We start from the raw sequence: 72,089 nt of genomic DNA, 5'->3' as shown, positions 1-72,089 counted from the left end.
TTTTCAGAATCCGAATGAAATGAGCTAAATAATTTGCTGTAGTAATATGGGGTATTCAATGTCTGTAAAAAAATATTAAGCAATGAGTCGCAAATTGAGGTCAATTTTTAGATATTTTAGGCAAAAATTGGCAAAAAAAGAGCTTTTATCTCCCTTTAAACTACCTTTTCATAATATTGTTTGCAAGCTCGTATAATGAGCATTGTTTTGCGCTATTGAAAGTACGTTTTGATTCTTTAAATAAAAAGTTATAAGGTAAGGAGTTTCTCTTCATATCTAATTTTTTGCTCACAATTTTTAAATTCCGAACAATTTTCCTTCCTTTTTTAACGGTTTCCATAAAAATTGATCACAGTAGTAGCTTTTCGTGCTGAATTAGTGCTGAAGCAATATAACTTTAAACCATCAGTTGACTTATAATGCAGAACTAGATAAAAGAACAAAAAATGTAGGATAAAATTTTGTAAAAAGTTTCCAGGTTTCTTACAATAAATTAATTATGAGGCCTTTATATTGATGCCATTGATACAAAACTGCACTGCCGGTAGAAGATTTAAACGTTGGAAAATAAATTGGTGCATAATATTACTGTTATATCCTCAAAAACAGACAGTTTCTAAAGTTTTTCAGTGTTTCTATAAAACACTTTAAAAATTACCTGTAAAACCACATGTTCAACTGAACAAACACAACCGTAAGTTATCTTCTTGTGACACAGTAGACAATTTTAGGTACACCTTGATTGTATAAAAGGAATAAACACGCATCATGAGGGCAAGTACACGTCGAAGTTTAATAGAATTTAAGAAAACTATTGTACAAAATTAAAGATTGACAGCAAAAAACAAAATTCTTTTCTATTTGTACTAAAATGTAATACATATTTGTAACCCTTGTAATTATGAGATGAGTTGATTGAAGTAACTATGCCGAAATATTTGTTATCTTAAACAAACTAACACAAAAAAAACAACTTCAACGCTTCTACGCCCATCGGTCCAATAAGTGTTTTTTCTGATAACCTGCCTTCTTTGTTGTTTAGAGCAGTTTTTTTTCAAGCAAAGCCTTTTTTGGCTAAATCTTGCCCTCTATTGCACGTTCTGTTTGACTGCAACAACTGTGAAAAGAAAGCTGAGAAAAGACAAGGTTCGTTGTCATTTAAAAAAAAAACAAAAAATTTCACTCAAACTTTTCAAAAACTAATTTTTTCTGACAAATTGCGAGTTATCTCAAAAAATTATACACACTGACTTATAAAAACTATCAACGCCAGATTTTTTGAAGCATGGTCGGATGATATTTGTTATCTTAAACAAACTAACACAAAAAAATAACAACTTCTACGCCTCTACGCCCATCGGGCCAATAATAGTTTTTTTCTGATAATCTGCCTTCTTTGTTGTTTCGAACATTTTTATTTTCAAGTAAAGCTTTTTTGGCTACATCTTGCCCTCCATTGCACGTTGAGTTCTGTGAAAAGAAAGCTGAGAAAAGACAAGGTTCGTTGTCATTTAAAAAAACAAAAAATTTCACTCAAACTTTTCAAAAACTAATATTTGCTGACAAATTGCGAGTTATCTCGCAAAATTATACACACTTAATTATAAAATCTATCAACGCCAGATTTTTTGAAGCATGGTCGGATGATATTTGTTATCTTAAACAAACTAACACAAAAAAATAACAACTTCTACGCCTCTACGCCCATCGGGCCAATAATTGTTTTTTTCTGATAATCTGCCTTCTTTGTTGTTTCGAACATTTTTATTTTCAAGTAAAGCTTTTTTGGCTACATCTTGCCCTCCATTGCACGTTGAGTTCTGTGAAAAGAAAGCTGAGAAAAGACACGGTTCGTTGTCATTTAAAAAAACAAAAAATTTCACTCAAACTTTTCAAAAACTAATTTTTGCTGACAAATTGCGAGTTATCTCGCAAAATTATACACACTTAATTATAAAATCCATCAACGCCATATTTTTTGATGCATGGTCAGATGTTATTTGTTATCTTAAACAAACTAACACAAAAGAAATAACAATTTCTACGCTTCTACGCCCATCGGGCGAATTAGTGTTTTTTTTCTGATAATCTGCCTTCTTTGTTGTTTCGAACAGTTTTATTTTCAAGCAAAGCTTTTCTTTGGCTACATCTTGCCCTCTATTGCATGTTGTGTTCTGTAAAAAGAAAGCTGAGAAAAGACAAGGTTTGTTGTCATTTAAATAAAAACAAAAAATTTCACTCAAACTTTTCAAAAACTAATTTTTTTCTGACAAATTGCGAATTATCTCGCAAAATTATACACACCGACTTATAAAAACTATCAACGCCAGATTTTTTTAAGCATCGTCGGATAATATTTGTTATCTTAAACAAACTAACACAAGAGAAATAACAACTTCTACGCCTCTACGCCCATCGGGCCAATAATAGTTTTTTTCTGATAATCTGCCTTCTTTGTTGTTTCGAACAATTTTATTTTCAAGCAAAACCTTTCTTTGGCTACAGCTTGCCATCTATTGCATGTTGAGTTCTGTGATAAGAAAGCTGAGAAAAGACAAGGTTCGTTGTCATTTAAATAAAAACAAAAAAATTCACTCAAACTTTTCAAAAAATAATTTTTTCTGACAAATTGCGAGTTATCTCGCGAAATTATACACACTGAATTATAAAAACTATCAACGCCAGATTTTTTGAAGCATGGTTAGATGATATTTGTTATCTTAAACAAACTAACACAAGAGAAATAACAACTTCTACGCTTCTACGCCCATCGGGCCAATAAGTGTTTTTTTTCTGATAATCTGCTTTCTTTGTTGTTTCGAACAGTTCTATTTTCAAGCAAAGGTTTTCTTTGGCTACATCTGGCCCTCTATTGCATGTTCTGTTTGAATGCAACAACCTTGAAAAGAAAGCTGAGAAAAGACAAGGTTCGTTGTCATTTAAAGATAAAAGCAAAAAATTTCACTCAAACTTTTCAAAAACTAAATTTTTTCTGACAAATTGCGAGTTATCTCGCAAAATTATACACTGTGACTTAAAAAAACTATCAACGTCCGATTTTTTTAAGCATGGTCAGATGATACTTGTTATCTTAAGCAAATTAACACAAAAGAAATAACAACTTCTACGCTTCTACGCCCATCGGGCCAATAAGTGTTTTTTTTTTCTGATAATCTGCCTTCTTTGTTGTTTCGAACAGTTTTTATTTTCAAGCAGAACTTTCTTTCGGACACATCTTGCCCTCTATTGCTTGTTCTGTTTGAAAGCAACAACCTTGAAAAGAAAGCTGAGGAAAGACAGAATTCCTTGTCATTTTAAAAAAAAGACTGAAACTTTTACTGAAACTTTTCAAAAACTATTTTTTTCTGACAAATCTCGAGTTACCACGCTAAATTATACACATCAACTAAAAATTATCACCGCCGGATTTTTTGAAGCATGGTGGGATGATATACGCTATCAAAAAAATCTAACAGAAAAAAAAACAAAATTTTAACTTCTACGACTATAGTGGCCTCTAAGTATTTTTTTGACAACCTGCCTTCTTTGCTGTTTCGGACAATTTTGCTTCATGTAAAACCTTCTTTCGGTTATATCTAGCCCTCCATTATATCGCAAAAACGTTAAAAAGAACTAAGGAAGGCCATAATTTCCCGCAAAAAAGTCATAAGGAAAGCCATCGTGTTGTACCTTTAAAAAAGTCATACGTTACACTTGCTTTGCAAGTCTATTCACTCAGTTTATAGCAATTGTGCTTTTGGTTGGATAGTTGTTTCATATTCCAGCTTTTTTAAGCTGGTTTATGTATTTGCAAGAATCTTACAAGATAAACTTTTTCTTGCAAGAATTTTACAAGATAAACTTTTTCTTGCAAGATCTTGTAAGATAAACTTTTTTTTGCAAGAATCTTGTAAGATCTTACAAGATAAACTTTTGGCCTCGACTAGGGGGGTTTTGCTAAAAAAGTCATCGTTCTTTTTTGTTATATCCGATATTTGGATCAACTGCTTCAATATGCTTCCTGAAAACAATTTTCAGTCATTTCATTTTATATTTGCAAGAAAATTCTTGCTATATTTTACTCATTGTTTACTTAATGAAAAATAAGCTAAATTTTGAAACCAATTGATCAGAATAACAGACAAGATGACAGTAAAAAGAAAAAATCCAGGTTGAAGGAAAATAGCTTTGAAGAGGATCTTTGAAGCTTACAAACGGATTGCATACTAAATCGACACAACGAAAATCATTTGTCAGATTATTGTTTTGATAGATTGACTGGATGTCTTGTTAACCGAATTGACACTTAAGTATACATCCATTTTATGAAATCCTTCAAGACATTCATTTTTTTATAAATGAGTTTATGTTTGCACCTTGAAGAGACCAACTGTGGCCGACATAGAAACGTGTTCCTCGAAGAATCTGTTCAGGCGGAGACTTAATAGACTCTGTTCATATTTAAATACGTTCCTAGTTTGTTCTTAGGTACTCTCAAGATATATGCAATTTCAATTTTTTAAACAAAAGGGTGCTCATAAATTACTCCGGCCATCTATATTCACATTGCTGATATAACTGAGGTACCTCTTTACCCATGTTTCATATATAGTCTGTCCCATAAAGTTGAAATAAGCGAACATTCGAAAGGCCAAAAACGTGCAATTGAGCATCAATGTGCTCATTTGAATGTCAATGTTTTCTCCATTAAGTTTTCATTCATCAATTTTTTCCACAAGTTTTAAATTTGAACTTTGACCTTTGAACTCTAACCTGTGGCTTTTGAAACCGTCGCTTACTTCAACGTCGCTTAATAGTTTGGAATTAGGTAAGTCTACTTCACGTGCAGTAATAAGTATACATCTTTCTATACTCTCCTTAACGCTGCAAAAAGAGCGCATTTAAAGTCGACCTTTACCGAAACTGATGCGACGAGTAGTTTCACAATGACTAACCATAAAATAAACTCGACATTAATCATCAACAATGTCATGGACACTAATATCCACTAAAAATGTCATACAAAGAAGAAAAATATTACAAAAAGAAAGTTCTTTAAATAAAGATACGTTTCACATTAAAGAATTTACAAATCCAAAAAATGAACAACAAATCACAGACAACTTTTTAAACCCATTGATTTGCAAAATGGAGGTTTTCTCCAACTAATATTACTAATAAAACAACGTATGTTTATTTGTTTAAATAACCGATGAAGTCATCACCAAATCAGAATTACAACAGTTTGCAAAGGGACTCCCTAACTCACTCCATCAAACTGTTGATAGAGTAAAAGAAGAAACTTACTTTTTGTATAGGCAGTCTGGTTTTCACAAAAACGCACAAACCCTGCTAGTTTTTTCGACGCATCATTTAACTGTATTCGAGCCTTCTTGCCACAGGAAATTGAGTTTGTTAAAAAGAAACTAGTTTCCGTAAACTCCCGCCTAATTTCAACTGCATAATTACGTCTTTGAAACATACTCTTAGAAAACGCAGCAATCAAACATGCTGAATCTGAATCTGAAATACTATTACAGGGATCACATTCTCCACCCGTACCTAACTCTAAGTCGAATTTAGTACTGAGTCAGAGTCTATATTAGGTCACATTTTGCACTGAATTTGTCGGATTCAGAGCTTTTTCAGTGATTCAATCTGAATTATCTTCTGATTCAAAACAATACAGTATATTTTCTCTGAAATTTGCTCTGATTCAGAAATTCAGATGTCACTTCCCAGTTGGTTCTGAAATCCTTCTGAATCAGTACCAAATCATGCAATTTCTCTAAAACTGCTCTGAATCAGGACTGAATAACACTGAACCTTATGTACGGGCAATTAACTTCTAAATGTATTGCCAACCAAAATCGTTTGTTTTATACAATTTCAGAAGCCAAATCACAACCTAAATAAATTTCAACTCCTTTAAATATGAGTTCTGAACATATCCATGTTTAGAGAGAGAGATTGAAAAAAAACACTCTTTCTGATCTCCTTAATACTGTAGCAGTAGAAATACTGGATGTACACCTCCATCCAATCAGAGACTGAGAAGACACTATTTTCTTTTATATAGAGAGAACTCTACTAACTGTAGTCAGTCTATTAACTAGATACACCATGAAGGCAACACTTCTCTTTACCAGAAAAGGCAACACAAGTTTCACGAAATGCCTTTCTTTCATATTTGGTTGAAATTTATGAAGTTCAACTCACAAAGGGCTCAGTTTTATTCATTCATGGTCCTCTAACAAACACATATACCTCTTTAATATATGACACTTTATTTAATCCACTAACTGATACCCTTTTTGAAATCCTTAACGGAATATGGTCAGAAATATAAAACATTAGATAGAGAAGGTGTATTTGAAAAATCTTCTATTGATTTTCTTAAACGCCTTGCAACCACCCTTAATGCTAATTCATCACATTCACGAACAGAGAGCGCACACAAAATTGCTCGACAGGAAATAGAAGGCTTCGATCACCTTCTCAAAACATACATAAGGTCCGTAAAAGATGCAGATCTAGACGAAGAACAGATTTTTGATTCTCTAACACTTTTATCTTGGTATGTAGACAAATTTTGGAAAAGTTTGGTATGACACCTTTTTCCAGCCACAAAGCTAATAGCAAATAGAGTTCCACAAATATTACCTAAACTACCTGAGACGCTCCAACATATTTACGATCCACCCTGGTTTCCACAAAATTTCATAAACATTCCGGAAATACCATGAAAAACTATTCAAAAACTAACCATTAATCACCATAGTATAGGAATTAAAAATTATAATGCAGAAACCCAGCCATTTACTTGCACAAACATTTCAGAGAATACAAACACCTCTCTCGAAGCTTCACCAATAGAAAATATGGATACTATAATCCATTCTCAACCAGATATCCGTTTATATGAAACCAGAGAAACAGAATTTAAATCAACATTATTAGATGATGGAACACTTTTTTCATCACAAACGGTAAACACATTAATCGACCTTGAAAGTAATGATTAAAACAATAACCACACTAACAACAATAATATATGTTACTGACAATACCACTGATAACACACATGTTTATCAGAATCACCAACACAGGCGTTCTGTGAATTCGACTGAATTGACAAAAAATTCAGACCCAATAAATACAACCTTACCTACACTACCAAATGTGAATACACCTCGACCACGTTTACACAGACAAAATTCAGTACTTTTTAACACTGAACCAATTATTCTATGTCATTCAACACAACCTACACCAACTAACAACCAAAATGTTCAAATAACCCAACAACAATTAGGTAACATTGTTAGACAAATAAACTCACAAATTACACAACAAAATTCAAAAGCTCCAACCCCTTATTATTTAAAGGCAGCGTCAGCACAAATGCCATCACCTGTACTCCATAGAAATGCACACATGATATACCCTTATTTAGGTGGCTCGGTACCCATGCAATAGACCTTAAGACTGTTTGATAGTACTGACCCTACTAACACAACAGGGGATTTTCTGAAAGCTATCACAGCAAACATGGTATTGACAGCAAATCCAGAACAGACTGATTCACCGTATGCACAACAATGGTACTCACATCTACCACTCGACATAAAAAAGAATTGGCAAGCATTTTGCCTCGAGTTCCAAAAAACATTCGATAATCAACAATCGCAAACACAAGCGAAATTACTATTAGAGAGCATAACACGTGCCTCCGTTGAACAAATTAAAACTTTAGCATCTAGAATCGAGCAGATGACTTGAAAAGCATGTGTTAACAATGCTCCTAATATGCGTAATGCACAAATGAATGACGCATTTGTCAAATCACTTGATCCACAATTAGTCAGAATATCACAACAAAAATTTGCAGGTCACAAATCAATTGCACTGGAACCACAACTTCCATTCGCACAATTAGTAGAAAAAATAACCCAAGAAGATATCACAAGAACACACATAGATGGACATAACTTAAATACGAATTCAACTCTCTCCTCCTCGAATAATAATCTTTCTTATGATATTGATCATCTCACAGTCAATGATATCTATGCAATGGAACACGATATTGCAGATGGGATCAATGTAGTACCACACAAGTACTCAAATGATCCAAATTTTAAAGGAAAACCAATCTCCCTAACATTTATTAAAAAAAAAGTTTACGCTCAGGACATCGCATTTCTACATCTCCTAAAAAAAGATACACAAAACCATAAGACACAACGAATTTTCAAAGACCGAATTTTCAAAGACCGAACTTTCAAAAAATACACAAAACCATAAGACAAACCGAACTTTCAACCAAGCAATGAAAGCTAACCAAAACCTTCCAAACAAACAAGTAACATCAAACAAAATGACAAGTAAACCACTACCATTTTCACATCGATCTAGAAGTAAGAACACCGAAATAATTCAAAGCATAGAAGCCCAAATAAGTTCTCACAATCTTACTCAAAACCTTATTACGGTAATAGTAATTTTAAACCACCCAGTAGAAGTGGTTCACCAAACCCAAGACCACTAAATCACAAAATAATTCTAATTAGAGCTCTAGACCACAATCACCTCACTATAATAGGGAGGGAAATCGTTCAAGACAACCATTCTCGCATAATCGACTTCGTAACTTCAAAATTTATATTAACTCGCTTCTAGTTCAACAACAGACAGACAGCACAATGCCTTACACTGAAAAAACAGACAGACAAAATGTCTCCGAGGAAACACTCCTCGAGCAAGAGTTTAATGATTTACTTTTAGAATTAAATCAGGATACCCAGGACGAATATTTTTTAATTGCCAGGAGGATTGTAACACTCTCACAAAAAAATACATCCTTCTCACATCATGTAAAACTTATATCTGGGTATTAACACTAACAATATATATATATATATATATATATATATATATATATATAAAAACACAGATCACACAAAAACAATTTTCACACCACATCTTGATAGGTTTTCTATTAGAATCTGGCGTATCACCTAATGTGTTAAATAACGACAGTTGAAATGAAGTTAAAAAATATCACAAATTACAGTTAAAAACATCAACATTTGTTCTCTCAGCAGCAAATAGTTCTCGATTAAAATCGAACAGCACAATAAAACTTACTTTATATCCAGATGTATCAGAGAGTAGAATTCTCAAGAACACTTCCGTTACACTCATTTTCCATGTATTAAATACAAAATTCAAAATCTTAGTCAAACCTTTCCTAGAGAAATATGTCGACTCAATTGAATGTTCATCTCACACACTTGAAATTAAAGACAATAATGCTATAAAACCACTAATATTTTATGACTCTTCAATAAAACCACCCCCTTATTATTCACAATTATTTCCCGTCATTGGTGATCTTTCATTGTATTTCAAACCCGTTGAACACAGAATTCTAACTTATTCCCTAACTGCATACGATTGTAAAAATAAATGTGCAAACGGTACTATCCTGTAAGCGTCTGATTTTTCATTTATACCACTACGGAAAAATTTGTTCTTCTCCGTAATAAACATAAACAACCTTGTATATCCTTACCAATCATTTATGCAAATAATAATTCAATATCCCTTAAATCACGCTCTTACACTTGTAAAGGGAATAATTGGGTACGCACAACAATATAGTACACTAAATGATTTTCAAACAACAAAATCTCGCATTAATGAACTGACAGATCTCATGGATGCTTATACCTCAAATTACCTTACACAAGGTACATCTTAAAAAAACTTTATTGTTTAAAACTCACTAAACAACAAGAACGCGAACATAAATCACAACAAAAAAAGTTCCATATACCATTCGACGTCTCAAACACCACAAAAGCGGATCGAGAATTTCTCACAATGTTCAATTTTGAAAAAACGAAATTAAAACAAACCCAATTAGAAGAATTAGCAAAACTCCTCGCACGATTTAAACAAGTCTATGCAACATCTAAGAGCAACAGCGATATTTACAAAACTGAGAGCTACTCGTATTCCACACCAACTACAAAACAGAGTACAACACTTACTCGACATTATGACACACTTCGATTTCATAGCACCCGTGAATACAGGCACCCTCACCACGGGAAATACTTTCATCAACCCTGTAATTATCCTTAAAAAAGGAGAATCACTCAAAATCGTCTTAGATACTCGCCAGTTGAACACAATGATTGATGCAGCAAACTGCAGCTGGCCTATAGAGCCAATACAAATTATACTAACACGCATTAAAGGACCAAATTTATCTATAGCTGACATGAACAGCGCATACAACCAAATGCCACTCGATAATTCATCACACAGACTTACAAATTTGGTAATGGCTGGACAACAATACTGTTTTAAACAATTATTTTACAGTATTTCCATCGGCCCAGCAGACTTTCCGTCCTTTATGGGTAGCATTTTTAAACCACTCATTGGCAAAAATGAAATTATCACAAATCTTGATGATGTTTTCATTCAAGATACCACAACAGACACAATGTTACAAACACTTGATCAGTATCACAACATTCTCAAAAATGAAAAACCCACAGCCACTCCAGATAAATCCTTCTTTTTCTTGGACTCAGTTAAATTTTTTGGACATCAGATACAAAATAAACACATAAACCCACTCAAATCCATGATAGACAGATTTCTCAAATTACAACCACCAAAAAATAAAAAAGAAATCTAAAACTATGTAGGATTTCTTACGTTCATTTCAAAATATATTTATAATTTACAATTCATTCTCAGACCTTTCTATCTCCAACTCCTGGATACAACAGATTTCAAATGGACTCCTCAACTACAACAAACATTTGACAGAGTAAAAAATGAACTTACAGACGGAACACTCCGCCTCGAAATTCCTAACTCAGAAAAACCATTTTATATTCTCCGCGATGCCTCTAACTTTGGCATTGGAGCTGCACTTCTCCAAAAAAAACAATTTGGAAAAGTGGAAATAGTGTCAGCAAACTCTCGTCTACTTTCTACCACAGAACTTAGACTTTCAACCATTCCTCGCGAATGCTCAGCATTAATTTTTGAACTCTCAGAATATGAGTCCCTCAGAATATCTAACTACCCAATTGTATTATACACTGATGACAAACCAATTCTCTTCCTATTAACTTAAAAGAATAAAACAAACCACAGAGTTTATAAGTTTCAACTAACTCTAATGAAATTTCCAAACTTACACACAGTTTGGACAGAATGAAAACACTTTTCACTTCCGGATTTATTAAGTCGTTCACTAAGGACCACAACACGAGACGAACACCGTCTTAGAACAGTTGAGACTCTAGACTCTATTAAATTCTTTATGATACACAATCAAAACACACAACCTATACAGTGCCACTATAAAGATAACTATTTCACGACACATTTAGAAAATGATCTCTATCTTCCTGTTTTGTACCACGAATCTCAAACTTACTCCCAGACCCTTATCCTATTATACAACCGAACGGAAGTTACACTAAATACAAACAAAACAGAAACCTGCGCTCAGTCTGCTCAAACTGCAAACTACGCCGAATTAGTAAATGCCATAAAATTTTTACTCCCGGCCATGGACGATTTAATACCAAAATCTCCGATACTTTTTAATTATTTTTACAACGAACAAACAGAATTGAATGACACATTTCTGTATGTAGCGCAACAACAAGACCCAGTTATAAGAAAAATCCTACTTTGGAAACGCTACAAAAATACCTTTCCACCCCCTCATTAACTATTCGTGCAAACAAAGGATTACTACACTTTTACCGAAGCTTCCAAAACTCTTGTACTATATACCAGAAACAACATCACCAAAAATTTGTCTACCAATCTTTCTTTTGTTGGTAATATTTCATGTTGCACATTCTCACGAACTTTCAAGTCACCCTGGTCGTGAAAAAACGCACGCTACAATCACAGAAAATTACTGTTTTCCAAATATCCACACATGGATTGCAATACTTACGCAAGGTTGCTCAAATAGCCAGACGAACAAATCCAGGCCAAACCTCCTCACAGCTCCACAACAGCCATTCTTAGAACTTCACCACACTTCAATCACGTTCTTCAATGGACACAAAAGGCCCAATTTCACACATTACGTGGTACTTCACCCTTCTCCCAAAAATGATGCCCGAAAGCACTCACTGTGTTATTTGACCACTGGATTGTCAAATTTGGAATACCAGATTTTTTAATAACTGATAACGGAAATGATTATATTAACGGAGAAATTTCTCAATTTTGCCGCACTTGAAATGTACAATTTAAACCACGAACGCCATATTCACCATGGTCCAATGGACTTGTAGAAAAGAGTAATCGCCAATTAACACATTTCTTTGCACAGTTTTAAATACACAAAACGATACACGGCCACAAAAATTAAAAGTATTTCCTTTTGCATTCAATTCACAAGTCAGATTCAGTATGAATTTATCACCATACAAAATAGTATGTGGACAAAAACCCAAATGACCCATAATGTTTAATCTATCTTCCACTACAGATAACTTTCGAATTTGTAAACTTTCACTCAATTCACCTTGTATTTCCTTACCCAAACATATACATACTGATCATCTCGGTCATCACCCAAAAAAAACAAAAATTACGGAAAGGAATTTTTGCACATTGGTTTTCAACCGTGAAAAGATACACTTGGAAGTTTATAATGAAGTTCAAAACTATCTAAAACAAAATAAATATTTACGCACATTTATAAATCTTATAATACTTATGTTTTAGTTGTAAATAAAGCCACACAACTTGGAATATCGAAAAAGATCAAAACACAAGAAACTGGACCTTATAAAATAATTGACACCCCCACGTTGGTTACTTATCAACAAGAAGATTTTTCTGGTAAACAAATCACCGTCACAGAAGTAACATTGTACCAAATTAACCGAAAGAACTTTTCGTTCAAGAACAGTTGGAGAAAAAGTATCTCTGATAACTCATTATTAAGACTCCTAAAAAGCAACAATCACCAAGTCCAGGTCTGTTTTGTTTAGTCTAGCATCTCAGAGATACCATCAACAAATGATCCTTCCCCCCAACACCTTTTAGCCTGTCTGAATTACCCGAAAGCACTCCGGAAAACTACACTACAAGAGACACTCATCTTAGACGCCAAACGACGAAAGACTATAGAGTTTTTATACCGCAATAGAAAATTTCGGCTTCAAGCACGACGAACGTATAAGCACATTCAATCACGATACTTTTAATATACAAAATCATTCTTCTCACTTTAGTTAGCCGAACACAATTTAGCATAACACACTAAATACCTAGTAAATACAATTCCACTAAATATACACTCCCCACGTTCTCCTATACGAGAGGGATAATTCACATAGTTCTTTCACCCCTGTCTCCCGTAATACATTTACTTTCATTTTGAAAAGTAATCAAGCCCTTTAATATAGTAAACAAAGAACATGAACTATCTCTTCACCTGCTATCCTATCAGAACCACAAAAACCCCTCCATCAGGAAATGAAAGGAAGAGGATTACAGGCCTTTCCCCACAAAATTAATAAGAAGGAAATTACTAAGTTTGCAACCGACCCATGGTTCGGTCACGAAAAATCTCACTAATCTCATTTATTTGTTAAGATATGATTCGGTTCCTTTTTTTCCTCCAAACAAAAAGTCGTTATCAGGCTATATCATATTGTCTAAAATCACTTTTCAGTCTACCACTCTCTCAACCTAGATCCCTCTTTCTCTCTCCAAACTCCTCTCAATATCTTTTCGATAATTATTCTCTCTTCACTCTCTTCTACACTCTCTTTAAACTTAGAAAGTTTTCTAAAGCTTCTTTTCATCTATGCACTTAGAAAAATTTCTTTTCTAAGCCTTTCTAAAAATTTTTTCTTTTTAATTTTAAAAAGAACTGTCACACAGTACAGATCTTAGCCCATCAACGAGAACAGCCTTTGCAACACTTCAGCTGAAACAGAAACACCAACTCTGCTTCAATTCTCCACTTCAGTCTCACAGCACTGAAAGCAACTCTATCTCCTAAACTAAACAGGTATGCACTTTATTGCACAGCACAGACTGGAAGAATTATTTCAAAGAACACCATATGCGGATACCTATCGTTATATCCAAATTTTAAACCTAAACTGGTCCGTTTCCAAGTTTTTTATAAACAATTTTGACCATATCTTATTCTCACATTTTTTTTGTGAATGGGTTTTCTAAAATCGAGATTTTAATAACGAACACATTGCTCTTTTCTATCTTCCTGTTTTCCGACCACAAGCAACACCAAAACTCTCTGAAGTTCTTTATGCAGACATTGTATACTAAAATTAATCTTGACGCTATCCCAGCCTCATACAATATAAAGTATTTTTAAGAACTTCTCAGGTTGGATGAACAATACCAACCACTCGCAAAACAACTACTTGAACAACTCACAAAGTGAATTTATATATCCACATACTATCTTTTTATTTGAACGAAAGACAATACGATTGATGAATTAGCTACACTTTTCTCTGCTGATTTCTTAGATCTCATCTATCTCCATAATGTCATCCCACCAGATTCAGCTTTCGCAGCAATCAGAATTAGTGTACCTACTTTAAATCTTTTAATAAATGTTATCCCCACCTCTGCTATCTATAAACCCTATTATTGCGATAATTGTTCTACTCTGGGCCAGACATTATCGTCACAATTGCGTCCTCTAATCAACAACCCAAGTGCTCCCCCCATCTCAGAACTACCTAGTTGCTCATACACTGAAGCTACTAAACAATCCACCCCAAAAAAGTCATCATTTAAACTCTTTAAAAAAACCACAAGCACAAGAAACTGAGAAACACCCTTACTCAGTCATTACTACTGCCAAATCTCAATATAGACCTCGTCCTACTGGACACTCCCCCACTTTACCCCACAACCAGTAATCCCGTATCCCCCCATCAAAGCCAAACGCAAAGACACCAAACGCAAGCACAAAAAATAACAACCCCCACATAAACACACAAACTTTGCTACCATATTCTAGTTTTCTCTCTAAAACAACACTCCAACCACAAACTATTATACCAGCTCCACCACGAGCACCACAACAGATTTATTTCATTATTCAAACACTCCACAATTTTCCACTCAACCTATAAATTTTGCGAACACCGACAAAACTCACAGCTCTGAATTGTCACAGATAAGCCAAATCACACTGTTTCCAATATTACTGATACACCACACGTTATCAGTTTAATTTCAGACACTTCTATATCTGACCCACTCAGTTCTCAATTCTCTTCACCGACTCTATCACAATTTGCGAGTAATCCAGTTAATCCGCCACAAGGACCTATTTCTAATATTGAACGCTTACTCTCACAAGCACATTGGAATAACTCTTTTAATATAGTTGTTTCATCAGCATCCTTTCAAATTTCACTACCTTTCAGTTTCCAAGTCACTACAGCTATAATCACACTCAATTTTATTTCGCCAACACCTAATCCCGAAAAACATTCTCACCATTGTATTGGAAAACATCCAGATACTACTAGAACTTATCCAACTTTACCACTAATACTTGATCCAAAATTTATTGGCCCCCTTCTGCCTTTTTTGGAGACCACAATAACGGCGAACAACTTCATTATTGGGCTAAACAAAGAATCTCTAAATCATATAAGATCACACCAGTACAAAAACAAAGAGCACACGATCTATTAAAACAATCGAAAATTACTTTTTGGCTGAAATTGTTGAAGAACAAGACAAGTTATTTTTTCACCCACAAGCTGCCGCACCACCTATTTTCAGAGTAAAAACTAATCCCTCACCCTTTATTTGTCAAGAAATTCACTATCAGTCTGATTGATATACCAAAAACACTGCGGGATATTTTGTCTTCTACAATCCTCACTCTGGACTCTCGTACACATGTCCATTACGAATTTAATTCTTTTATTGCTTAAATTATTCCTATCACACCCACTTCCAATAAAACAACCAATTAAATTAGATCAACACAACATTTAAACACCAAATCAGGCGTACAAGACGTGATAGTCACACATTATTTTGTTCCCCAAAGCATATCACAAATATGCAGTATTATAAGCTCAATATAACTCTTGAATGTAACATCAAACCTGCAGATTTTCAAATACTCACCGCCCAAGTGCAAATATTTTCACAAATTCGAAAATTTCAAGTACCAGCCAGTACCATACACGCTAAACTTTGCGACAAAGAAAGCTTTCTTCACAAAATTGCACTTAAAAGAGGCTTCAGGTTTGATCACGATAATTGGTATGTTAAAAATATGGAAATACCTTTCTTTCCAACTGAAATTAAAGCTCGTAGAGAACCTGCACGTGTTGGTCTCATAAGTAAACACTACCATCACCCACAAATAATGCAATTTGACGTAATCGATGACCCACGTTGGTAAGCGAATATTGAAGCCAAACAAGGCCGTTTTCAATTTGATCGCTATCGACCCTTTGCATTCCAACACGGAAGCATGGTCTATAATCCAGGTGACCATGAATGAATCCCAACGCCACTGATAACCCCTTGGTTATTTGTCCAGGTCGAAATCCTCAACACGAATATCATGTCATCTACACACTAGGATGGTCACTTCAAATAACAAACATCACACTCACCTATGATGTAAAAACAGAAAGCATTTACTATGGGAAATTTCGTTTTAAATCTGATGTTGAAAGAGGCTACTGCCCTCCCAACCACGATATTAAAACCACAGTTATCTGGGACCCCGAAAATCTCTGTCGTATTGTGATGTTGGAAGACCATAGTCACGAATGGTAAAATTCCAAAAACGCTACTTTATTGAAACATTCGAAAATAATGAAACCAGTTCTGGTCACCAACGCAATGCACACATGTACTCTAGTTGTTTCCAAAAACACTTTTATGATGAATCCACGCTTTCTCGTTTTGAGGTTCTCACAAAACTTTTCCATAAACGTAATGAAGTTCGCCCATATTATGCCACACAATACCAAGACATTTTTATTCAATACAATGTAGGTTTTAACTGTATAACCGGTAAGGCATCAGCTGATTTAGAGATACAAACGTAACAGTTTCTGAAGGCGCACCTCCCATCACACCTTATACCAAAGCTAAAATAAGAAATGGATATGTTATACCACAAGAGTCCCCCGTTTATCGTTAATCTGAAAAGTACGAAATTTTTAGAAAACAAAAAATTGGTTTGATTCTGTACACCCAAATGTAAAGATTGATGCAAAACTTGACTATATGCTTAGCCGACTTTTATTAGAAATGGACCACACGAGTCTTTCTATTTATAAAAAAACTTTCTGGTCTTGACCGCAAACTCAAACAGTCCGCCTTTATCTTATCATCACAAAAATTTCCACTCGTAGGATATGCCATTACAGGACAGCGACACACTTTTGCTACAGTAGAAAATTCCAACGTAATTTAATTTTTCCAATGTAAATTTATTTCATCAACCATATATGTATTAGAAAATCAATGTTTCGAACGTATCCCTATCTACTACCAAAATAAACTACAATTCGTTGATCAAGTCACACGTAAGACCTTCCCTGGGTCTATTAAAGCACCATGTAAATCTGATAATTTTGATCAACAAATTTCACTCGACACATATCGCTTAACACCCTATCCAATTAAAGCACGAAATTCCGTTAAAACTTTCACACCCAACGAAATAGAAAACCAATTTACCCACGCAGAAGTTATCGCACAAAAACTCGGCATTTACAGTCAACATGACTGGACTAAATCTGTAGATGAGATGAAATGTAACCAATTAGACGATGACCCTCACCCCTCACCCCTCACCCCGTTGGTGCTGCCACCTCCAGTACCCGAGCCAGTTTGCGAGATGCAAACACCAGCCCTTTTCACGATTGCTCAATCTTCACCACAGCCACAGTCTGTGGACACAGCGAAGTATGCGTGGGTGGACCCACTGCCTTCACCCGCCACCTCCTCTTCCAGCTCAGGTGAACTGCACCTGTATATAGACAGTGACATGAGCTCACTCTCGGTTTCTGTAGGACCGCAGAGCTCGTCGCAAAACCTGTCCCTCCAAGGAGACAGCCAGGTGCCACAGCCACCTCCTCTCTTTTCCAATACACACACACAGCAGTGTTATCACAACCACGACCCCAGCATACGGGCATTCCCTCTTGATCTGATGACGTAGCCACAGCGGAACAGTCTGGCCGCTCCACACCAGAGACCGTCGTCTCCAATTGGGCGTACTCTGGAAGAATCCGTGGGGTATAACCACGATCGCAACCACTGGTTTACTCACCACCACCAGTGATGCCCACACAACACACACAACGCCCACCAGTACCCTCACCGCGGTACGGCCCAACAATGTCACCTCTCAGGCCACAACCGCCATTCCCACACCCACCCACTTACGATTGACCCACATCGACGGACAATTACCCTTACACCGACCCTTCACCCAGACGACGCCCACGAGCGACTGCACATGAAATATATCCAGTCCGCTCCTCTCCAATACAAACTTCCCAATCGCCTGCTCGTCACACCGCAAGCCCTTCACGAGGCCCACAGCCCTCATCCTCTCGTGGCAGAGGAAATCCCTTCGCACTTACACAAGGGATTACCCACTGGTGACAAGGACCAAACTTCTGCTTCCCCGAATTCACCAATTCCCTCGTTACTAATACCGTCCAAGGAATTCACGTACCGCAGCGAATTAACTATACATCCACTTCACCTCAACACACACTTAAACCCACAGCAAGCTCTTTCTCTCTTGGAAAATTAGAGAATGAATACGTTCAATAGGGACGGGACAAGGACCTTCCACTAGAATGTCTCCACATCCCTGTTAACCATCGTTTCACAGAACGTTTCTGGCACCAATCAAAATACTTCTTTGCTCTTTCAGATCGCCCGAATGATTACCTGAATACTTTCTTCACTCGCGATACCGCCCCTTATCGAATTTACCAGAAGTAAGAACCATTCTATTTACAATTCGGTTTCCCACATCGCACACAGATGGATGTCGACAATACCACACATAAAGCAAATCGAGTGAAGAGGCTCCACACTGTGCACAATTATCTATTTGTGCAACACCACTTCCACAAAACGAACCCACTCATTCACATGAATTCGCGTTTACAGTAAGCAAACACCAAATTGAGCTCGCCTTACTATATGAATTATAGTTATATAATTCAACCCAATTATTGTGGAGGCACCCTGTGAAACTTTGACCCAAACAAAAATTATTTCATAATTTTACCTTTATTCGCAAAAACCAATCGCCCGATCCTCGTCCCAATCGAGTATTTGCAATGTGTAGAGGGAGGAGCCAAAAAGTGTATGTATGGCCAAACCTTCAACCTCCTCTACAAGGACTGGATGGCGGATAAAAATGACAATCACGAACCCTCACAAGAAGAGACTCAGATCTTCAACCATCTTCTCGCGTTGCAGCCCCACTGCAACGTCGATCTGTAACCCCGTGCCCTCGCTGCTTGTCAGGCGCGTAATCCAGAATTTTTGGCTTTCTTCCGCGATCCAGACAATCGAGCTCCGGACTTTGAGTTCGAGTACCGGACATAGGCCACAGCCCTATACCTCACATCGGGCTCGCAGACCCTCCAATCCAAGAATTGCTGCTCTTGAGAAACTCAATCAAAACTTTTTTTATATCCCTTTAATATGTTTATTATTTAATTTTTCGCTAACTCCCTTTCTTCTTTCAATCAATTGATGAATAGGATCAGTTCTTTTCTTCCTCCCGGTCGGGGCTTACTAAAAGAAGGCATTAAATTTCACTAGTAAATTTAGTAGGGAAAGTAGCTCACACAGTAGCTAAATGATGGATTTCCACCAGAAGGTAAGCTGGTAAATTCGACGTGTTCAAACCTTGTACCAGGTGGAGATAAAAAGAATTCTCCTCGTACAAACTAGACAGAGACTACGGACTACAAGCGATCCTCCAAATCCTGGGAACAAATCTTCACTACATGACAGTGAGAGCAGTTCGGCATACTCTAACAGGACAGACGTCATTGGCCAGCGTACTCTGTAACTAGCACCCTTACTGGTTCTACAATCAAGACGAACCCCTCAATGATTACACTAGTCATCACTTTTTTGACGAGGACTTCAGACGACGGCACAAGTTGCAACTTCACTTCAGAGAGAACACAACTCTTCACCCCACTCTTCAACGAGGATGACACATCACACGTATTTCTGTTACAGTTCACAAATCCGGATTTGAAACTCCTAACCCCGGATGGATGTAGCAATAGAAATACTGGATGTACACCTCCATCCAATCAGAGACTGAGCAAACACAATTCTCTTTTATAAAGAGAGAACAAAATGTAGTCAGACTATTAGCTAGATACACCATGTGTATACTCTTGACTCTGGTGCTGTACTTTATTACCACCGTAATAATAGAAGTTTATCTTCAGTGTTTTACTGAGTCGGTTAGTCTGAGAAGTATAGGTAAGCCTACTTCGCGCGCAGAAATAAGTATCCCTAGCTCTTTATACTTTAAGGCTGTAAAAGGAACCCACCTTGGGTCTGCCTTAATACGTCCTTATCGTCAACCAGACAATGCAAACAACGCTTAAAAAACTGCTGATATTTCAATTGAACTTACATCAAACTACATGGCAACGTCAATTCAACCGTTCTTATAAACAAACGAAAATGTAAACAACACTACTATTGATTTATCACACTCTCCGATATTTTTGAATATTAAAGGCCACTACTTTTAGGTCGATTTCGAAGATAATTAACTTCTACCTATTCATCCCAACTAGTAAACAGAAGAAACTGAGCCCCCAACAAAGATACACTCGTCAAAATAAAGCATCAAACTTCCATTCAACAATCAGATAATTCTTTTCAGCTAAAATCACGTAAAAATTGTAAAAATTACGCGTTACGAGTTAATAAAAATTTATTTGTTTTTCAATCACAGCGGCAGAGATTTTTGTTCCAATTACTGAAAAACATACGAGCTTTTTTGTGGAAATACTGAAAATTGAAAAAAAAATCTTAAAAATTAGAAAAATATGATCCTGCGTTAAACATACTCGAAAACGGAAACGAGTAAAGAGCCAAAAATCCCCCGCACCGACTCTTTTTATAAGAGAAAACAAAACTTTTTTAAATTATTATCGTCATTTTCACTAGTTCTAAAACAATAGCAATAAAACAATAGCGTACCAATGGCATTATTACTCGAACTTCATCGCGCTCACGTACATGATCTGTTTGCTCACCCAGGTATTGAAAAAGTCCTTGTAAACATTACACGCGAAATACTACAGAGGAACTTTAAATAATTCTATTTATTCCATCGAATTGTTATTTTTCGCTAAGTCGTCTATATCAAATTTTCCGGAACTATAAAACAACTCCCAAGCTGCAAAGGTGCCAGGCTGAAATGAATTGCTAGTGTTGAAGTCCAGACATTTCCGCGTTTTTCTATTTTTCCAGATTATGTAATTTTGAACGTTCGACGCCCTGGTCATGCGTTTTTCTGCGGCCTGGAGAAACTTGATTTCTTCTGGGAGCCTAGCATTTGTCCAAATTTATCGAACACGTGGAAATTTGGAGTCTTTGCTAGAATATCGGGGTCAGAGTCAACGGCCGTTTCAAATATTAAGCTTAGTATAATTAATCGCTATAAAAAATCCACTTTACTCTATGTTCTAATTTCAATATAGGTCCAAATGAAGTGATTGAGGCAAGAATCGATCCTGATTTTGGCATTGAGTTTGATCGCGTGTGTTCATACGACTACTTACGGTTCTATAGTAGTGATTCATCCACTTCTTTCGCATTCCGATTTGCTCACTCGACAAAACTCTGTGGATCCTTGGCACCTAACGTAACAATTCAGTCAACTCACCGATCAATGATCGTTTTCTTTTACACCGATGACTCTGTCAACGACCGTGGATTTAAAATTTACTACAAGTCAGTTGCTAATAATTCACGGACAAAGAGAGATACTGAAACATTGCAGCTCTGGCAAACTGAAACAACGCACGAACAATACACTGCTGGTGAAACATTAGGAAAGTCTCCCAGAACCAAACGTCGCATTTCTGGGGCATTGAAAACTGATAAAGTCAACTGGATTCTACGAAAAAAGCGGTCCTATCAAAATGGAGCTTACGCTTGGGTGTCTAAAGGCTGTGATCTCCGCGTTGATTATTATGATTATGATTATGCTGACGATTACGATTACGATTACGATTACTGTAGTGATTTCAATTCCCATTTCAGTTATTCTGCTGACGATGACTACAACTATGATCTATTTGGAAACTTCGACGACAACTTGACACATTATGACTGGGCTGCAGCTTATGACAAATCAACAAGCACAGACTATTCTGATTTCAAACCATTTGTGCTCTTTTCAAAGGAGGAGATGACTTATTTGGGAACCCAGGCTAAAGATTTCATAGTACAGTGTACTTTCGATGGTCGCGAGTGCACCCATCAAGATTTCCACAGGGGCGCTTTTTCTCTCTGTCGGTTGAAACATCTTTCAAAAAATTTCAAACTCTATCAAAATCAAACAATAAGGATCAGTAATGTGCATTCACTCAAAAAGTTCCCAAACACTCCATTTTATTTTTTTTAAATCAAAGATAAGAAATTGCGTGTTCGAGCACAGGACACATGACCGCAGATATATTTTAGCAAGCGTAGCAACGAATTGAAAGCAGCATAATAAAATTTATGAAAAATGGAATAACGATTGATTTTAAAGGTTCTAGTTCAATTCACCCCCGATTCATTTAACCCCGCATATCTTAACGCCTTACCATTTGAACTCTCTCTCTCTCTCTTTCTCTCTCTCTATTCTCTCTCTCTCTCTCTTTCTCTCTCTCTCTCTCTCTCTCTCTCTCTCTCGCTCTTGCTATCATTTAACTCCCTCTATCATTTCACATAGGTAAATAGCAGATGACGTTGCAGGCATGTTTTATCATAACTAAGTGGATAACTTAATCCCATGTTCGTTTTTGATAGATTCTTATCGAGTCCTACGGGCCGCTAAGGCCTTGCCATGATCCTAATGGCATGATTGACTGATTGTTTCTCCAGTTTAATAGTTCTAATATATATATATATATATATATATATATATATATATATATATATAAGATTAAAATCGAGGTGAAATGATAGACGCGTAAAATTATAGAAGCAAGAATAAATCGGTTTAAAGGATAGGACTTAAATTAATACGGCTGAAAAAGCGGGACACCGTTTTTAAAATTAGTGATAGGGCTCTTTTTAGAAAACACCACAGATAAAACACAGCCAACAACTCAAAGAATCTAAAAGAAACAAAGTCACCTGATAATTTGCCATTGAAAGGGACAAACAGTCAAAGCAAGGCTTTTCTTGTTTGTCAAATTTTAATACTTCAACGCATAAAATTTCATATTTTTCATAATGTTATGCAAGTTGTTACAGCAAGCACATTATATTACATAGCTTAAAAAATTTTTGCTGTAACAATTTGAAAAAGCTTTAGCAAATACTTTCTGCCAAATTTTGAAAAATATTAGTTTTCATTACGAATATTTCTTGTAACTGCCTCGTGCATATTAGTAATGACTTTCGACTACCACGTTTTGTCAGAGGAAGCTTTCATTCAGCAGGGAGAAATCCATTTTTTGGTTGCAAAGTCGCTATGTCCTTATACTCTTGCTGTAAAATTTGCAAAATTTGTTTTTTTTACAAATTTTACACATGAACTGCTGTTGACTTGACCTTGTTTTCTATTCTTCCTTATCATTCGCTATTAAACCATTTCAGTTTCAGGTGTCAAACTATTTTACTTTCTTTAAATGAAAAAAAATTGTCATGAGTTGTTTTTTAATAAAATAAGAAGTTTTTTTTATAAGTTTTCTTTTTGTAGACTTTTGCAAAATTTTAATCACAGCTCCAATTGAAATCTCAGTTTTTATGTTAAGAAACTGAGAAAACAAAGCAATGCTTTGAGATTTTATCTCAGTGCTGTCGCATCAAAAAGAGAGACAAAACGTATTTCAGTTTGACAATCAGGTTTCTAAAACATTAACAAGTCTCTGCTTTTTAACTGACTACTCTACGTCGTTTCAAAGTTCTCGTAAGCTTCGCTACCAAACAACCAGAAACATCATATTTGAAACAAAAATTGAGCTCTGTAGACTGATTTCCAATTACCGCGAATACTGAAACGCATTATTGCTTTATTCAGTCGCATGTCGAATTTATTGCTGCTGCTCTATATTGCGTTTGCAATGAAAGATAGTCCAATCAATTACTATAAATTCTAATGTAATGGAAAAAGTTATTATAACTAATAAAATCATTTTTAAAATGTTGGATGGGAGGAGGCCTAAATAAAGGTGACAAAAGATTCACTCTTTCGACAATGTTAATTCATAATCTCAATAAAGACATCTTTTTCATAACATTAGTGATGCACAGCTCTATTTAAACGTATCCAGGCAAAAATGCATCAAACCAGGCAGATCTAGTAACATTTTTGGCCTGTCTTTGTCTAGGATTGATCACCGAGAAGTTTTTGAAACATAAAATTATTAATTTTAAATGAGCGCAACCGATTTAGTATATTAGTAGTTTCAACGAAAATTATGTTAAACGAAAATTTTATGAGTTTTCTTTGCCAAAGAATGGATATAAGGCTTACATGTTTAAAAAATTACGAAGTAAAACTTTCTCGCTGAGTAGATTGTTCATTTCATTAAATAGAGCCTAATAAAATTACGTAATAAAAACTTCTCGCTGAGTACATTGTTCATTTCATTAAATAGAGCGTTGCTCATTTTGCTATTTACTCGGTAACATCTTCCGGCCCGGAGGAAGAGGTTGGGAGGATTGGTACAAGCTTAACAAGCGGGCGGACGAGCGATCCGGACGGCGTGCGTACAACGGCGGAGCGAGCGACGCTGTCGGAGCCGTATCGGAGTTCATCAATCCAAGCAGTTGAAGAGTAACCCCTAGGGTTGCTTTATTCCACGATCCAAATTAAATCAACGACCTTGAGTTGCTGCTCGGCAGGCGTCTGCCACCTAGATCTACGGTTCAGAGAGGGTACGTACTCCTTGAGCGTACATGCTCAAATTGCATTGGCGTAAGGCTGCGCAGGAGCGTACCGCTTACGATGATCGAACTCGTCAACGCCAACAATGGACGGAACTCCGGTTGCTTGGATACAAAGTAGAAAATGATTAGGTGTTATTGGGCCTAAGTTGGACGGGTCGGCGCTTACGAAATTTAAGGGACGTGAGTTTAGTGCGTATTCAACGAGACAAAAGGTAGTGTTCAACACCTCATCAGTGAGGCGACGCATACCGAGGATTGTTAAAAGTACTCTCTTAAAGCTGCGCACCAACCGCTCCCAGATGCCACCTTGGTACGACGCACTGGGCGGATTGAACTTCCACTTATGTGGAAGTTCGGCGGCGATGTTAATCGTATTCCATTTTTTGATACATTCACGGAGCTCTTTCTCCGCTCCGATAAAGCTCGTACCATTATCTGACCAAATCATAGCGGGCGTACCATTGTGGGAGATGAACCACTCCACTCCCATTACACAGTAACTACTGAATTGCTAAACTTCAGCGAAAATACCACGCGTGCAAGCATCTGCCGGATTATCATAAGTAGCTACGTGGTTCCATTGGTCAACGCTGATGCTCGCCAGAATTTCATTAGCCCGATTTGCAATGGAGCTGGGGTGTTTATCGGTTGAGTTTATCCACTGCAAGACGACGGTACTATCTGTCCACACAAATAATTTTTCCACAGTAACCATTAATGCTCGAGAGATTTCCCTTTTTAAAGGGGAAGCGAGGAGAGCGGATTGTAATCCCAACTTAGGAACTTTCAATACCTTCATAGGTGCAACACGGGCCCTGACCAGGACAAACGCTAGCTCTGTTGTAATCTCCCCGGAAGTGCAAATTACTTCAGCCCTAAGAAAACCTACTGCACTGAATACGTCTTGCGAGCTATCACCAAACATGTGGAGTTCAAGATGTTGGATTGGTCTTGAAAAATAACTTCTTGGTATAGTGATCTCAGCTAACTGCGGCAGTTCAACACACTAGGCACGGAATCTCTCAACTGTGTCTTAGGTAAATCGTCATCCCAACTTTGTCCATTGACACGCCAAATGTCTTTGAAGATTAACCGGGCACCAACAAGAAACGGTGCGACAAGATAAATTGGGTCGTAGACCTTTGACACAACACTTAAGACCAAGCGCTGTGTGAAACTTTTCGTGATGGTGCTGTTTTTACCCCTAGTCACAGCCAGAGTATCGTTGTTGTGATGCCACTTAAACCCGAGCACGTGCATTGATTCCTCCTTGGATGAAACGATGACTTTCGGTTCGGTGGATTGAGCAGACCCATCAATTTGGTCAACCAGATCTGGTACATTGCTGACAAACTTTGTATGTCTGAACCCACCTAGATGGAGAATATATACCAATTTTTTCGACCTAATGAGGGTATCTCGGGGGATTCCACTGATTCTAAGTAATCGTCAATGTAGAAGTTCTCAAGGACGGCTTTCGCAGTGTCTGTGTACTCCTTAGCATTTTCACGTGTTCTTATCACTATTATACTTAGCAAAGATGTGGCTTGTATACTGGTGTACCACAACATTTGATATGGGGTCCTCCCGCCACCAAAAGCGCAATGATGGCTGATCACATGGTAACTTGGAGTAAAATTCCCTCGATTTCGGCGGATACGGCAAATGGATGTTGTCTGAACCGTTAGAGTACGTATATTAGTTTTTTTAGTAAGTCCGGTCCGGTGATTATTGACTTATTAAGAGATGCACCATGGAATTTAGCTGCTCCGTTTAGTACCCTACGAACCTCTTCTGGCTTGTTCGGATTAACAACCGGATGATGTGGTCGGTACCACTCTCGTTCCGAGCGACTTTCCACCTTATGAGCATCTTTGACCCTTACTACATAGCCCTTGTCTAAGTCCTCTTTGATAGTATTCGATTACTTTTCCCTTAAAGTCTGGTCTTTCGTAAGCCGTCTTTCCAAAGATTTTATTTGAACCAGCGCTGAGAAATTAATTGTTGGGCAGTCCGATGTTATCTTCAGCCCATAGCATTCCGACATCGTACCTTTTTTCCATCATGCACTGTGGTGTTTTCAAAAATATCAAGCGCACATCTGCGGAGGATAGTGGGTCTACTTGCTTAGGTGCGCCGTACGACTCCATGTCGTACCAAATTTTTACCTGACGAGCGAGTTCAAAACACTGCTCCAATTTTCCTTTAAAACAATTCGAGACTAAACCTGAAGACGACATTAGAGAGCCACTTAGAACTCAACCTATGGGCAAACGAACAGAGAAGGATGAGCACTTCTCGTCGGCAGCGTAGTGCTCTAACGGGCAGATGGCATGATACACATCCTGTCCAAGTATCATCGACGTTTTCATAATGATATGCAACCGGGTCTAGAACTGCTAGGTGCGGGTAAGTTTGTTGAAGTGCTTCAATGTTGATCACATCGGCGCCTACGTTTAATTGCTTCCTTACGTAAGGGTAGACTTTAAATGGTTCAAATGCTTGCTTAACGCTTGGTGTTAAAGTCACTTCAACTAGTTCGGCATCTGCAACTTCCTCGGAATTTTTATCCCTGACTGTTAGTTTCAATGCTGATCCGTGCAAACTAAGTCTATTTGCAAGATCATTGGACACCCGAGAGTTACTGCCGTCGGTATCGCACAAAACTAAAGCCGTGGTATCTTTACCAGAAGAGTTTGTAAACTGTAATTCAGTCACCTGAAGGTAGCCTTTGACATTTTTCACAGATAACAAAGTAGTGCTCTTACTCGATGATTGGACACTAGAAAGTTTTTTTGACTTGCACCATCATTAGAATTAATATTGTTGTTGCTTGAAGGAGATTTTGATGGATAGACCCTCTCAGCTTCATGAAGAAGTGGATTATGAGATCTGTTGCAACCATCCTTCCTGCCTTTCCTAGGGTTTGGGCATCGCCTGAACAAATGCTTTTCTCTCAAACATGAGAAGCACAGTTTTGCTTCCGTCACTACCTTTACTCGCTGAGTGGGAAACTTTTCTTTAAATACCTGACACTCCCAGATGCGGTGGTTCCCTTTACACACCCTGCAGCGAGGGATTAGAGGCGTTGCCGATGTTGAGGCGGGTCTCTCATTGCCCTTAGTTTGCGTATTAGCAGCAAAAATTCTTGAGGCAACTTTGGTCTTGACTGCTGAGTTGGTCTCATCCTCAGTTCCTGCCCTTAATGAAGTTTGTTTCATTAAGCCATGTGCCTCGGCCTTCTCCTTCAACCAATCGTTGAAGTCAAGGAGTGTTGGCTTAACCTAAGGTTTCTTCACTCTGAATAAATAAGAAGACTCTTTCAGATTGGGCGGCAAATTTTACACAGCCGTATTAAGAAGTGAGGCGCTCTTATGGTCTAAGTCATATGAAAGTGACTTAAAGACCACAACAAGACTTGAAACTTTGGCAGAATAGTTTATGATGTAATCACTATTGTGCATCTTTGGCGGTGGAAAAGAACTGAATTTGTCTAAGTGTTCACTGACTACAGCCTCACGTTGGCCAAAACGTTCAAGTGTCTCAAGTGCATCCTTATAAATAACACCACAGTATGCTAACTAAGCGATGGCGGTTTTAGCTTTTCCAGTTAAAAGAGTTTTTAAGTATGTTAACTTGACATCACCAGTCAAGGACTGCGAATGTCTGGAGCTTTTGAATTGTCCAAACTATTCATGCCACTGCAGGGGATCACCATTGTACTGTGACAACTGGAACTTTGAATTGTTCTTCTTACAAGTGATTGCCTCTGAGAACTACTTTTTCAAATCCGCGGAGTCCAAAGAAAGAGCTCAATGTTTGTGATGCGGTGAGCCCCCCCCAACACAACGGTTTTGAAATGGTAACTCCATACGTTGGCGGAATGATCGGAGTGACAAAGGAGTGGGTTGTACCTGTGGAAGAACTGAATGAATTCGCTTGCATGAAGTCTGATGCTACGTAATTTTGGGACCCTGCGGCTGCTGGTACATGAAAGGAGGAGCGAAGCGATGTAGGGACCTGAGGGTTGATTAACGGGGCCGGTTGTACGGTGTTTTTGTTAACAGATGTACCTACGAGTGTTACTGCATTAGACCGGACAACATAAGTTTGGATCCGGGGGCGCAAGAGCTGCGTGTATTATGGGGACAAAATTTTTGGGCTGACACTTCTTTTTTGGGGTTGCTGGATGAATTAATTGTGGTACAAAAACACTTGCGGAGGAATTGAATTGTGCGGATGGAGAAAGGGTTAACGGATTGACATTATTCGCCACGGGGTTATTGGCGTGTAGTGGAGATGCTTGTGGCGGCGAAGGAGCAAAACGGAATGATGGTGGGATTAACGGGAAATGCGATGGTACGGGGTTTAAAACGGGGGATGGGAGGGCAGGTACATTTATATGTGCTAGTGGCGGATTAGGTGCTAGTGGAGCATTAGCGAGTGCATTAAAAGGAGGTGAACGAGAAGAGCTGACTAAGTTCATCTGTCCCGGCAAGCTCGACCTACGAAGGAATTGGTGGTCTAACTGTAAATCATTGAAGTGCATTGTTGCTTGAGAAAATTTTTGGGCTGTGTTTGGGGCTTTTAGTTGAGTTGGCATACCAAAGTTTATTGGTGGTGATAGAGGCGTATTTTGAGGCTGCTTCTGTTCTTCCATGATGTTGTTTGCAACATGTGCATTACTGGTTACATTGGTTCTACTACTTGTTTCTTGCGACTCATTGACAGGGAGGTTGATGTGAGCCTCAATTTGAGTATCGAGATTAGAGTGTGAGTTTAGAGGTTGAGCTGAAGAAGGACGTGGGACAATTGCTTGGTTGGATTGGGCGATAGTACCAGAAAAGTACAAACTCGGTTCAATTGCAACATCTGCCATATTCCGGGCCGGTGACGAATTGACCCAATCTTGAACAAGTTTCTTGCTCTTGACTGAACTTCTGTCCGTAAACAGCTTGCTCATTTTGCCAATACCAGACCCGTCTGCTGATGATTTTGTCATCAACTCAATTTCCTCAAGGGCTGCAGCAGCTACTTGCTTGCGGTTATCCTCCTCAAGCTGCTCAATCTCCAATTCTCGCAACTTCATTTGTTTTGAAATTTCAAGACGCTGTCTAGCAATGTGCAGCTTTGCCTCATGTTGTCTCTCAAGTTTCTCCCTTTTAAATCTTGATATTTCTAGATCTCTTTGACGCTGACCTTATCGTTTTGAGGAGGTCATGTGTGAACCTGATCTTGAATGGTGAAAGCAGCAGCAATGAACTCGTCAGTTTTCTTAGTTACAGTCTCTAACCATTTTTCAAGGTTCTTACAGGCAGCATCTGGATCTTCAGTCTTTTGTGCCAGATCTAAGAGTTCTTCATTTTTATCAACTACTCTTGTAGAAGCATCTTAGTACTTCACAATCAGACGTTCGATCTTAACTTTCCTGACTGGCTATCCACATCATTGTTAATTTCCCCATGGATGTTATTAAGTTCAGCCTCTAAGTTTGCCCTCGCACCATAAAGTTTGTTGAATTAGTCCTGCAATTTTGCCACGATCTTATCAAAATAGGAACCAAAAGTTCATTTTGATACTGTTAAAAAAAACACAAATACATAACATAAATGGGTTAAACCGAACCATAGTATGACGAACCCTAGTAGCAAACCGACAAAGAGCAAAGTTGTTTGTCAAGTACACTAATAGCTGGCGAACGAAAGAAAGAGCGGTGAGCGCAAAGAGCGCGAGACGGGACAGAACGGGAGACGGGACGGACCGGAAGAGACGCCGAACGAGTAACGCACGATGCAACTGAAAACCAGACGGACGAACGGGAAAGTTGGGCGAACAGCGCGCAACAAAGCGGGAAAAATGGCACAAGCGGGGCGGAAACTTCGGGCGGACGGCGCGCGACTAAGCGGAAAACGGTACGAGTGAGACGGAAACGTCGGGCTGGTAGCGCGGGACGGGACGAAAAGCCGGAATAGCACTGAAGTAAGACGGTAAGCCACCAGCAAGGAGGTGGGAATAACAATGCTAGTAGACCGATCAACCACACAAACTAGCCGTAACTCCCAGAAAAAACTTAATTCACACTCTAGCAAACCACTTTACCCAGGCAACAAAAATGTATAATACCAAAATTAATCAAGCTACAACAAATTGCTAGCAAACAAGTGCGGGAAAGTCATGAAACAAACCATCCGTAACTCTAGAATGAACTTAAGTCACACCCCAGCAAGGAACGAGACTAAGCAAACAACCAGCATTACTAGCAGAAAAAATTTTACTTCAGCAAAAACTCAACATACTAATTCATACAACAGATAAACGGGGAATGGAAGGAAACACGGCAAAACGGAAGCAAAAAAGTGGAAACGGAAAATTGAAACCAGATAACCTGCGGAAAATGGACGGTAGTGAATATCTCAAACAATGGTGAGAGCAAAACGTAAAGTAACGCGCTATTGGAGAGAACCAACAACAAACTAAACCGTAACTCGTGAGTAAACTAAGTCACTCCTCCAGTCAGTGGATAGACTCCCACAACAACGCAAGACAAAGTAACATTCAGGTTATCAAAGGCTTGAGTGACTTCCGCCTCCTCGAACGCATGAAGGGTGCGAAGCGTTTTACGACAGCGCTCAGAAAGTTTTTTCGGTCGGGAACGTATTATCAAGGACCGGAGGCTGTTCTTATGTGCTAACACTATAGTGAGTGTTTTCAACTCAAGCGCAGGCTTCTGATGTAACTCTCTGTACTCTTTAAGTAAACTAGGATCTTTCAGTTTACGTCTAGACCCAATGTCTTTCATTATATGAATGGTAACCATAGTACTACGCTTGAGTTGATTGTAAATATCAGGAGTTCCCTCTCTGGGGCAATAAACTATAGCTTCCATACGCTCCTGATACTATTCAAGCACTGCAATCAGCTGCGATGGTGCAAAAGTCTGAATTTTACTTCTGCGATGAGGCGACAATGAATTGTTACCACATCATGCCACATAACTAGCCTCTTTTTATCAGGAAAGTAGTGACTCAATTGAAATTGCGCAGTTTTTTGGACTTTCAAAGCAATGTGATTAAAACTCAGAGCCAGTAATGCATAAATTCCTTTTTATATTGGTCTTGTAACGCTTGAGGCAAAGATATTACGGCGTGATGCAGTGAGCTGGCATCTAATATAAAAACAATTTAATATTTTTCACAGCATAGTATTTTTCACAACATTTAATATTTTCACAACGCCATTTAATATTTTCCACAACACAAAACTCACAATTCATGTGAGCTTTGCTCAAACTCCAAACCTTAATGTTAAATGTTAAATGCACAATTTTTCAATGCGGAAATCTTAAAGAAGGAATTCGGAGATTTGAAATTTTAATTCAAGAATATAATTTAAGCTATTTTCAATACCACTATTTTCAATACATCCGTTTTCAAAACAGAAATCTTAAATTAAGAATTTTCAATACCGCTTTTTTTAATACCGAAATCTTAGCTTAATAATTCCGCAATTTTTAAAATGGAAATCTGGATAACTCCGCTATTTTTAATACGGAATTTTTAAATTAAGAGTTCTGCAATTTTCAATACGGAAATCTTAAGAACTCCACGATTTTCATTACGGAAATCTCAAATTAAGAATTCCGCGATTTTCAACACGGAGTTTTTAAGAATTCCGCTATCTTCAATTTGGGAATCTTAAATTCTGAATACAAAGTTTTTTTCCAAATATGAAAAACTTGATCAGTTGTTCTTTTTTTAACGTTGACAATCTTATGCAATTATTACATCTCGTGTTAATAACTTTTTTTCTATAAATTGCTAAGGGATTTTTTTCACAATTGGCCAATACTTTCAGTTTTTGTTTTAAAAAAATACAAGGGGTGGGTTATCGGTGTTCAGACGATTGAAAGGTATTTTAAATAAGATGAAAAAATTGATTGAGAGGCTCTGCGGGTTGCTAAATTTGCCGGTTCGATAATAATTTACAGCAAAAAAGTACTTCAGAAAAAGATAAGTCTTACAGTTTTTTTGATCAGTTTAGGAGCTGTACTGAGTGACACGGTAAAATCTCAAGTTACGGGGACTCTTGACATGTATTCCAGACCCTCGGTTGAACTCTTTTCCTGCAGTGTCTCGGATTCCACGCCATAATTTTCTGCGAATATCACATTTCGGGTGCCGACAGTTTTTTTTCGGACCTCTGTCCCGCAAATATCGGCTTTCATCTGGTGCATGCTTGAGCCAGGCAACACTGATTCCTGACTGCTTGACAGAGGTTTGTTATCTGAATGTCGAGGCAATTCCGATCCACGCACACCGGCTGATAAGTCACCAGTATCCTAAATAACCCTCTTTCAAACACTCAAAATTTTTTACACGGAAACTGCGCAAACTTTCTTCAACTTGCAGACTGCCAATAGAGGACCAATACAAAGCAAGTACTTCTTATTTAAACCGTTGAATTAAAGTAAAAATTTGTGTGGAATTCACTATGGAAGTCTGTTCAATGTATGGAACAACTCACGCAAGTAATTGATCAAGCTTCACTGGCGTTTCGAAACTGAATACTGCTCGGATTTTAAAATTATGGTTTGAGTCCTTTCGCGGCATGAAAATCAATGTGACGATAAGATTCACTCTTTCGACAATGTTAATTCATAATCTCAATAAAGACATCTTTGTCATAACATTAGCGATGCACAACTGTATTTAAACGTATCAAGGCAAAAATGCACCAAACCCGCAGATCTAGTAACCTTTTTTGGCAGGTCTTATTCTAAGATTGATCATCGAGAAGTTTTCGAAACATAAAATTAATAAGCCTAAAATGAGCGCAAGCGATTCCGAATTTTAGTAGGTTTAACAAAAATTATGTTAAACGAACTTTTTCTGAGCTTTCTATGCCAAAGAACGGATATAAGTCTTACATGGTTAAGAAACTACGTAATAAAACTTTCTCGCTGAGTAGATTGTTCATTTCATTAAAAAGAGCGTTGCTCAATTTTCTATTAACTCGGTAACACTAAAGGTGAAATTATCTCATGAAGCAGAGAGATAACTGATTTTTAAAACCTATCGTATTTAAAAGTTGTAATTTCTTTTGTTTTTATACAAACATTTGTTTTGAGAAGTAAAAATATTAGTAAGATGAAAAGCATAAAGTTTGGAGTTTTTGTTTTTCATCAGATCAAATTTAGTATACGCGACAAAACTATGATTTTTTTTCAATAAAACGATTAGAACTTTAATTAAAGATTAGGTTTAGCTTGCTAGCAAAAATTGTAAGAAAAAGAGCAGGGTTACAAAATAACTGAAGGTTTTCAATGTTTTTACGGACCGCGAAAGGAAGTGGAGCATCAGCGTCATTGGTGACATGATGGCCTTTGTTCTCATCAAATCTAATTACATGGTAAGCGATATACTTATTGGTTTCCAAGCCAATTTTTTGCCTTTTGATCAAATTCACGACAAACTCTTTTTCTTTAAATATTGAGCCAGTTGACCATACCATCTAAAATTTCAGTTTCTTCGACGCTACTTTTGATTTCTTGTCCTAAAATTATAACAAAAAACGTACTTTTTGGCGAACCGTCATCCCAACAGCCAAGTTGTCAAAATTTGTTGATTGATAATCAGAATAATTGAATTAAAGCAAGCTGATAGTATCTAATTGGATATTTCTGATTGTGGTTTATTCAAAGGGCAGTAGATAAAAACAGAACAGCTGTGAGAACCCACAATTTTTTGTGTTGAATTAGCAACTTCATCTCGAATCTTTATAGCTTTGTTTTATACACAAATTCAATCTCCAACGGAATGAAAAGGTTGCTTTTTAAGAGTGCTCAAAAATAGTTTCAATGTGAAGAAAAATTGAGATTCATCCTATTGGCATAAAAGGCAATAGCAGAAAACCATATTTCATTTCTTTCTTGCTTGCTATGTTTGCTAAAAACTAAACGGACTAGTTCTCGGGGCTCTCATAGGTCGTCAAATTAGCATCAAACGAGAACAAGGTCAATTTGTTCTCAATTTTTCCGAAAAAAACTTTCAAATTTTCTGATAATTTTGGACCAAATATGATAATTTCATATTTGGTCCAAATTGATCCAAGTATTTGAAAGTTTATACTTTGCAAAGTAATGTTCGTTTCTAACATTATAATTCCAAGTAAAAATGTGACGGAGAATTACATTTGTCAACAAAAATGTCCTCCATTTCTCCGAGCTATTAAAATACGTCTGACTTGTTTAGTATTTTTCAAATTTGTTATTAAGGAAAATACCATGCATGATCATGTGATTGCCTAAAACTGTACCGTCAATTAGTATATTGTGCTAACTTAATTTTGAAGCCATTTTGTCGGAGAAGTGTAATCTGGGAATGCCATCTGTTTTTACATCCAGAGAAAATTATCTTTAAAAAATAATCATTTAACTCTAAAAATTTAGACAGAATTTTATAAGGCACCTTAAATCTACCAAATTGGCTAATTTGTGAAATACCCGAAATACCTGAATTGGTATTTAACTAATTTGCACGAGATGATCCTTGTTACTCATGACTACCTTTCGCTCTTGAACAAACGGAGTTCAGAGTACTTTTTAAAATGGATTTACTGGTCTCACGCGTAATTTCTACACATTGTAAGCTCACAACTTTTGCTATACCCAGGTTGACCACCAGTTTTAAAAATAGTTCTTTTTCATCGGCTCTAGGAGATTTTCTGCTATAGCTTGCCTAGGAAAAAGTTAGTATTTCATACGGAAATTTGCGAATTTCGCTATAAGCGAATTTTAAAAATAGATCTTTTTCATCGGGTCACGGAGTTGTTCAAATCGAACTAAACTGGGAATGGCGTATCCCCTGTGTACCCGGAGTCTAAAACCAAAAAAAATTGCTATAGCTTGCCTAGGAAAAAAGTTAGTATTTCATACGGAAATTTGCTATTATTTCGAATAAATGGCGATAATTGAATTTTAAAAGTTATTTCCCATCGGGTCAAGGAGTTGTCCAAATCAAACCAAACTTGGTATGGAGTATCCCGTGTGTATATATAATCTATAGTATATGACAAAATAAATTTTTGCTATAGCTCGCCTAGGAAAAAGTTAGGTATGCCGATTAAACGGAGAGAGTAATTAGCCTTGGTTTTCTTAACCTAGTGCCTGCTCAATTCTCCAATAACTATTGTCTTAACTCCGCCACTGCCGGTTCCAAGCCCGGGTTGAAAAAGGAGGAGGGCAACAAAAGCAGAAGATACTGGATAAGTCTCAATATGTCGTTTTTCTAACTTGACTTTGAGATTTTTTTCCGACAGAAGTTAGCAGTATTTAATTTTTGTCTTTTAAACAAACTTACAAACCATTAAACGGACCATATATGGAAACTTATTAAACATAAAATGGACCATATATGGAAACTTGCTAACCATAAAACGACCCATATATGGAAACTTATTAACCATAAAACGGACCATATACGGAAGCTTACTAACCAAAAAACGAACATATATGGAAACTTACAAACCATAAAACGAGTCATATATGGCAGGATGCATTGTTCCATTCTTTTACTGCCATGGAAGTCAAAAAGAATGCTCTCCTTGGAGACTTATTTTCCATAAAACGGATCATATATGGAAAATTAGTTACCATAGCAAGATCATAAAAGGGAAATTTGTATGGACTTTTATGGACCATATATGGTCCGTTTTATGGTAAGTAAGTTTGCTCAACCCGGATATGTCGACAATAATTGCGTCAGCAAGGAATTCAATTCTCTTATACGGAAAGAAACTTTATCAAAAAATCTTGCTTAATTTCTTACAATTCAATGGTCAAGTAAAACTAAATTGATTTAAAATTACTGAAAAGCGCCCTCTGAAAAGATATCCGAGTGCTACAATGGGCAACTGTTTCATCATCAATTCCATATACAATCAAACAGAAGGTGTTTATTCATCACTCCGAAATACGTCAAAAACTGGCAAGGAATTTGGATTGAAGTTGACTCTATTCCTTGACAAAGCTGAGAATATTGGACTTCTCAACCACAATTCGGGCGCTCACGTGAGTGACCAATTTTCCGTTTGTGCCCCCCCCCAGCTTAGTGTACTGGGTGCTTATTATTTGCATCCCCCCGACGCACGTGTCATATTTTTACATATTGAATTACTATGTAATGACATGTGCTCTGTAACTGGGTGTTGCATAACGTACTGGGGGCACAAACAGAAAGAATGCCAATTCTGAACCCTTTTCGCTGACTGGAAGCTTTTGTGCAACAATCAATAAGATCTTATAATTAGGAAGCTTTATCTCACAAGTTGTTGCAGGTGTAAAATAAAAGCCTAATAATCCAGAAATAATGCGCACATTTTGAAAAGAGAAAAGTACTACCTGGAGATTCCATAGTAGTTGGTGCTCAAACTCAGTGTTACATTTTGTGGTGCGTTTCGTTCTCATATTTTCGTACAATATTTGAAGAATGGCTGCTTTTAGCGAGTATGTACAATTGCACTTGTCGCTACTTTCTGCAAAAAATGTTAACAGGGTACTATTTTGGCAGAAATCAACAAAAACTAACTGGTAAATAATACCGAAAAATAGCGGATTTTTAAGATAATACGCAGATTGCCATTTACGTGTAGCATAGCTCTTTTGAAATTCGGTATATTATAAGGTTTTTACTAAACAATATCGAAACCAGCTAACTAAGGACAACTGATAGGAAAACTTTGTGTACAAAATGTTGAGAAAAAAATTTTTCGAGGAAAATCTTATAATAAATTTTATCTTCAAAGTTTGTTAAAAGCTATATTGGTTTTCAAAATATGATAAGAGGACTTTATATCGTTCAAGGTCTGTTTATTGTCTTCTCAAATTTCACTCGTTGATGCGTCCCACTCTTTCCATTATATTAGTCAGAGAAAAACTTCCTAAACTTTAACAGGTCTTACTTAATACAAATTCCGATTTTAAAAAACCTTATTGGCAATTTGGAATTTCATGAAACAACCATGCAAGCACACTTTGGTCCGAATGAGAAGTTCAATACGGACCCGGATCTGAGTGTCATAATAATTCAGTACTGAATCATGAAAATTTCGTTATGATTTTTTCCATGAAAAGATTTCTGATCATGGCACTTATTAGCCATTTCATGATAAAATTCAAAGTCAAATTCTGAATTTAGCTTGAACATAATGAACTTCTATTCTGCATTTACCATGGACATTATGAATTTTTGTCTGTTTTTGAGCTGAACAGAATGAAAAAAAAATGCTTCAATCAGAAACTTGGGGGGACAGTTTTAAAAATAATTCGCCAAAATTCTGATAACCAAAAAGGAATTTACATTGATATTCGTAATCACAAGCAATTCATATTGATATTCACATTCACTATTTCCCATTGGTACACTGGTACGCTAATCACAAGGAACACTGAAGGTACACTGAATCACAAGGAATTCACATTCACAGTTCACTAATTCCCATTGCTACACTGAATTACCATCGCTTCTACACTGAATTACCATCGCTGGGACAGGACACTGCACTGTAGTTTCCTTTTCCGGCCGGTCGCCCAATGAGTGCCCGAGGATTCTTCACCTGCCGCCATCTTGGAGTTGGCGACTTCCCATCTTCAACACATGTGTTCAAAACAATCGACAGAGATCGAACCAGAATTTTCAGTTTGTAAAAGAGATCCTGAAACAAATCTAACGAAGAAAAAAGTTCTTGATAATGCTTATAAAACTAAAACAACCAATTGTTCAAAAAACTATATATTATTGAAAGAAATATGACGTTTAAATTTGACCTAGAAAAAACATCGTGCAGTAGATACATCGTGCAATAGATACATAGAAAAACATGAGCTTTGAAAAGAAGTACCTGTTCACGGGAAAGAACTGATGAAGTTGAAGTGATTATGAAGATGAATAACAAAGAAAGAACTGATGAAGTTGAAGTGATGATGAAGTTGAAGTTTAATAACAAATCAACGCAAGCAAATCTGAAAAGGACTCTCTTTGGTTGACACTGTTTCATTACTATTATTAATTAAATTAAAGTTTGTTCTCTGTCGAGTGTTGTGAACACTCGTGTTGCGAACAAGAAGTCGCCAAGTCCAAGATGGCGCCGGGTGATACGATCCTGGGTCAAGGATGGGAGCATGGGATATGATTGAAAATGTTCAGAAATGTCCAGCAGAACATTTCCCACATTGTCTGGTCTACATGGAAAGGGAAAAGAGGTCACGCAAACAAAAATTCAAATTTAAAAATGTTTGGAAGCTTCGATATTTTGGGGGGACTGTACATCATCGTTGTTTGAGGGGAAGGGGGGGGGTTGGGTTAGTGTCACTGAGTGTCACTGGGTTAGAGCTACTGAGATGCGAGTCATACCCCCCCCCAAAAAAAAAAAACAACCCATGATGTACACCCCCCCCCAACAACCGATGATGTACAGTCCCCCCAACAACCGATGATGTACAGTCCCCCCCCCAAGATATCGCAGCTAAAGAGGAAAGGCAGGAAAGTATCGTCAACTTGAGCTCTTTTGACCTGAGTTCGGAAGGTTCGTTTCGTTTCGTTTCGTTCGATCGCACCCCCCCCCCCCCCCCCACGTAGTGCCATAGTAAATGAGTGCTGAAACATTATTGCAATTGCATAAGTCGTCGCAGAACTGTATCTGTTTTCGAAGCAAAAACAATGCAAAATTCCATTACAATCTGAAATAAAAACCATGAAAATCTGCATTTTTGGTACAAATTTCTGAGTTTCAAGGTTCCAGGCGGGTTTTTTCTGGTTTCGGTGTGTATTTACTGGTTTTGGCGGGTTTTTTGGTAATCTTAATACGTTACTTGCAACGTTTTAAAATTATAAGTCACTGTCATGTGCATCGCCCAAAATTTCAATTTTTTTCAAAATTTTCAGAATTTTCTATGATTTTGCTATGAACATCATGGGAATCAAAACAAGGATGTACAGTCTATTTTCAGAAAAAAAGGTATATCTGCGAATAGACTGCACATAATAAGGTACCAACACAGTCTTCGAATACACTGATACAGTACTGGGCCGACGTTATACAATTGCAATCCGATGTATCAGCACTGATTTACTATGGCACTAAGGTCCGGGGACAGAAATCACCACAAAATTTACCTCGAGTAGTTGTTAGCGCTCAAATTGAATTTAGGCTTATTTTTAAAAAGAATTACAGCGATGAGGAGCTTGAAAATTTTTTGTTTGCAGGTCTTTTGCTTTGTTACCAAATATTATAGCAAAGATTTGCTTCCGCTGAAATATTTTCCACGGCAATACCAACATACTTAAAAACTTCTTTTGGCGTCACAAAATGAAGATTTGTTAAATTTAGGTGTTGATCAACGCCCCCTATGTGCCTCCTCTACCAGAGAGTGATTCATGGATGGTCAATAGTGGGACTGCAACTATGATATCTGTTAAACAAGATCTCGTTACGAGGAAGGGAGGAAAGTAAGTTGAGACAAAAATAAATCATAAATCTTCCGTAGAGATGAAATATGGACATCTTCTGATGACATGCAGTAAAAACGATCTTGAAAAAAATCTGAGATAACGCACCTAGATCTGAAACAGAAACTTTTTGCCAAATTTTAGAGACTAGGTCCTCGATACTAAGAAACTGACCTTGCAATTTCAAAAATTTTGAATTTTTAAGTCAAGAGTCATTGGGAAATCTCATTCAGATATCATTTGAGCTAAATTCGAATGAAATGCAATTTAATCAACAAAAAGTTGAGAATGAAAATTTGGCCCCATTGTGAATAATTTGAGTAGATCTGAAGCCTAGCTGTTCTATAAAGTCGAACAAAAGTCATTCTTTGAGCTAATTAGTTCCATCAGGGTTTTTCCATTGCCCTATATGATCAAGCATAGTCTTTTCATGAGTTGAATCTATAAGCCTGTGACCACCGTAGTGATTGATAACCGATATTGCTGAATGTCAACAATATTTGTTGCTGGTCAGGTCAGCGTTTTTCACTGCAAGAGAACGCAGGAGAGAATGCAAGAGGAGAGAAGAGAACGAGGAGAATGCAAGAGAAAAAAACCTTATTAGCTTTTTTTAAACGAAACGCCTGCTAATACGCTGACTAATATTGTATACGGCACGAAACTTTTTATCTCCTAATCCCCCCGAACAAATCTGGTCTCGAAGTTTATAGTATTTGTTCTCTGCAGAAGTCATATATTTCGGTTGGTTTTTTCTTTGTTTTTTAACGTCAAACCTATCAATTAATTCTTTTGTGTGTAACTTAGTAAGCCAAATTTATCTTTTTCTCGAATTCGTGGGTTTATACATCACTTTTTTGATCTCTTATACAAAATCTCTCTGATGTATACCTCATCAATCAACAGAATACAATACTTCTTCCAAAACAGATGTCTCTCTCAAGCTTGACATCGAAGCAAGCAAGAAAATACCCCATTGAATTTACCTGCAACCACCTTCTGCTTTTTAACGTTTTGGCTTTTGCCGGTAATGATGAATTTTAACGAAATGATTTAATAATTGGGTTCAATTCTGGAGTCCTCCAAAACTATTGGGAAAAAATTTGCATGAGAATTGATCAACGTACATAACGACAGATAGGAAATCGACCATCACTCAAAATTAACTTCGTGCATTGGTTAAAACAACGAGACAGGAAATGCCAGCAGTTTATGTTTTTTAAGGATTTCAACAAACCATTAAAAATTGGCTCAATATAATAAAATTGGGCGGTTTTTTTCTATTGTTTATAGTACTTGTTTTTTAATTGAATTCTTGATACGATTAAAAAAGGTAGCCGACGATTTTCTTTTTTACAGTGTTTACCCGACACGCAAATGATCATATGAAGCCAACTGCGGTTAGCTTTCCACTGGCCACCGTTATCATTGAAATGGAATGCAAAAAAGTGCAACAAACAAGCAAAAACATTTTCATTGGTTTTCTGGTACACAGATACTTTCAAATCTGAGATAGATACTAATTTAAAACAGTTGTTGCAAAAAAAGTTTTCCAAATCTATTGTTCTTCTTTATGCATGCTTGCCTAACCCAGTAACCTAACCCTTGTTTAGAGTTGAATTGTGAATACTTCCTGATTCCAATGGTGTTCCCTATCCAATTATTGTGATAAATTCAACTATCATTTTTCCTTGCTTTAATAATGTACAAAAAAAGAAAAATCAAAAAAATCTCCCGTTCTTTAAATCTCTAATCCAAATCGTGTAATTCAAAATATTAATGGCAATATAACTGGCGGAAGGAATTAATGCAAAAAATGGCGGAAAGATATAAAATTTAACAAAGTTTTCAAAGTGAATTTTTTAAGATCCTATTAAGTCCAATTAAGCGCAAAAAACAACACTTTTATTCTATTAAAAGGAAAACAAAGCTCATCTTATAAATACAGCAATTAGATGCAAGGACAATTACCAAGTTTTTTTAAAAAATGCGTTTAATTTTGTTTTCAGCTACGGTAAATGTCTAGATGAGTGGCCTGAATTTGTAGCCCTGGACACTGATTTCACAAAAAGGTGGCCTAGATACGACCAGAGAGCGTGTGAGAGGTACTGCATGGAGGTTGAATTGTACACGAGATGTGGGTGCATCGTCGACTACTATGGTGAATATGTGAATATCTCATCACATTTGATAAACTTTATTGGTTTGATCAAGCATATAATGTTCGACTTCATAAACATCTTCCACAGTTGAGGACTTTTTCGAAATCTACAAAAGAAACATTCTGAAAATGCGCCATATATATAGGCTTTGAGTCTGCATTAACAGTAGTTTGTTCTCAGCTGTCCTTTTCTTATTATTTCCCACATCTCAGACTGTTCATTTTGAGCGCTGATATATATATATATATATATATATAAATGTGTGTGTGTGTGTGTGTGTAAAAAATGAGTTTGTAATCAGCGCATTTCTCACAAAATATGGCGGTGAAACGCATTCGCTGATATCATACTGATCTTAAAATTTTTTTCGAAAAGACTTTCAAAGTCAAAAGGATTTGCAGTGTTATTAAACATGATCTCTTAGATAACTCGTCAGTGCCACTGTGTTCAGCATGGGACAAAAAGACACGCGACTGTGAAACAGAAGTGTTCAAAGCCTTTCGAAACAACGAGTTCACATGTCCATGTGAAGCTGCATGCAACGACGAATTCTACACAAAGGCAAGTACAATGACATAAAACTTGTCAGATTTTGGGCTAAATTTTCGGGGCTATGCTCCAAAAATTGCCATCCGTAGGCCACCCGTCAAAACTTTCGTTTCGCTTACCAATCGTTTCCCTAGTCAAGACCAGATGGTTATCTTACAAGATCTTCCTAGATTCTTGCAAAATATGGTTATCTTGCACGATCTTGCAAGAAAATGGTTATCTTGCAAGATCTTGCAAGACGATGGCTATCTTGCAAGATCTTGCAAGAAGAATGGTTATCTTGTAAGATTTTTGCAAGTTCGTTCCGATCGAGTTCTGTTATCGTTGGCTGTTTTAAACGCATTATCTTCCATTAGTGCAGACTATTACAAAAATATAGTGGAATGAGTTTTCAGAGATAATTTGAAACAAAATTTATACCAGATATCTGTATTTTATTACAGCCGTTGGTATTAATACTGGTTACTCTCATTTATTTACATTAATTCGTGCTTCAAATTTATTGTTTTGCTACTATGGAAAACAATTTACTTTCTTTTTCTAAATTGATTCAATTTTTAGTTTGAGCGGAAGAAAACAAAGTTGATGCTATTTTGGTTGTAATTATGATCACAATGTAATAAAAATTGATGGGAAGCAATGTTCGCGTCTCATTTTGATCTTGTTCGATCATGTTCCATTTATTTGCTTATTTGCAAGACCAATGGTTATCTTGCAAGATTCTTGCAAGACAAAGGGCTATCTTTCAAGATCTTGCAAGATTTTGCCAGAATCTTGCAAGATCTTGCAAGATAATCATTCGTTGTCGACTGGGTTTGCTCTAATTTTGGGGTGGGGAGAAGGGGAAGTTATATGCTATAATATTGCTATAATACGCTATAATATTACCTTTGCTCTCATATTGTTTTTGACTGAAAATTCCATTTTTGATGGCAATCCCGGAATAGTTCCATGGAAAAATTTTTTGCGGATGGTAGAGGAGGAACAATACTGAGGCCGCCTATTTATTCTGCAGCCAAAACAAGAAACATCTCTACTATGTCCCCCAGCTCACACAAAGAGACAAACAATAAGATCAGCAAAATAACAAAACACATCCCACTAAAAGTTTTTGATTTGTTTTCATTTTTTTGGTAATTGTTCTAGCCATAAGATCCATTAAATTTAATGTCGATCTCGTTGATTGCTGGCTTGGGGAAAAATCTTTCAATTTCGTGTATTAGTTATTTAGAAAAAACTGCTGTAGAGAGTGATGCAAGATTTCTTCAATTGTTAATTAATTTTTCATGTTTTCTAAGTTTTTGAATCAGTCTTCTTCCTCTTTTGTCTTTTTGTGTTTTCTCATATGTTGAACGTCTTTTTTGGTTGCCTCAAGTAGTTAGTTAACTTGTACAATTTGACAAGAAGGAGCTTTTATTGAAGACATTGAGTTAAATGTTGAAAAAATATTATTATTTGTTATATTCGAATTTATTTGAGCATATTGTCTTTTCGTCCTTGTTTGGTCGTGAACAGCTGAGGAATATATCAGATAGCTGCCATATGTATAGTTTCTATCATTGAAAACACTAGTTTTTTGGTAGCCTAACCCCAAGAATAGCAATAATTTCAATCCCTTGATTGTTTTGGTCCCCTCGCGTTGGTCCCCGATGTTCAAAAGGGGGCTTGATAATATGAAGTTGATGCAGATCGTGTTCTATGCGTACAATAATTTGGCATTGAAATTTTAAACAAGACCGAAATTTGCCCCCATTTCCTTGGAAATGGATAAATATATGTGTCGGGACTGCTTAGTGTCTTCTTCAGAAAAGTTCGCACTTTTCGTGAAAATAGGAGGGTGCAAAATTGACGCTCTTAAAACGTTGATTTCATTTTTTGAACCCCGTGAACTTGTTGAAATTTGAACAAAATGAAATATTTCTCAATTGATCAAACTGCAGTGATCCTGGTATTTACAAATCAAAGTAATTATATTGTTTTAGGAGCTCTCTTTTTTACAATGATCTGCTACAAATTTGTAAGATTTTTTAAAATTAGTAGTCAACTTGAAAAAGTGATTTCAGTCAACCCCGGAGAACGAGAAAATGCGGAACCGAGTAGCTTGAAGGCGTGAAATTTTTTAAATATGTTTTTCAAAACAGAAATAGAAAACACTGTTTATAATAATTTGCGTTTTATCCGAAATATTTTTAACGTGCAGTACTATGACTACAATTTTGAATTTTTCTCTAGTGCTTTTTTGTGCATCTTGTGTTTTTTTTATTTTTTTCTTCAACCTTGTTTCAGTTTCAAATGATGGATAGTTTGAAAAAAAACCCTATTCGGTTTTTTTGCTCTCTTGTCAGTTTTTCTGCTTAATGAGCGATCATTTCCCGTCCTTACAAAAAATGAATCTATTCAGTTGCTTTATTTTATGTCCATCACCTTTGAACAATTTTGAAGCTTTGTTTTATTGAATTTTTAATGGTTTTGTTTTAATGCTTGTTTTTCATGTTTTTTTTTAAATTTGGAAATGATTTGCTTCCAAAATTTCAGATCATTTCATTTGACTCTTAATAGCATATATTCTGGTTTTTATTAGGCTAGTCTGACTGACGAAAATCTCGTCTGCCGTTTTATATGGAAACTGAATTTTTAAGATTTTATTTTGAGGCTAATGATTCTTTCTATTTTCAACACATTGCCGCCTAAATCGGCAATATACAGCATACGGTTTATTTTTGCAGCAAAGATTCATATTGTTTTTGTGAAATTCTTCTTCACACATAAATTACTTTTGTATTGTCTGTTTCTGCTACTTTGTGCTGTCGCAATGGACAGCGTTTTGGCATTATAGGTTTTCATTGAAAACTAATTAAGTAATTTTGTTTCATTCGATTAATGGGGGGTTGTCTCAACAACAGTATCGTCATTTTTTTTCTCAGGATTCAATTTCTCCAACGGCAACTCTCATCAGCACTCTGTTTATACATAATAGACTACAGATGATTGTTCCAACAATTAGTTAAAGCCTGGATTGACTTTATTTTGTCTCTCATGGTTTTTGAGTATGGAAATAGTTTTATACGTTAAGTACTGAAATGGTTTTTTTCAGATGCTTGTTCATGAACTAAATTACTTTGACAACAATAGTTTGAATTTTTCGTTTTGTATTCAGTTTTGTTTGCTGTGTGATTTCTTGTGTATGGAAGGTTTTTCCATTCATAATTTGATTTCTTTTAATTTTTTTTCGATGTGATTTTTTTGCTTCGTTGTCCAAAGAATTTTTTGTTTTACTTCTTCCTAGACAAAATACCCCAAAAACTTTTAGAACTTTTAAAATGTTCCTGCACTCCCTAAGATAAGATTTTAATCACAAACTACTTACCTTTCTCATAAAATCGTCTTTAGAATGAAAATGAAAAAGACATACAAATAAATCAATGAAAGTTTCAGCCGAAGTGTTGGAGTGATGTTGATCTCAATATTTCCTTTCTGCATCTGTCTCTATCTGTTTTCTACCTCACACAAATGTTATTTGGAGCTACATTCTGCGCTCTAACACTTCTAATTTCTTTAATGTTTTTTTTTTGTTTTTTCAATAGGTCGTCGTCTCTGTTGTTCACTTTTATTCTTCTTTCCTATTAAGTACCTTTTGCGTAATTTTTGATACAGAATTTGATCCTCAATTTGAAACAGTCATAGGAGGTAATTGAAAAACATAATACCCCTTGGAAGTGGACCAAAATTGGACAACAAGCTTTCAGAGAATGAATTGCAAATTTAAAAATAGACTGTGTAGAAAATTAGCACCTCCTACTCAAACGAAAATAAATATTAATCGTAGACACAACCACAATAGAGGTAGGTCAAATCCTCTGGCAAAAAGATATAAACGGCCAAAGAAGTTTCATTACTTACAAACTCTGGAAAATTCAATAACACAGAATAGAAATAAGCCATAAAAAAAGTACAAATGCTAGCAGTAGTCTAAAACCAGAATACTTCAAAAACTAAACAAAGCAAAAATTCATATTTGTATCGAATCGTAAAACTGTGATCAGTATTTTTGAGAAAGCCTTTTCGTAAGAACAGTTTTCATTGTTTTTATTTTTAATTTTTTTAATATTCGCATAATAAGTTGTATATCTTTTTAAATTAAGCAAATTCGAAAGTCTGAACAATAACTTTTGCAGTCAAATGATTCAAACTATGCAACGAGAGAACATGCATTTTTCTAAATGCAATGATAAGCAACTAAACAAGCAAATTAAGAAAAAAGAACTTTATTCTTGCAAAAAAGCGCAAGTCATCGGAATACCAGACAGCGAGCTGCGATTCTTTTTACTTCAACTACAAAATTAGTTCTTCAAATTAGCCTAAAATGTCCAAAATAAAAAAAAGATTGAGAGACGGCTTTTCCGGACAAAATCAAAAAATGAGGGCTCACAATTTTCAATTTCGGCAGATAAGGTCCAAGAAGAATACCTGATTGCTCTCGACCATTGGCTACTCCGGGAAACGTTTTAAAAAAGCCGATTCTGATTCAAAAATTACACGATAAAATAATTACGATAAAAATCTCCTAAACTAGCAAAATGCAAGGCCCAAACCCTAAGTGTAACTCAGTAAAATAACTGTAGTTCGGGAGTTCAATTCAGATCATATAGCAACAACGTGTAAGCATCATCGGTGTACAGCAACGTATAAGCATTATCAACGATCAAGATAACGTGTCAGTATCAGTAATGTACAAAGTAACGATCAAGACACCAAGTGAAAACTTAGACGGCAAGGTTTTTTCGATGCTCTTTTACTGGTTTTTTGTCTGATGTCATTGACGTCAAAATCAGTTCGTATTCAATCGGCAATTGTCTAGAAAACCTAAAAATATTAAGCCGAAAACCAGCTTAATCGATACATATCATGGTTATATTTACTTAAAATTAGGTTAAATGAAATTTTCGTAACTTTCTAGGTATATTAGAGCGTTTTATACGCATTTAAATCTTATTCTATACGCTTTTAAAATACTCGAATCTGATTGGTTAATAATATCTCGCTTACTTATTTACTTCGTAACATCCTCCGGCCCGGAAGAAGATGTTGGGAAAACTGGTACAAGTTTTACAAGCGGGCGGACGAGCGAACCGGTCGACGTACGTAAGACGGCAGAGCGCGCGACGCTATCGGAGCCGTAACGGAGTTCCACAATCCGAGCGGTTGGGTAGTAACCCCTAGGGTTGGTTTCTTCAACTATCCAAACCAAGTCACCGGTCTTAAGGTGTTGCTCGGCAGGCGTCTGCCACTTAGAGCGTCGGTTCAGCGTCGGTACGTACTCTTTGATCCAACGGGACCAGATCGCATTAGCGTATGACTGCGCACGGGCGTAACGTTTACGATGGTCGAACTCATTATTGCCGACAACAGGCGGAATACCGGTAGAGTGTTCTCCTAAAAGAAAGTGGTTGGGCGTTAAAGCGTTCAAATCGCACGGATCGGCGCTTACGGGTGTTAAAGGACGCGAATTGAGAGCATTCTCCACGAGACAAAAGGTAGTATGCAGTACCTCATCCGTGAGGCGACGCGTGCCAAGAATAGTATACAACACGCGTTTGAAGCTGCGTACCAGCCTCTCCCAGATACCACCTTGATGTGGTGCGCTGGGTGGATTGAACCTCCACTTTATACCTTTGTGAGCGAGCTCAGCTGCAATGTTGACAACGTTCCACTTTTCAATACTTTCTCGGAGTTCTTTCTCAGCTCCAATAAAGTTAGTGCCATTGTCCGACCAAATCATGGCAGGTGTTCCCCTACGTGACACAAACCGCTCAACTCCCATAACACAAGAACTGGTGTCCATGGATGTAACTATCTCGACATGGACAGCGCGAGTAGTGAGACAGGTGAAGAGGAAGCCCCACCTTTTCTCAGTAGTACGGCGGACAGTAACATAGAATGGCCCAAAGTAGTCAACGCCAGTGTTCGTGAAGGGAGGAGACTGGTAAGCAAGTCTCTCCTTAGGTAAGTCAGACATGATTGGTTGCATAGTTACAGCTTGGAATTCTCGGCATCTCAGGCAGTGTGCTTTGATGGAACGCAAGGATGATCTTAGTTTCAGTACTGTATAGTGTTCCTGCACAATTGATCTTAGGTATTCAACGCCTTGATGATAATGCTTTACGTGCGTGTGTTCAAGAAACAGTTTTACAAACGGATGACGTGCGTCTAAGATGATTGGGTATTTTACGTTAAACCCAACTTCAACTAACCGCTTGATGCGGCCCGAGGAACGGATTAGCCCATTTGGACTAATAAACGGTGAATGTGGAGCAATTCGGCTACTCCGTTTAACGAATTTATTGTCAAGAAGATCTTTTCTTTCGGCTTCAAAAGACTCTCCTTGCGCCAAATACTGTAGATGACGCTCGGCTTCGTCAAGCTCAGTAGGGTCAGTAATGCTACCATCGGGGTTACGGTAGCAGGCATGTTTCGGCAAAAGCCGGAGAACGTATGCGGCAATGCGCAAGTACTTTTGATAAGAACTAAACTTATCAAATGGGAATAACGACGGAACGGGAATTGTCTGTTTTTTAACAGATGTAGCGAGAGAGACAGTGTCTTCTATGATGACTGCTTGGTTGACGCCGAGTTTGATGTTATTAATGACGTCTTTGTTCGGTACGAAAGGGAAACATGAGTTAGTTAAGAAATGTGGACCATTGACCCAACTGCTTAGTTGCAAAACTTCAGCGGACATTCCACGCGTGCCAGCGTCAGCTGGATTATCCTTAGTTGCGACGTGGTTCCATTGGTCAACGCTGGTATACTCCAAAATTTCACAAACGCGGTTTGCAACAAAGATTGGTTGCTTTTCATTAGAGTTTATCCACTGAAGAACGGTCGTGCTGTCTGTCCACATGAATACTTGGTTAACAGTTACGGTAAGTGCCTGAATAATTTCGTTCTTCAGCCGAGCGGCAAGTAGAGCTGCTTGCAATTCCAGTTTAGGGACAGTCATTACTTTCATTGGCGCCACGCGCGCTTTCCCCAAAACAAACGCAAGCTCTGTTTTTATCTTGCCCGTAGGAGTTGTTACTCGGGCTCGAAGAAATGCGACGGCACTAAAAATATCCTGGGAACTGTCACCGAACATATGCAATTCTGTATTATCAAAGGGTCCACTAAAGTAACTTCGAGGAATTTTGATGTTTTCAAGCTTTGGTAAGTCCGCACTCCAGACCAAAAATCTTTGAACCATGTCCTGTGGGAGCTCCTCATCCCATTGTTGTCCTGTGACACGCCAGATGTCTTTTAAGAGCAATCGCGCACCGACGGTAAACGGTGCGACAAGACCAATGGGGTCAAAGACTTTCGAGACAAGACTTAGGACCAAGCGTTGCGTGAGGGACTTGGTGGTAGCGCAGCTTGTACCCCTACTCACAACTAAAGTGTCATTAGTGTGATCCCACTTTAACCCTAGCACATGCGATGAATCCTCCTGACATGAAACAATAACTTTGGGCTCAGTAGATTGAGGCGAACCATCAATTCGATCAGCCAGATTTTGCACATTGCTTACAAACTTTGTAAGCTTGAACCCACCGAGATGGAGAAGATGTACCAATTCCTTCGATCTATTGATGGCTTTCTCTGGAGACTCCACTGAGTCGAGGTAATCGTCCATGTAGAAGTTTTCAAGGACGGCTTTTGCAGCTTCGGGGTAAAACTTGGCATTGTCTCTCGCAGTGCGTTGTAATGCATAGTTGGCGCATGTGGGCGAGTCTTTAGCCCCAAATATATGGCGCGTATATTGATACACTACAACGTTAGTTGTGGGGTCCTCCCGCCACAGAAAGCGAAGTGATGGTTGATCTGATGGTAATACACCAACCTGTAGAAACATTCCCTCGATGTCGGCAGAGACGGCATATGGATGTTGTCGGAAGCGAAGAAGTACATAAATAAGGTTTTGGAGCAGATCAGGGCCAGTGAGCAAAGATTTATTCAGTGAGGCGCCATGAAACTTTGCTGCTCCATTGAGCACCCTACGCACCTTACCCGGTTTGTTCGGGTTTAAAACCGGATGGTGGGGTAGGTACCACTCTTTATCGGACCGGCTCTCAACCTTGTGAGCGTCCGGAACCTCAATTACATACCCCTTATTTAGGTCTTCCTTGATGGTACTAGTATACTTCTCTCTAAGGTCTTCATCCTTGGCCAATCGTTTTTCGAGAGATTTTAGTTGCACAAGGGAGGAGAAGTAATTATTTGGGAGCTTGGTGTTGTCCGCTGCCCACAGCATTCCGACATCGTATCTCAGGCCATTGTGTACGGTGGTATTCTCAAGGATTTCGTGCGCCCTTGCGTCTGCTGCAGATCGTGGGTCAACCTGCTTATTCGCTCCGAATGATTCAATGTCGTACCATGACTTTACTTGACTTGCTAACTCATTGTCTTGTTCGATATTCACTTTAAAGCACGTTGAGGTTAAACACAAACTTGATGGTAACGGACCGCTTAAGACCCAACCTATGGGTAAGCGTACGGCAACGGGTGAACGCTTCTCATCGGCAGAGAAGTATTCTAACGGGCGGATGGCATGATAGACATCTTGTCCGAGTATCATCTCAATGTCTTTATAGGAATATGTCACAGGATCAAGGACTGCTAAGTGTGGGTAAGTCTCTTGCAGGGCCTCTACATTAATTATATCTGAGCCGACGTTCAGACTCTCTTTAACGAAAGGATTGATGGTAAATGGTTCGAAATCTTGATGTTCTCTTGGTTTCACAGTAACTTCAACAACCCTAGTATCAACTATTTCTTCGGTATTAATACCCTTGACAGTTAGCTTTAGTGCTTTACCGTGCAAACCGAGTCTATCTGCGAGACTACCGGCCACCCAAGAGTTACTGCAGGCGGTATCACACAAAACTAAAGCCTTGGTATCTAAACCGGACGAATTGACCAACTGCAATTCAGTCACCTGAAGGAGCCCCTTAACATCAGTAACAGATGACATTGTTGTGGTCTTATTAGGCTGGAGTTGACTAGGTGTTGCTTTACTTTGACCTGTGTTGCCAGATGACTGGATAGTACCGGAATTTGTTAACTGTTTAGTTGGGAAAACCCTATCTGCTCCATGCAATAGTGTGTTATGCGAACTATTGCACCCTTCTGCTCGGCACTTTCTTGGTTGAGGGCACTGGCGGAATGTGTGCTTGTCCCGTAAGCACGAAAAGCAAAGTTTGTTATCCGCCACCAACTTAGCTCTCTGGGTTGGAGTCTTTTCCTTGAAGACTCGACACTCCCATAGCCGGTGGTTACCTTTGCATACAATGCACCGAGAGTAAGTGTTTGTGGAAGAAGATGGCATTTGCTTCTTTGTTTCCCTTTGTTGTGACATTGATGCAAACACTTTTGAGGCTGTTTTGGTCTTGGTTACTGAAGTGCTGTTCTCTTCAGGTTTGGCCTTGGTTGCACTTTGTTTCATAAGATCATGGGCCTCAGCCTTTTCTTTAAGCCAATCGTTAAAGTCAAGGAGGGTAGGCTTAACCCAGTGCTTCTTAACCGTAAAGAGTGACCATGACTCTTTCATGTTTGGTGGTAACTTCTGTACCGCTTGGTTAAGTAGGGAAGCGCTCTTCAAGTCAGCATCATATGATAGTGACTTGAAAACCCCAACGAGGCTGGATACGGTTGCAGAATAGTTAATGATGTTATCACTATTGTGCATTTTAAGAGGCGGAAAGTTGCTTAGTTTATCCAAGTGTGCACTGACGACTGCCTGTGGCTGGCCAAATTTACGTTCCAAAGTCCTTAGTGCATCCTTGTACATTAAACCACAGTAAGCAAACTCGGCGATTGCAGTCTTTGCTTTACCGCTGACGAGTGTTTTAAGGTATGTCAATTTAACGTCATCAGTGAGCGACTGCGAGTCAATCGCGCTTTTGAATTGACCATACCATTCATGCCACTTTAATGGGTCGCCATTAAACTCTGCAAGTTTCCACTCGGGCAAAGGGTCGTTTCTCTTGCTTGTTATTGCATCAACTAATTCCCTAATCAATGACGCGTTGTCCGGTATCGGAGGGGCAGGTGCAGACACATGCGGGCCACTCCAACTCAACGGAGTGGGCCCAACATAGGGATATGTTGGCTGAAAACCCTGAGTGGCTAGATTAGGTACAACATTACTAGTATTCGCGATCAGGTTTTCCTGTGCACCTGATGGTGATTGCATATCAATCAAAGGGGGCGAATTCTGATATAATCGTGGTGGAACATAAGTGCTTGAGGGTGCGATATGAGTGTGTGTATTTGGAGGCAGACTATTCACGGTGGTTGTGTTTTGGTTGACTATTGACGGTCTGTGCTGTGGAAACCGCCATTGACTCATATTTGGCACAAAGTTTTGGCCAAGAGGGATATTCGGCATATTTGGGATAGGAGGGGCAACGGAACGTACAACTTTGTGAACTCGGTTTTTATTATTCTTAAAAGTGTTGTTGACGAGAGGCTGATTAATCAAAGGGGCGTGTTGGATGGGAGCCGTGAGGTTAGGTACAAAGACTGGGTTCGGGATGGGAAGGTCATTAGGCTGAGCGGGTTCGGAGTTGTGCTGTTGAGTGTTTGGACTTGGTGGGGCGCTTGGGTGCAAGGGAACGTTTATTGCGGGCGCTGGATGATTTGTTGTCGGAAAAGGAGGAATAGTGGCGTTTGGTGCTCGGGGGACAAAATTGATTTGTTGTCGGGAGCCTATATGCTGCGCCGAATTATTCTTGGGCAGACTTGATGTTTCAGGTCCCCTGGGTTCTGAAATTTGAAGTTGTGCGTTTGGAAATAACTCGGTTGCATTATTCTGATTTTCTTGCGGCGCGAACGTCTGTGGTGGAATGGGCTGTTGAATGGGTGGCGAAGAAGCCCCTGGGGCGTGTACAGAAGGCGGCTGACTATCCGCGGTTCCTTGGTTAGTGAGGCTTGGAAGCGCCATGCCTTGCTGGCCTGTTTGATCTATTTGCGCTCTTAAATGCGCCTGGTACAACGCCTGTGTGTTGGCAGCAGCCAAAAAATTTTCAGGTGGAGTGTAATAGGGGTCGAGTTGCTGCAAGGTCTCGAAGCTTAAAAAGTAATTGCCTCGACAATTTTTTGGAATCGAATGTCTTGAAATGTCAGTGTTGTGATCTTCCACTGCTTCTTCGTTATTGTGGCTAGGGCATTCTGGAGGGTCTTTCGTAACCTCTGGTTCACCAGTTGTCTCGTTGTTATTAAAACCTAAAGCAAGTGAGGTGTTGATCCAATCCTGGACAGCCTTTTCACTTCTCATCGAACTCCTAGCACTTGCAGTTGTTTCGGATTGGCTACCTTTAGAAACGGCGTCCAGCAATTCAAATTCTTGCAGAGTTGCCTCTGCCAAACGTTTCCTGTTGTTTTCCTCCAGTTCGTCTAATTCCATCTGCTTTTTCTGTTTAGCAAGGCGAATGGCTGCCTCATTCTGTTTTTCAATTTCTTCACGCTTCATTTTAGCAATTACGTAATCATGTTTACGCTGACTAGATGTTCTTGACGAGGTCATAATTGAGGGGAGTCTAGAAAGAATGGGAGCCCTTGGTTCCTGGAAATCACTCACTTTATCATCAGCAGAGTTGATGTAGTTTCGTGCTGAAGTGAGTATCTTGTCATTCTTAGTTGTCATTGCCTCCAAGTAAGACTCTAATGAAGGAACAAGTGCACTTGGATCCTCCGTTTTTCCAGCAAATGCAATCAGGTCCTCATTTTTGTCTACAACAGTCATAAATGCTTCGTTGCACTTTGTTACTAGGCGTTCAACTTTCACTCGCCTACTTTGACTATTTATACAATGAAGAATATCTTCATGTATAGCATGCAATTCAGCCTCACGCTTTGACCTGGCAGCGTACAACTTTTTGACTTTTTGATCAAGACTATTAGACATCACGATGTTAGTATTTCCAAAGACCAGCAAAACTACTACTGCACACGGTTACTTTTTATATGCACACTCCAAACAAACCAAACCCACGCAAAACAAACCCAACGCAAAAGACACCAAACACAGCACACTGTAGACAGTCTGTAAAACAAACCGCCCAAAGAGTAGAAAAGGTCGTCGAGCACACAGTGCCCGACAAAAACAGAAGTAGAGCGCTGAACGCTATGCGCTCAACGCAGTGGGACACAAAAGACACACGGGAAGTCGAGCGAGCAACGCGCGACGAAACGGAGACGTTACGGACGGGAAGTCGAGCGAGCAACGCGCGACGTGACGGAAACTGGACAGACGAGAAGTCGAGCGAGCAGTGCGCGACGGAACGGAAACGGGACTTGCGGGAAAGCGGGTGAAAAACGCGCAACGCAACGAAACGGGACGGTGGGAGAGAACGGGCGGGAATTGAGGTTGGATAGAACTATGTTAGCAGACCACAGCAAAAACTCAAGTAAACAACCTAGCCGTAACTCCAGAACAAACTTAAGTCACACCCCAGGAAGAAGGAGAGAAACTACTGCAAGACACTCTAACATAGTTCATAATGGGTTTATAACGACAAATTTAACGACAAACTAATTTTACGGCAATGCAGTAGTACACTAAAAGGATGAAAAGGTCGAGAAATTTACTAGCCGTAACTCCAGAATAAACTTAAGTCACATCCTAGCAAAACCCAAACCAAAACAAACAATCAGCATACTAACGGTATTAAACAAACTACAGCAAAATTGAATAAATTACAATAGTGTATTTGTAGACTAAGATAGTTGGAAAAGTCAAGAAACAACCCAGCCGTAACTCGAGAATAAACTTAAGTCACACCCTGGAAGGCAACAAGACCAAACCAACTAGCAATCATACAGGTACACACAAACATAAAGCAGCAAAATAAATATACTTCAACAGAAAGGCTAGTAAATTAGTAAAGTTGAAAAGTCAAAGGGCAATCCAGCCGTAACTCGAGAATAAACTTAAGTCACACCCTAGAAAGCTATAAGACCTAAACAACAAACCAGCATACTAGCATACTCAACATACTACAGCAAAAATAACAACACACTTCATCACATATGATATACTAAATTGAAATCCGGAAAAGTAGCGGAAAAAAAAACGGGAAGCAACGTTTTGGGAGAGCGACGTTTTTGAGAAAAAAATCGTATAACGGAAAACTAAAAACGAAAGGACGAAAAGGACGCGGGCAAAACGGCTCATAAACGATCGACGAGAAAAATTATGGGAATTCGATATTTTTTTTTTGTAGGCCGGAGGTTGTGAAAATTTTCACAACTTTATTGTGTTTACGAACCTTCTTGCTGGAAAATTGATTTTTTTGACAAATTTGTCAAAATTTTATGCATTTGTCCAATTTTTTCTATTTTTGGTCAATTTTTTCGCAAATTCTTGTTTACGGAACGGTAATCCAGTAAACTGGACGGTTTTAAACTCAAAAATACGGTTTATCAATATTCGGTATTGATTTTCGAAAGTTTTTAGAATTGCCTCAAAATTGACCAAAAATTTTCAAAATTGAACAATTTAGCATTATTTTCTATCAATTTCCTCTATATCAGAAGTTATTTTTTATATACGAACCAACTGTATCAATTTTTTCGAAGTTTTTGGTAACTCTACCAAAAATTTTTAAAATCGATGTTTTTTAGTCTCAAAAATTATGTGGGGGCCCCTACATTTTTTTTCTACAAAGAATAGCTAAACGGGTTGGGGTCTCTTGCCGTCTAGGTGATAAATCTAATTAATTCACACAAATCAGCAAAAAAAATCATCTGTAATGTTCTGTCTTACAGTTTTTGAAACCTTCCTCCTGCAGCTTAGAAGCAAGTCCTTTCATGACATTTGTATGCTTGACCACCTTCCATTTGCGATTCTCGTAGTCCATTTCGAACACAGTTGAGATGACAGAAGTACACAGCTCCCCTTTGATCTCAGAAGGCACGCGCATTTCAGAAAGTACAACGCTTACTTTGCTCTGTGGTTGACTACCAGGTGTAGCTTCGACCGATGGAGTTTCTCCCGCGAGGAACCTTTGGATCTTCGCCCTGTCTGAGTCAGTTAGCTTCGTGCCACTAGATAGCAGCTTATCAAGAGTGGACCTGCCGCCTCCGGCAGCCGTTGATGGTGATTGCGGTGTAGCAGAATTGCTGCTGCTGCTGTTATTGGAAGTATTTGAGACCATCTGATTGGGTCGGACCATGTCCCGGGTCGCGGCACCAAATGTAACTCAGTAAAATAACTGTAGTTCGGGAGTTCAATTCAGATCATATAGCAACAACGTGTAAGCATCATCGGTGTACAGCAACGTATAAGCATTATCAACGATCAAGATAACGTGTCAGTATCAGTAATGTACAAAGTAACGATCAAGACACCAAGTGAAAACTTAGACGGCAAGGTTTTTTCGATGCTCTTTTACTGGTTTTTTGTCTGATGTCATTGACGTCAAAATCAGTTCGTATTCAATCGGCAATTGTCTAGAAAACCTAAAAATATTAAGCCGAAAACCAGCTTAATCGATACATATCATGGTTATATTTACTTAAAATTAGGTTAAATGAAATTTTCGTAACTTTCTAGGTATATTAGAGCGTTTTATACGCATTTAAATCTTATTCTATACGCTTTTAAAATACTCGAATCTGATTGGTTAATAATATCTCGCTTACTTATTTACTTCGTAACACTAAGAGAGAGACTTTCAAAGCACTCAAAACAAATTTGACCCAAAAATGAGAGACAAAATTAGTGGGGCCAAAATCTACGACAACCGCCCAATCAACACATTGTCAATCTATAAAATAATTGTTTCGAAGAGCTCCTCATTATAGTGACGTATAGCAGAGAAAAACAGGAGCTTTCGATGGCTCTGGGAATTGTACTGTTAGGAGACGTAATTGTAATACCACGACGTTTATGGAAATAGTTCACTGGATTACATTTAGGCACTGCACAGATTGTGGACGGCAAAGCTTGAAAAAAACTGAAAGAAAAAGGCACAAAGTGAGCACTAAGCGTGAACAGCCGTTTGACTTTTGCTAGCCTGTGAATGAAAAGAGTTAGAGAAATCACAATTCAACCCCAGTATACAAGTTTTCCAAAAAAATAAAGGTTTAAAATATGGAACACCGTATTTGTATCAAACCAGTAGCTATCATTGGTGATATGATATTTTATACGAGACAATCAAAAAGTTTTCAAAAAGTTTTCAAATTTGCTTTACAAAGCCTTAAATACAATTGTCCCACTAAAAATCAGCCGAACGAGAGAAATTTTGACCCAGTATAGTCATCCGGAAATGGAGCAGCAGTAGTCTTTTAACAGAAAGCCAAGACTTTTGAAGAAAACCTTAGAAACACACTGAAGTGAAAAAGAAAGCATCACTCCTGCTTTTGAATTTCAATGCATTATGATTTACTTCTTTACTTTAACGCTTCAATACTTCATCACTAATGATGTGATTTTTATCGACCAAAAAAAGAGAAAGCAAAACCAACAAAAAGAAGAAAGTGCGATAAAAGAAAGTAAGCAAGTGGCGAATTAATATGACATTACAAACCCCATTCAACCCGCATTAGTATTCCAAGCATAATACTGCATCAGGCAGATATCTTTGTGCGATCCAGTTGTGGTCCTAAAACTGTCGTCCCTAAAATAACAAAAAAAAACAGAAAACCAGGCAAGGAAAGAACAAGTGAATACACAACGAAATCCTCAATGCATAGTCGGACAATTCCACGCTAAAACAAACAAGGAGGATCGTTAATGTGCGTTCGCACATGATGTTCCGACCAGCGCTCATCTACATTTTTGACATAACTGTCAACCAAATGAAGAGATAAAATAGATGTTTGAGTTTCAAAAAATCGTTACAAAACTTAAATACTAATTGAATTAAATAATGCCAGACCTCAGTACAGGGCTCACAAGATCTTGAATTAAAAAAAACGAAGAGATGAAAACAAACAGCAAAATGAGCAAAAAAAAAGAAATTCGCCGCAAGAACTAAATACCTAAATTTAAAAGCACCTAGTAACAACGTCAAAATTTAATCGCATAAAGCCTTAACTACACAAACTTAATTTTTCCCAACTATACAGCAGATTAATTTTTCTTTGATGAGACTAGGATAAATATAATCAAAATTCCTTATGAAACGAATACGGCTTGTCTTTGGTTAGACTAAGCCACAGGAACAGACTAAAGATGCAGGAAAACTAAGAAAAATACGAACAATTTGCGAAAAATGGATCTTTTAGTTTTAAAAAATCATTACATAGACTTTTAATTGAATTACATAATTCCATGCCTCATTACAGCGCTCACGAGATCTCACACCATTAATAAGGCTACAGGAAAATAGAAACAAAAAATAAGCAAAAGAAAAAAATTCAAAATCTAAGCTTAAAAGCACCTAGTAACAACGTCAAAATACAACCAGAAAACGCCTTAAATACACCAATTTAACTTCTTGTCACTACAAAGCAGATGGGACTTTATATTAGAGAGACTAGGTAACAGGTTGACAAAAAGATGCATTAATGAGGCGAAATTCAAAAATCAATATTTTTAACAATCAATATCTTTTACAAACGTTTTAAAAACCATTAGCTTTTAACAAAAAAATTCTTCATAGATTTACTTAAAAGTCATTACAATACCAAAAGAATCTGTCACAGCTTAAGCCACAGAAGCGGACTAAAGATGATGAAAAACTGAAGACGTTCAACAATTTACGAAAACACAAATTATTGAAGCCAATAAAATCTTTCCCTGTCTTCTAAATGTTGTTTGTTATTTCACATGTTGATTAAAATTTTCCATTTAAAACCATACTGAAAGATTGAGCATGTTCATTTGGGATTCATTTGAAAGTCTTCGGGATCTAAGATTACGCGAATTTTTTTTAAGAGCCACTTACAAAACTTTCTTGAAAACGCATATTGTTCAATAAACAAAACATCGGTTACGACGTAAAATCAATAACCGCTTCAATCTTCAAACTGCATGCAAGAGAATGGAGCTTTTTCAATGATGAGAATTAGATACAAGTTGACAAATTGAACAACAAAAACTAAAAAGTTTAAAAACGTTTGAAAACAAAAAAGCTCATAAAGTTTTTATACTAATTGCTGTAAACTTACTGCATTGAAAAATTTTATTTGTTGAAAACTCAGTTAGAGGCTCATGAGACTTCTCGGCTCTTTACGACTACAAAAATATTTTAAAAAAACAAGCAAAAACAGCAAATTAAAAAAAAACAGAGAGAAAAGAGAAAAGCGTCGAAGCCATCGAAAATGAACTTTTCATTAAAAACTTTTTTTTTCAATTATTTTTCTAATTACAACGAATTTTTTTCTGTAACAATATGACTTCAAAAACCATCACATATGAACAATTATATTGACACAAAATTTTTGAGAAAGCCGTAGTATCAAAGGCAATAATTTCAATAGCTTTCAACGGAAATCAAAAAATAATAAATTATCCTTCGATGACAAAGCAATAGTTTGTTTCATTCCCAAACCATCAATAATTCATCACAAATAGTCATATGACTATGAAAACTACAACAAACACAGGCAAGAACCAAAAAAATCAGTAGAAAAATCCGAGAAGACATTGCGGAAGCCTTTGAAACCATACGTTTTTCTCTCCAAAGTTTATCTATGATCTCTTGAAAGTCTTTTCTGTGTCAATGGGATTTAACAACAGTAGGTTAATGTTATAAGATTTTAAAATGATCTAAACTTATGAAAAAAAAAACCATAAGTTGAAAAAAGTTATCAAAAGTCATGGCATCCAAGTCATAAAAACAATAGTTAGAAGATAAAACCGCTAACCAGATTATTTTGATTGCATTAGAAAGGAAATGGGTTCTGTCAATAGTGAGACTAACTTACAGTTCACAGAATCAAATTTAAGTTTGTTTTTTGTTAAAAAAATTTCGAATTTTTTTTTAAAGTCTTAACAGCCATTAGCTGTCCACTCAATTTACTACATAGCTTCGATTACTGGTCTTTAGGAAACTCTTTGCGATTTAAGTCAGCGATTCTCTGTCATAGGACTACAAAAATTTTTAAAATCTCAGAAAGAAGATCAAATTTTCAATGAAAATACGAAAACTCAGAGTCGGAGACAAAAAATGAGCGATTCCTTTAAAACAGATTATTTGTTCATTGGGCATCATTTGACTGTAAATGAGGCTTTTCATTAACAGAACCTGGATTTGTAAGGTGACTAGTCTCTAAATGACTTGAAAAAAGTAACAAAAATGAAATTGTTTTTTAAATAACAGCTCTCAAATAGAAATCGATTTTTTATAGTAAACTTCCCTATGAGACGAAAACTACCCTTTTAATGACTTTTCCTCTAAAAAAAAACAGAAGATTGTTTCTTTTGTTGCATGAAATGTAATTTTGAATGGTTTTTTTGATAGAAAAACTCCTAAATTGAACAAAAAATTGAACAAAATTATGCCAAACATCACGTGTTCAAACAAAATTTTAAACCTCGATAACTCCTCGAAAAACAAGAAATTCAAAATAATCTTTTTAATTCCGAGCTATACGCTGGACGATCGTATAGTTTCAATGATACCACTCACATTTCTCTATCGATCGGATGATTATATCGATCGGCCAAAATTGTCTGAACAAAAAAAAAACATTTGAGTAAGTGGAGTCGGAACAATAATTGACTATAACTTCTGATATATCCATCGGAACAAGATGAAAAGGAGAAACAGTGTAAAATGAGAACAAAAAATGAACGAATCAGGCCGAACGGAAAACATTCAAAATATAACTGAGCCGCCAACCTTGGAGAAAAAGTTATAAGAACAAAAAAGGCAGAAACGGAAGCATACTGAAACACCGCCTATTGAAACACATCGATGAAACCTAAAGATACGGTTAAAACACAATTGACTCAAAGGAGCAAATAGAAAATTTGAATGCTTTCATTTCAGCATATAAGATATTGAAAGTTTAAACGGGTTAAAACTTCATGATGCCGACAGTTGATACCTGCTAAATCTGCAGATAAAACACATTTGGAGAAAATACTATAACCTGTAAAATAGCAAAATCAAATATTTTTTGTAACTCCCTTGAAATAAAACTATTAGATCTACAAATTTTTATCTTTACATTTCTTTTGCGTTTTTGTATTTTGTAAGACTCCCCCCATTCTCCCAAAGGGGGTGTGTACAGATGTTTCAGACTCATTTTTTCTTAAATTTCACTTAATTCCAAAAACATAGGATACAGCTATTGAAAAACGTGTTACATTTATCAAAAAACAGTTGTTTCTTTCAGTATGTCTTATGTAACTCAACCAAGCTTACCGTTTTTTGCAACTCCTAATAAAACCCAATTCACTTTTTAAGAAATTTTGTATGGTTCAGACGAAATATCTGGTGACCATTTTACTGATTAAATTATTTAAAAGGGTAGAAATTCATTACTTCTTTGGATATGTTGTCAAAAAAACTCGGGAACCTTAATTCAGAAAAATTTGGACTATGTAAGGTTGGGGGATCTTAAAATATCTTGAACTCGAAAAGAACGAGTTTTACGGGGCGGGTTTTTTTGCTGTTTTGCAATTAACCAAGCGGTAATCTAATGATATTGATTATTTTACATTTAACCAAGTGGTAGTCAAGCCAACTGCGTACCCGGAACAGATACAATCACACTGATAAAGATAGCGTTAAATTAAAAGGGAGACAAACTGAAAACCCCATTCAAAATTAACATCACGAGAAATGATGACTCTGTACGAGAAATAGTCAGACGCGCTGGTCATAAAAAAACACAATTGAAGGAAAAACTAGCTTTTTTGTGATCCTTTTGAATTAAAATAGCAGAATTTGAAATTAAAATTTCTTATTGTCAGACCCTTGTATCTATCCGTCAAATGATAACCGTCAAATTACACAAATCATAATTATAATATTAATACAAATGAACCTTTGTAGAAAGTATATTTTGTAAATTGGAAAACGAAAAAAAAGACATGGCAGATTTTCATCATGACTAATGAGAAGAAGACTACTACAGTTAAACTAAACTACCAGGTTTCATTCAATCAACTATTGTGGCAATATAGTCCAGCTTTGATATCTTCTTTATCTTAAATTTTTAAGTCTTTTTCCAAATGTTTTCTAAGTTGGACTGCTCTGGTGCATTATAGTCTAGTCTTGAACCGGTGCTGCTTCTGTATTTAGAAGCAGAAAAAAATTTAAAAAACTCGTATTTGCTTTAAAAAAAAGTAAAAAGGAAAAAGTCTTATGAAAACACTTTCGCTCGACCCATGAAAAGCCCATGATCGACCAAATATAACTATGAAAAGACCTTGCTTGACCCAACATGCTTATTAAAAGTCGTTTACTTGACCCATGAAAAAAAATTGATTGAACTTCTGAAAAGAATTATCCTAGACTTTAACCAGGGTCCTCAACCGTGTAATTTAACTGAATATTTACACCCAGCTGGAATTAATACGTTTTTTCATAATTCCTGGTCTAGACTAGGGCACTTGCCAAGTTTTACTGAGATGAACATCTAGACATTGTTCGGATTTTATACTTAATTAAGTTATTCCCAACATCTGGAGAAATAATCTAAATTTAGCTGTAAACTGGTTGTTCACTTTCGAAATCTAACTGTTCTTTTAGGAGGCTTCAACTGTCGATTGGCCCAGCCTTCTATACACCCCCTACTTATGGGACAAACTTCGCAAAATGGGGCGATCCGGCCAAATGCGGGAATTCTTGGAATATGTGAGGAAAATCTCGGATCTTACGCCGAGAAGACTGAGGAGCCAAATTCGTGAAAACTTTGTTCGCGTTGAAATCTTTTTTCAGGTAAGGGGTCAGATCTGTTCTTTCTAGTGCGCTAATAATATGGTCACTTATTACTTGAGTAAAAAAACTACTCGACTGTTATGAGCTATCGTATGTGACCATAAACGAATTGAGGCCTCGGCTTATCCAAAGACCACGCTCGACCCAAAATGCGTGTGAAAAGATTTTAACTCGACTTTATTTGAAAGTCTCTGAATAGGTTGAAACATAAACAACCTGGGTTTCCCGCCAAAACTTCTCAATTTGTGCTCGAAGCTGTTAATTATTTTCCAAAGAGTCCGGAATGACACAGAAACCGTGATCTGTACATTCCCAGGTTGAGGTCCCAGACGGAAAGTCGATATGTCCAGACCGTCCCAGACGGAAAGTGCCTATGTCCAGACCGTCCCAGACGGAAAGTGCCTATGTCCAGACTTTCGTGCGTTCACCAGACTTTCGTGCGTTCATGTCCAGACCTTCGTGCGTTCACCAGACTTTCGTGCGTTCATGTCCAGACTTTCGTGCGTTCACCAGACTTTCGTGCGTTCATGTCCAGACTTTCGTGCGTTCAAGTCCAGACTTTCGTGCGTTCGACAGACTTTCGTGCGTTCACCAGACTTTCGTGCGTTCACCAGACTTTCGTGCGTTTATGTCCAGACTTTCGTGCGTTCACCAGACTTTCGTGCGTTCATGTCCAGACTTTCGTGCGTTCATGTCCAGACTTTCGTGCGTTCGACAGACTTTCGTGCGTTCACCAGACTTTCGTGCGTTCACCAGACTTTCGTGCGTTCATCAGACCTTCGTGCGTTCACCAGACTTTCGTGCGTTCATGTCCAGACTTTTGGAACTAGGTAAACACTTGTCCAAATTAGTTCGGTCAGTCCGGATTCTTAATTTTATCACGAATTGTGGCTAAAGTGGAGCATACCCACCAAAAACGAGCATAATTGGTCTAAAATTGACAATTTCGTGTCCAAAACAATGTTCGGTGATCGAAAAAGTTAAGCCTCATCGAGCGCGGATACTTTTTAGGAAGTAATTGAAAACTTGTCCAAAATGCTGCGCTCAGTCTATTTTTTTATTTCATCCCCAATTTTGGCTAAATTGGAGCCTGCACACCAAATATGAGCACAATTGGACTAAAATTGACGATTTGGTCACCAAAACAATGTTCGGTGATAGAAAAAGTTCAGATACTTTTTTGGAAATAGGTAAAAACTTGTCAAAATTAGTTCGGTCAGTCCAAATTTTTAATTTTATCACAAAATGTGGCTAAAGTGGAGCATACCCACCAAAAACGAGAAAAAATGGTCTAAATTTGACGATTTCGTGTCCAAAACAATGTTCGGTGATCGAAAAAGTTAAGCCTCATCGAGCGCGGATACTTTTTTGGAAGTAATTGAAAACTTGTCCAAAATGGTGCGCTCAGTCCATTTTTTAATTCATCCCCAACTATGGCTAAATTGAAGCCTGCACACCAAAAATGAGCACAATTGGACTAAAATTGACGATTTGGTCACCAAAACAATGTTCGGTGATAGAAAAAGTTCAGATAGTTTTTTGGAACTAGGTAAAAACTTGTCAAAATTAGTTCGGTCAGTCCGAATTTCTAATTTTATCATGAATTGTGGCTAAAGTGGATCATACCCAACAAAAATGAGCATAATTGGTCTAAAATTGACGATTTCGTGTCCAGAACAATGTTCGGTGATCGAAAAATTTAAGCCTCATCGAGCGCGGATACTTTTTTGGAAGTAATTGAAAACTTGTCCAAAATGGTGCGCTCAGTCCATTTTTTATCTCATCCCCAACTATGGCTGAATTGGAGCCTGCACATCAAAAATGAGCACAATTGGACTAAAATTGACGATTTGGTCACCAAAACAATGTTCGGTGATAGAAAAAGTTCAGATACTTTTTTGGAAATAGGTAAAAACTTGTCAAAATTAGTTCGGTCAGTCCGAATTTTTAATTTTATCACAAATTGGGGCTAAAGTGGAGCATAACCACCAAAAACGAGCATAATTGGTCTAAAATTGAAGATCTCGTGTCCAAAACAATGTTCGGTGATCAAAAAAGTTAAGCCTCATCGAGCGCGGATACTTTTTAGGAAGTAATTGAAAACTTGTCCAAAATGCTGCGCTCAGTCTATTTTTTTATTTCATCCCCAATTATGGCTAAATTGGAGCCTGCACACCAAAAATGAGCACAATTGGACTAAAATTGACGATTTGGTCACCAAAACAATGTTCGGTGATAGAAAAAGCTCAGATACTTTTTTGGAAATAGGTAAAAACTTGTCAAAATTAGTTCGGTCAGTCCAAATTTTTAATTTTATCACAAATTGTGGCTAAAGTGGAGCATACCCACCCAAAAACGAGCATAATTGATCTAAAATTGACGATTTCGTGTCCAAAACAATGTTCGGTGTTCGAAAAAGTTAAGCCTCATCGAGCGCGGATACTTTTTTGGAAGTAATTGAAAACTTGTCAAAAATGGTGCGCTCAGTCTATTTTTTTATTTCATCCCCAATTAAGGCTAAATTGAAGCCTGCACGCCAAAAATGAGCACAATTGGACTATAATTGACGATTTGGTCGCCAAAAAAATGTTCGGTGACAGAAAAAGTTCAGATACTTTTTTGGAACTAGGTAAAAACTTGTCAAAATTAGTTCGGTCAGTCCGAATTTCTAATCTTATCGTGAATTGTGGCTAAGGCGGATCATACCCAACAAAAATGAGCATAATTGGTCTAAAATTGACGATTTCGTGTCCAAAACAATGTTCGGTGATCGAAAAAGTTAAGCCTCATCGAGCGCGGATACTTTTTTGGAAGTAATTGAAAACTTGTCCAAAATGGTTTATTCAGTCCATTTTTTTATTTCATCCCCAACTATGGCTGAATTGGAGCCTGCACACCAAAAATGAGCACAATTGGACTATAATTGACGATTTGGTCACCAAAACAATGTTCGGTGCAAGAAAAAGTTCAGATACTTTGTTGGAAATAGGTATAAACTTGTCCAAAATAGTTCACTCAGTCCTTTTTTTTAATTTCATCCCCAATTATGGCTAAAATGGCGCGTACCAACCAATAGTGAGCACAATTGGACTAAAATTGACTATTTGGTGTCCAAAATAATGTTCGGTGATCGAAAAGTTAAGCCTCATCGAGCGCGGTTACTTTTTTGGAAGTAATTGTAAACTTGTCCAAAATGGTTTATTCAGTCCATTTTTTTATTTCATCCCCAACTATGGCTGAATTGGAGCCTGCACACCAAAAATGAGCACAATTGGACTATAATTGACGATTTGGTCGCCAAAAAAAGGTTCGGTGACAGAAAAAGTTCAGATACTTTTTTGGAACTAGGTAAAAACTTGTCAAAATTAGTTCGGTCAGTCCGCATTTCTAAATTTATCGTGAATTGTGGCTAAAACGGATCATACCCAACAAAAATGAGCACAATTGGACTAAAATTGACGATTTGGTGTCCAAAATAATGTTCGGTGATCGAAAAGTTAAGCCTCATCGAGCGCGGTTACTTTTTTGGAAGTAATTATAAACTTGTCCAAAATGGTTTATTCAGTCCATTTTTTTTATTTCATCCCCAACTATGGCTGAATTGGAGCCTGCACACCAAAAATGAGCACAATTGGACTATAATTGACGATTTGGTCGCCAAAACAATGTTCGGTGACAGAAAAAGTTCAGATACTTTTTTGGAACTAGGTAAAAACTTGTCAAAATTAGTTCGGTCAGCCCGAATTTCTAATTTTATCATGAATTGTGGCTAAAGTGGATCATACCCAACAAATATGAGCATAATTGGACTAAAATTGACGATTTGGTGTCCAAAACAATGTTCGGTGATCGAAAAAGTTAAGCCTCATCGAGTGCGGTCAGTTTTTGTGTCCGGGTCAAGGTGTTGTTCAAATGAATGCAAATATGATACGAAGGGTTCCGATTGTGTGTTTAGGGCAAATCAAAAGGAAAAATTAGCCTGCCTGCTTTGAAAAAGATTCTTCGGTTAAAAAATTTGCATTGGGTCTCAAAATGTTATAATTTTTTCACTTTACTAACAGAAAAAACATTAAATTTATTGTTTTTAAGGAACTCCACGCCTAAAATCTGTTATGATTTTCAATAAATCAGGCGTGAAAGAAAGGTTGCGCGAAAAGAAAGGGCCTTTAATGTATGTTTTAGGCATGAAAATTGGAGGAAGTTTTTGAAACTTTTCAATTTTTTTTAGGTGAATTTTCAAGATTATCAACGTATCTTACCGTTACAGAATATTTATCTGGCATATGTATGCTTGTTATACTGCTTAGAAACTCATCTTTCTAGATATGTATACAAAGACTATCGTTTTTGAACGAAGTGTTAAAAAAAATTGCACGGAATTGGAAGAAAAAAGAAAAAAACGCCTTGTTTCACAATCAGTCCTGCTTTAAAATTGGATTTGTAATTCGAAACTATGATTTCAAGTACGCATCGTTTAGCTTAATACCGCAGCTTTGTAACTAAACCGATTTTATTCTAAAAATACGTAAAAAATGTTGCGAAATTGGTCAAAGAGTACGACGTACTTGAGGTGGAAATTTCGAAAAAATTCGAATTTTCAAAGTTGTTTTTGTTAATAACTTCGAGCATAGATAGAGTTAGAAAGCGTTCTATGGCTTAAAATAAAGCTTAGCTAATTTGCGTTACGGTCATGTATATTGTTGCAATGTTATCTGTGAACAAAGGTGTTGTTTTTTTGCTATTACTGAAGAATATCGAAAATGAGCTGTTTTCGATCAAGGGGTCAGAATTGTCAAAATTTAAAAATTGTTTTTCCGAACTTTTTTATGTTCCAGATGATAGCCCTTTTCTTCCTGATTCCAAAACTCCTTCATTTTTAAGAAACGGTTCAGTCATCTTCGAGATATTAAGCTTTGAAACCAGTTTGGGGGGGGTTGGGGATTCCCATATAGTAGTTCTATCTGTATTATTCCGATCTGTAATCTTTTTTTTAAACTAACAACAACCATATATAGCTATATATATTCGGCAGCTCGAGGGCATCCGAAATATGTAATTTGAATGCAAGTTGTATTTCGCCTCTCTACAGGCAAGTTATATGTGTTGGCAATGTGAAATATTCGAATTGACTGCCCCGGGGTCATATGACAGCTGTATGACATCCACTGAGCATGTCATCTGACAGCAGGAGGAGTGCTATGAAGTGCTGTCCGGCTAGACCATATAACTAACCTGCAATGAGGTGCTAGCGAAATGAAATGTATGCGAATTCCGTTTTAGTAGTAAGTTACGGTTTCGAATGAAATGAAATGGAACGGACAGCCCCCCCCCACCGAATGGCAGAATGGTAGCTGCTGCAGACCAGCGTACCTGCTGCAGACCAGCGTACCTGCTGCAGGCGCTGCTTGAGTGCAGAGGACAGTGCAGACAGCTGCAGCAGAGCGTTATAAGTGTTATAGGGTTATTATAGTCCATTTTTAACGGGTTTCGAGCACTTTTAGATCTACTGAGATGCATTCGCGCTATTTCGAGGATGATATTCCCGGAAGTGGAATTAATGCTAATGAGTTTTTGAGCCCTGGAGGTAACAAGAAGGCTATTAGGATAAAGTGTTTGGAGAATTTGAAAGTAAAGAAGGAAGATTTTTTGATGAAATCAAGACGTTGCGTCAATTTCGAACATGCAACTTCATTAAAGTTCAGAAATTTTAAAGCCAAATGCGAACCCAAAAAAGTGTTGAGCACTGTATTGAAGCTGTTCAAAAGCGCAAAGTCCGTCAAATTGGGGAAATTGAGGCCCAACCAGAAAAAAGGAATAAAAACCGAATGGGTATACAATGGATGGGTCAATTTTTTTGGCATCGGGGATTGCAACCGTGCTAAAAGACGTATTCAAAAGAAGCCCCATAAGTACGGTCAAATGAAAATTGAAAAAGTTGGTTCAATCAGGATCCTGGGTTTTGATGCCAAGAAGAAATACGTTCAAATTCCACGTTTCAGAGTACCCGCCAAGGAGAAAGTTCCGAGACAGTACTTCATTTGGGGCAAGAGATTAAGCCCAAAAAATTATAGTAAATTTGCAGTCGACGAATTTTCCAGCTTGCTTAGTAATGTTGTGCTTGTATATTAGTTCTTGGTGCTTTTGCTTGGTGTAGAATTAGGTTTTAAAGTCCACTTTACCCTTCAAATTTGTATATATTCACCTTTTATGACTACTTAGAGATGATGAATTGAAAAATGATGATTTCAAAAGTGTTTTATTACCATTTATCGGTTTCATTATTCATATAGTATGTACCATGTGGTCTATTGTCGAGGATTCTGCAGGGGAAACCCTAGATTACCAACAGAATTGTTGACAATAGGCTATTTTCTCTATTCTCCAAAAGTCGATTTTTTTGTTTGCTATTTTTGATAGGGTCATAGAGTTGTTCAAATCGAACCAAACCGGGTATGGAGTATCCCATGTGTATCTAGAGTGTAAAGCAAAAAGAATTTTCGGTATAGCTTGCCTAGGAAAAAAGTTAGTTTTTCATACGGAAATTTCGACTTATTCGCTTATTCTATTTTCAAAAATATAGAAATTTTATCGGGTCAAGGAGTTGTCCAAATTGAACCAAACTTGGTATGGAGTATCCCATGTGTATCTAGAGTGTAAAGCAAAAAGAATTTTTGGTGTAGCGTGCCTAGGAAAAAAGTTAGTTTTTCATACGGAAATTTCGACTTTTTCGCTTATTCTATTTTCAAAAATATAGAAATTTTATCGGGTCAAGGAGTTGTCCAAATTGAACCAAACTTGGTATGGAGTATCCCATGTGTATCTAGAGTGTAAAGCAAAAAGAATTTTTGGTATAGCTTGCCTAGGAAAAAAGTTAGTTTTTCATACGGAAATTTCGACTTTTTCGCTTATTCTATTTTCAAAAATATAGAAATTTTATCGGGTCAAGGAGTTGTCCAAATTGAACCAAACTTGGTATGAAGTATCCCATGGGTAACTAGATTGTAAAACAAAAAGAATATTTTGTATAGCTTGCCTAGGAAAAAAGTTAGTTTTTCATACGGAAATTTCGACTTTTTCGCTTATTATTCGCGTATTCTATTTTCAAAAATATAGAAATTTTATCGGGTCAAGGAGTTGTCCAAATTGAACCAAACTTGGTATGGAGTATCCCATGTGTATCTAGAGTGTAAAGCAAAAAGAATTTTTGGTATAGCTTGCCTAGGAAAAAAGTTAGTTTTTCATACGGAAATTTCGACTTTTTCGCTTATTCTATTTTCAAAAATATAGAAATTTTATCGGGTCAAGGAGTTGTCCAAATTGAACCAAACTTGGTATGGAGTATCCCATGTGTATCTAGAGTGTAAAGCAAAAAGAATTTTCGGTATAGCTTGCCTAGGAAAAAAGTTAGTTTTTCATACGGAAATTTCGACTTATTCGCTTATTCTATTTTCAAAAATATAGAAATTTCATCGGGTCAAGGAGTTGTCCAAATTGAACCAAACTTGGTATGGAGTATCCCATGTGTATCTAGAGCGTAAAACAAAAAGAATATTTTGTATAGCTTGCCTAGGAAAAAAGTTAGTTTTTCATACCGAAATTTCGACTTTTTCGCTTATTATTCGCGTATTCTATTTTCAAAAATATAGAAATTTTATCGGGTCAAGGAGTTGTCCAAATTGAACCAAACTTGGCATCGAGTATCCCATGTGTATCTAGAGTGTAAAGCAAAAAGAATTTTCGGTATAGCTTGCCTAGGAAAAAAGTTAGTTTTTCATACGGAAATTTCG

The 72,089-nt window shown here is 37.3% G+C and overlaps 1 protein-coding gene across 1 annotated transcript; it reads left to right on the top strand.

The window, feature by feature from the left end:
- The first annotated feature begins 18,559 nt into the window (after positions 1-18,559).
- Positions 18,560-43,456, top strand: LOC142343089 (epithelial sodium channel subunit alpha-like). The gene is made up of 6 exons (XM_075394776.1): positions 18,560-18,777; positions 22,372-22,581; positions 37,102-37,282; positions 40,600-40,718; positions 42,725-42,876; positions 43,302-43,456. The coding sequence occupies exons 1-6, from the start codon at positions 18,560-18,562 to the stop codon at positions 43,454-43,456; spliced, it is 1,035 nt and encodes a 344-aa protein (XP_075250891.1).
- The last annotated feature ends 28,633 nt before the right edge of the window (positions 43,457-72,089 follow it).

This window comes from Convolutriloba macropyga, chromosome 7, assembly GCF_964194025.1.
Source record: "Convolutriloba macropyga chromosome 7, txConMacr16.3, whole genome shotgun sequence".
NCBI classification, from domain to species: domain Eukaryota; kingdom Metazoa; phylum Xenacoelomorpha; order Acoela; family Convolutidae; genus Convolutriloba; species Convolutriloba macropyga.
This window is presented reverse-complemented; position numbering and strand designations above follow the sequence as displayed.

Coding starts and splice junctions, on each gene's coding strand:
- LOC142343089 (XM_075394776.1), top strand. CDS start 18,560: ATGAAATATATCCAGTCCGCTCCTCTCCAATACAAACTTCCCAATCGC. Junction 18,778..22,371: donor ATACCGTCCAAGGAATTCAC/GTACCGCAGCGA, acceptor TTCCCATTTCAG/TTATTCTGCTGACGATGACT. Junction 37,283..40,599: donor ACCACAATTCGGGCGCTCAC/GTGAGTGACCAA, acceptor TGTTAAATTTAG/GTGTTGATCAACGCCCCCTA.